The 72,089-nt window shown below is 39.9% G+C and overlaps 1 long non-coding RNA gene across 1 annotated transcript; it reads right to left on the bottom strand.

The window, feature by feature from the left end:
• Positions 1 to 430: 430 nt before the first annotated feature.
• On the bottom strand, positions 431 to 42,011 carry LOC140531385 (uncharacterized). Its single transcript, XR_011976337.1, has 4 exons — positions 41,886 to 42,011; positions 41,489 to 41,536; positions 14,651 to 14,766; positions 431 to 655 (listed from the first exon to the last, which is right to left on the bottom strand). It is a non-coding gene; the product is annotated as an uncharacterized lncRNA (long non-coding RNA).
• Positions 42,012 to 72,089: the final 30,078 nt, after the last annotated feature.

Raw genomic sequence — 72,089 nt, forward strand, 5'->3', positions numbered from 1 at the left:
GCCAACATGCTTTTCCTCCTGTCAGACTGGTCTTTGCTAGCCAAAGTTCAATGGTGGAAATCATGAGATGCCTTGGAAGTCTGGGTTCTTATGCTGGCCCTGACCTAGGACTTTGAGTCCTGGTACATCACTTCCCCTCACTGGGCTTGGATTTGTCCAAGAAATAACAATTTATCCATTTCCCTATTACCCAGTGCAGTTGTGAGAGCAGGATGAACAAGGGATGGGGTAGAATGCTCTGAAAGGGAGGGGGACTGTGAAAATGGGGCCTGCCTTTATGAACTTGGTTGTTTAGAGCAGACCAATAGTCATATATCTTAGTTCTTTTTGGTTTTGTTCTTGTATCACAGACTATAGACTGTTGATCATGCTGTTGGTCAAATAAAGGAGTGTATATGACTTTGCCTAGGATGAGTTTAATGGGGGATGGTCAATTGCCAAGTCTCTAAAGGGGAAAGAAGGATGGCTCAAGGTTTCCATTGGTTGGTGACCAGCTTAGTCCTCAGTTAGGGTCAGGTTTATTTCAATGTCCCCAATTCCTCTTTCCTGTATTTATATCCCTTTAAGCTTACATGTTCTGTGTTGCCTGAGCTTTGGTTTCCTCATCTTTTGGTGAGAATCTGTCTTAATTTGGATGACTTGGCAACCTGTGTGACTGAAAGAAAATAAAGAGAGCTATGTGTAAGTATGTATGAATAAGTGTGTTATTGTGTGTGTATGTGTGTGTGTGTGTGTGTGTGTGTGTGTGTGTGTGTAGACAGAGAGAGAGAGAGAGAGAGAGAGAGAGAGAGAGAGAGAGAGAGAGAGAGAGAGAGACAGAGATACTGAGAAACAGAGAGATAAAGTAATGCCATTAAACCCCAAAGCAGAACATTTCTCTCCAGGAGTCCAGATAGATATTTCCATCTCTGGACTGCATAGCCTGGACCTTCTGTCATTCCTAGTAGGAGGTCAAAAAGGCCCCCAAGGCAAAGGTCCCTGAACACTGTTCCTGTTCCTCCTCTGTAAAGTCAGGTAAAATCTAGGTACAAGATTTGGTTATAAATTGTGCAGTAGAGATGAGATCTGAGCTTCTCATGCTCTGTGTTGGGATCTAAGCTTCTGAGTTCTCAATCATGTCCCCAGTCCTCAACACTTGGAATGAGGAGCTATCCTCTCTGGCCCTTAGTTACGAGTGCTACTGCCTTTAATCCTAGGTGCCGTGGATTGGAGGCTCTACCTAAAACTCCTCACTTAGAATTTGTTCGTCAATGGATTCATAACCAATTTAGCTCTAGGCAGAGTAGGCTGGCTTCCATGTAGAGAGATTTTGGTGGTCTTGTCACTCCTCTAAACTTCTTCTCTGTGGCTCTTGGCACTATTGATCACTCCCTTTTTGAATTTTTTCCTTCTCTACATTTTGTGACTCAGCTCTCTGCTGGTTCTCCTTCACACTGTGACTTCACACTGGTCATACCTCCTCTGTCCTTGCTGGATTTTCATGCATGTCACATCCACTAACTCTGGAGATCCCATGAGACTCTAGCCATGGCCCTCTTCTCTTCCCTTTTTCCTCTATACTATTTCACTTGTGGATCACATTAGCTTCCATGGACTCAATTATCATCTCTATGGAGATGACTCTCAGATGTATTGATGCAGTCCTAACCTCTCTCCTCATCACAAGCTGCCTAACTTCACTCTCAAACTGGTTGGTCCATAGATATCTTAAACTCAACATATCCAAACGGAACTCATTATCTTCCCACCCCACTCCACCTCCTCCACTCTCTTCTTCTCCTAACTTCCCTATTCCTATCAAGGGGTCCACCATCCTCCTAGTCGTATAGGCTTGCAAATTACATGTCATCCTTGTCCTCTCTATCTCTTACTTCACCCCCTCTCATCTAATTCATTGTTTAATTCTATCATTTCTTCCTTCATAACATCTCTCTATACTGCTCCTTCTCTCTTCTGCCACTACCCCCATCCTGGTCCATCTTATCATTACTACACAGATGGACTTTTACAGAAGCCTGCTAGTAGCTCTGCCTGACTCATCTCTCCCTGCTCCAGTCCATTCTCCATTCAAAGCTGATCTTCCTAGAGAGCAAGTCTCACCAAATCACTCCTCCCCCATTCCATAAACTCCATGGCTCCCTGTGATCCCCAAGATCAAATAGAAATTTCTCTGCTTTGCTCTTAAGGCTCTCCTTATTTTGGCCCCTTCCTACCTTTCGAGTCTTCTTCTATCTTACTCAGTTCCATGTATTTCATGATCCAGTGACACTGACCTTCTCACTAGTTCTCAGACACTACCCTCCATCTCTTGACTCTGGGCATTTATACTGGCTGTCCTGCATGCCTGGAATGCTCTCCATCCTTTATACCTGTCTGCTGAATTTCCTGCCATCCTTCAAGTATCAGAGAAATTCCAACCTTCTGTAAGAAGCTTTTCACTACCTACCTCAATCTTTGTGTCTTCCCTCTGCGACTACCAACTTTTTAAAATTGAATGTGTCCTGTTTGTACATAATAGTGTCCATATTATTTTCTCCATTAGACCTGTAGCTCCTTGAGGCCAGGGACTGTTTCTTTCCCTGTCTTTTTATCCCTAGTTCCTGGAACATAGTATGTGCTTAATAAATGCTAGTTGATGTTACTTGACTTGAGGCAGGTGGACTAGCATCTAAAGTTCTAGTATTAGTGATGAATTCACTAATAGTTAATTGTTACTTCATCCTCCGAGTTACTTTTGAAAAACTTAGATCTCTTTTGGAAGACAAAAGACAAGTTTCTAACACTTCAGTGGGATGGAGTTTTCTTGGCCTAATTTTCCTTTTCAGAAGTCGAGATGGGAATGTGAAAGAGTATTGAGAGAGATGGACAAAATGGGGAGAAAGGAAGTAAAAAAAATACTGTTATGTGATGAGGCTAGGTTCTGGAATCATTACTGCTTACATCTGTGTTAAAGGATACCCTTGATGTATACGTCACCCTACACAGTCTTGGCCAACATAAGCTGAATGGTAGAAAATCAACAACGTTGCTGTTTGCACACATTTTTTATGAGGAAACTGGCCTTCAGGGCTTCAGGGACTGGAGCCATACAAGAGGCTACTTATTTTCCCAGCTTTGCATCCTCATATCTGAATTGCCACGTGTCTACAAAGGATTAGAATGGGGGATCATCAGGGGCTCAGTTTCCTCATCTATTGAATTTAGGCAATAAAATTTGTGTTACCTACATTATAGAGTTCTTGTGGGGAATACACTTTGTAAACATTATTTCCTTTTCTTTTTAAAATTTATTTTTAAAATAATTTTATTGATGCCTTCTTCTATATTCATCATGTTTATGGTTATTATCCTTCTACTTCCCCTCTCTGATTGCCATCACATATAAGAAATGATGTTTTTTTAGAAAAGAAGAAAATCAGCACAAATGACATATATGTTGAAATAGTCTGAAGACATGTGCAATGTATAACACCTCTGGACCACCTACCTCCAAGAAGGGTTGTGTGGAGATGTTTCTCCTGATATCTTTAATTTAGAACCAAGGTTGATATTTTTAGTTTCACTACGTTAATTTTTGTTTTGTTTGGTATTCAGTTTTCTTTTCCATTACGTTGCTATCATTATTGTGCAAATATTTTTGGGCTCCATTTACTTCATGTTGCGTCAGTTCATAGCCATTTTTCTATGCTACTTCATGTTCATCATCCATATTATTTCTTATAGAACAGTAATAATCTATTGCATTCATGTAACACAATCTGTTTAATTTACCAATGGGCATCTACTTTGCTTCTAATTCTTTGCTACCACAATAAATGTAGCCATATATATTTTAGTGTATGTGGATTTTTTTCTAATCACTTTATTTGAACAATTCCAAATTGCTTTCCAAAATAGTTAGACATTTTCCCAGCTCCATTAATAATATATGAGTGTGCCTATTGCTCCACAATTCCTTCCACATTGAATATTGGCATTTTAGTCATCTTTGCCAATTTTCAAGGTGTGAGATGAAACCACAGGTTTGTTTTCATTTCCACTCCCCTTATTATTAGAGATTTTTTCATGTGCTTGTTGACATTTTGCAATTTTTTTCATTGTAAAAGTTGATTCTCTATATAGATGTGAATTATTTGCTTTAGTGATAAGTGACACTGTCAGTTGTGATACAACATGTATTAACTCAATCACTGAGGGCTGTGCTCAACTTTCCCCAAAGGAAGGAGCTGTGTAGGAATGTATAAGGGAGGGCGACATAGAATACTTAGTGAAGAATTGAGATAGACCCTCTTTCCCTGGGGATTTTAAGAAGAGAGGATGTCCCCATGTATCTGATCTGGGTTAAGGGATGTGCTCTGTACATGCAGGAGGATGGATAGCATCCCAGCCACTGTTCAGCTTTGTTTACCAGAACTTCAGGAGGATACAGAGGTGGCCTTGAGGACATGCAGGCCACTGGTAAGTTGGGGGAAGAACCTATTCCAGGACTTGTGGTATAAGGGAAAGTCTATCAGATTTTTGCCAGGTGACCTTGGTTTGAATTCTGCTTTTGCCTTTATTAGCTATATAACTTGGGGAAGTTATTTGCTCCCTCATCCTCATATCCCTTCTTGATAAACCCAAGAAGTTTTACTGATTTTTGTAGCCTCTTCTAAGTCCAAATCTATGATGTTCTGATTTAGGTAGTATCTCCTCTGAAGATGGATTTAAGTTTGAGAAAGAGTTAAAAGTCTTCCAAAGCCAAGAGTGATGAATAAAGCAACGGAGTTTAGCTAGAAGAGAGCAGTCAAAAAGGTGTTGTCACTGCGAGGTTGTGAACCTGATTTTCTTGAGCGAGCTGTAAACAGGTTCAGGAGAATATTCACAGAATCTCATAACCTTAGAGCTTTAAGGGGCCTTAAAGATTGTGGAATCCAACCCCTTCCTTTTGCTCTTGATGATGTCATGAACGTTCAGGACTATGTAGCTAGTGAAATTGCAGAGTCCTGCCTGGAACCAAGGTCTCTTGACTCCTGGTTGTGTGATCATCCCACAACACTGAAATCCCAGCATGCCAAGAATTCAAGAGAGTAAAACTCATCAGTCATGCTGCCTCTCTATTCCTTCAGGTTCTCCCTTTTCTGTTCCACAGCAGCAGGAGCATTGGCTTTAAAAAATTTAATTGGATTTAAAAATATTAATTTTAAAATTCTTTTCCATTTACATATAAAGACAATTTTCAACATTCATTTTGTTTTATTTTTTTTTGTTCATCATTTTCTTTTTTTTTTTTTAAATTTATTTATTTATTTTGCTATGGTGATGGCATAGCTTACTGAGAGGAGCAAGTCATATGCCTGACCAGCAGGCTGCTTGTCCTCCTGTGGAGCTCGCAAGTAAAAGAATGAGGCGGGAGAGCGGGTCATGAAGCAACTCCGATTTATTCAAGCAACCACTCTGATTATATAGTCTCTGCCAGCTAGCCCAGTGAACCATGGTAACACACACAAACAAACCCGAAGCTATAGTAATGAACACAAGCTGGAACTATAGTGACAAAAACAAACCAGGGGTGGGGCCGTCCCTTCCAGCACCATCTTGTTCACCCTTTCTTGCACCGGACTCAGTTTACCTGATGTCCGCCAGTGTGGAGTCTCAGATGGTGTGGCGGTCAGCGCCCCTTACATATTTAACTTTCAACATTCATTTTCACAAAATTTTGGGTTCCACATTTTCTCCCCTTTTGTCCCCTACCCCTACCCCAAAACACCAAGCATTCTAATTGCCCCTATCACCAATCTGCTCTCTCTTCTATCATCCCTCTCTGCTCTTGTCTCCATCTTCTCTTTTGTCCTGTAGGGCCAAATAACTTTCTATACCCCTTTACCTGTATTTCTTATTTCCTAGTGGCAAGAACAGTACTCGACAGTTGTTCCTAAAACTTTGAGTTCCAACTTCTTTTCCTCCCTCCTGCCCCGCCCCTTCCCTTTGGAAGGTAAGCAATACAATATAGGCCAAATCTGTGTAGTTTTTGCAAATGACTTCCATAATAGTCATGTTGTATAAGACTAACTATATTTCCCTCCATCCTATCCTGTCCCCCATTACTTCTATTCTCTCTTTTGATCCTGTCCCTCCCCATGAGTGTTGACCTAACATTGCTCCCTCCTCCCCATGCCCTCCTTTCCATCATCTCCCCCACCCTGCTTATCCCCTTATCCCCCATTTTCCTGTATTGTAAGATAGGCTTTCATACCAAAATGAGTGTGCATTTTATTCCTTCCTTTAGTGGAATGTGATGAGAGTAAACTTCATGTTTTTCTCTCACCTCCCCTCTTTATCCCTCCACTAATAAGTCTTTTGCTTGCCCCTTTTATGAGAGATAATTTGCCCCATTCCATTTCTCCCTTTCTTCTCCCAATACATTTCTCTCTCACTGCTTGATTTCATTTTTTTAAGATATGATCCCATCCTCTTCAATTCACTCTGTGCACTTTGTCTCTATATGTGTGTGCATGTGTGTATGTGCTGTGTGTGTGTGTGTAATCCCACTCAGTACCCAGATAGTGAATAGTTTCAAGAGTTACAAATATTGTCTTTACATGTAGGAATGTAAGCAGTTCATCTTTTGTAAGTCCCTTATGTCTTCTCTTTGCTGTTTACCTTTTCATGCTTCTCTTCATTCTTGTGTTTGAAAGTCAAATTTTCTTTTCAGCTCTGGTCTTTTCATCAAGAATGCTTGAAAGTCCTCTATTTCATTGAAAGACCAATTTTTCCCCTGAAGTCCTATACTCAGTTTTGCTGGGTAGGTGATTCTTGGTTTTAGTCCTAGTTCCTTTGACTTCTGGAATATCCTATTCCATGCCCTTCGATCCCTTAATGTAGAAGCTGCTAGATCTTGTGTTATCATGATTGTATTTCCACAATACTTGAATTGTTTCTTTGTAGATGCTTTCAATATTTTCTCCTTGACCTGGGAACTCTGGAATTTGGCTACAATGTTCCTAGGAGTTTCTCTTTTTGGATCTCTTTCATGCGGTGTTCTGCGGATTCCTTGAATATTTATTTTGCCCTCTGGTTCTAGAATCTCAGGGCAGTTTTCCTTGATAATTTCATGGAAGATGATGTCTAGGCTCTTCTTTTGATCATGGTTTTCAGGTAGTCCCAGAATTTTTAAATTGTCTCTCCTGGGTCTATTCTCCAGGTCAGTTGTTTTTCCAATGAGATATTTCACATGATCTTCCATTTTTTCATTCTTTTGGTTTTGTTTTGTGATTTCTTGGTTTCTCATAAAGTCATTAGCCTCCATCTGTTCCATTCTCATTTTGAAAGAACTATGTTCTTCAGTGAGCTTTTGAATCTCCTTTTCCATTTGGCTAATTCTGCTTTTGAAAGCATTCTTCTCCTCATTGGCTTTTTGAACCTCTTTTGCCAATTGAGTTAGCCTATTTTTCAAGGTGTTATTTTCTTCAGCATTTTTTGGGGTCTCCTTTAGCAGGGTGTTTACTTGTTTTTCATGCTTTGCTTGCATGTATCTCATTTCTCTTCCCAGTTTTTCCTCCACCTCTCTAACTTGATTTTCAAAATCCTTTTTGAGCTCTTTCATGGCCTGAGCCCATTGAATATTTGTTCTGGATGTTTGGGATACAGAAGCCTTGACTTCTGTGTCTTTCCCTGATGGTAAGCATTGTTCTTCCTCATCAGAAAGGAAGGGAAGAAATACCTGTTCACCAAGAAAGTAACCTTCTATAGTCTTATTTTTTTTCCCCTTTTCTGGGCATTTTCCCATCCAGTGACTTGACTTCTGAATATTCTCTTCACACCCACTTTGCCTCCAGATCCTCCCAGCCTGCACTTGGGGTCTGAGATTCAAATGCTGCTTCCCAGCCTCAGGGCTTTGGGTGGGGGTGGGGCAGCTATTCAGTGTGAGATCAAGTTCAGATGCTCAGGTGGGGGCAGGGCCGCCTCTCAGGGCTCAGTTCCCTCAGGGGGTTTATGTGGAGACCTTCAACAATGGATCTGAGCTCCTGCCTGCATGGGGAGCCCCAGTCTGCTCCTGCCTTCGCTGCTGCCTCCCGAGGGGGCCTGAGTTATGGGGCACCCCACTCCCCTCTGGACCCGCCAAAGAGACCTTCTCACCAACCCTTGTCATCTGTGGGTGGAGGGACCCGCGCAGCCACTGGAGATTCTGTCCCTGAAGCCCTCTCGGATCCGCTCCTTTCAGTGCTGCATGGCAGAGGCAGGGCTGGGCTCGGCTCCTGGGTCCGTGGCGTGCAAAGGACCTTTTGCGAGAGGTTTTCAGGGCTCTCTGGAACAGAAATCTCCTCTGCTCCGTTATTCTGTGGCTTCTGCTGCTGCAGAATTCGCCAGGGGTTCTTTTTTACAGATATTTTATGGGCTGTGGGTTTGGAGCTAGTGTATGTGTGTCTTTCTACTCTGCCATCTTGGCTCCGCCCCCCTGTTCATCCAACATTCATTTTAAAAAGATTTTGAATTCCATCTTTTTTTCTCTCTCCCTCCTTTCCCCCTCTCCAAGATGGCAATCAATCTGGTACTTGTTATTCATATGCAGTCATGTGCACATATTTTTACACTTGTCATATTGTGAAAGAAGAAATAGAATAAATGAAAAAAACAACTTGAAAATTCCCCCCCCCCCCCCACAATGATATTAGGATGCTTGCATCTGCATTGAGATTCTGTTGGGGCACAAGCTCAGTTCTCATGTGAATGGTCTTGGGTCAGGTAAAGGTGAGGGCTTCTTGAAACCATGAGCTCTCATGAGGCCTCCCAGAGAACAGCTGGTAATTGAGGGAGTGAGACATGAGTTATCTTGTTTTCCACCTCTTCTCAGTGGAAACTTGCTGGGGATAGCATCCCACCCTTGAGACTGGTCCGTGGTCTGAGTACACCTTTTGTTAATTGACTAAAGGGCTGAGAGCATGCACGGTCCACGAGCGAACTATGCAGTTGGCAGAGCTTAAATGGGGATAGAAAAGCCTGAAAGGGGGTTGTTTTTCCTTTCTCCTCGGGAAGGAGAAGGGGGCTCCTGCGGGGAGAACTTGCCCTGCATGTGGACATGTAGCTTGTATCTGGAATAAAGGCCTACACCTCTGCTTTACCCTGGCAGTCTCTTCTCTCATATGTTTATCTGGCTGATCACTGAAGACCTGAGATAGGTAAGAGGACCCGGCAGCCCACGATATTAGGCCTGACAAGATTTGATAGTTCTTTCTCTGAATATTGTTAGCATTTTCCATCATGTCTTTTAAAAAATTGTCTTGGATCATTACATTGCTGAGAAGAGCTAAGTCTATCATAGGTGATCATCACAGAACATTGCTATTACTATGTACAATATTCTGGTTCTGAAGTGCTTCTGCTCTTGAGTCAGACAACTTGAGTTTCAATCGCCATTCTGATATTCATAACCTGTGTGACTTTGTCCAAGTTTCACTTTGCCTTATGGGGTGTCAGTTTCATCAGTTACAAAATGAGGGCATGGTAAAGAGTGACTTTTGAGGTCACTTCTTGTTCTAGCTCCAAGATCCTCTGATCCTGTGATCCTGTCTGGGAGGAGAGGAGTTCCCAAAATGTCCTGGGGAAAAGTAGCATGATTTAAATACGTGTAGTTTGAAATATGCTCTGGTTGCTCCAGGAGCACATTCTGGGCAATTACAGTCAGGATGTGAAAGTAGAAGCAATAAGACTTGATAATAGATTAGAAAGCCAGGGTGAGTGTGAAGGAGGAATTGAGAATGACATTGAAACTGTGCCCAGGTGACTGGAAGGATAGTGGCACCCTTGACACTAATTGAGAAGTGACAAAGAGTGTAGAAGTTTTGGGGAAAGATAATGAGTTCTGTTTTGGACATGGTGAGTTGAGGGAGTTAGTGAATCAAGACTGGAGCTTAGGAGGAATGTTAGGGCTGTATATGTAGTTCTGAAAAACTTTTGCATAGGAATTGTAATTGAATCCATAGGATACTGTCCACAGGAACTAAAAACATGGCCATGTGATACAGTATAGAGAAAGAAGATGTACAGGTCAAAACTTTTGGGCATGCTCACAGTTCATGGGTATGATATGAATGAAAACCTAGCAAAGAGATTGAGAATGGTCCATCAACTGAGTAGCAGGAGATGATATATTTCTGAACCTTATTATCATTAGGGGCCATAGAGGAAATCTGATTAGAGAGAAGGAATGAGGTAATTCTGTTAAATATTGAGGATCTTAAAAGAAGAATAAACATATATGGGCTGGGCAGGGAAAGGAAAAGGAGAACTATCTCCTAATTAGAGAGCACAAGTACAGGTCTTTAACAAACAAAGAGAAAAGGGTGAGTGGAGCAGCTGACACTTGAGTCTTACTGTCACCTGAAGGAGAAAAGAATAGAAAAATTAGGTGTTTTCATCTCACTTCATTCAATATGGAAATAGGAGGAAAAATGGAGAAGAGAGAAATTGGAGGTAGAATAGATTAAGAATGTGAATAATCTTAAGCAAAATAAACTCTATCCAAGGATACACAAAAATCTGTATAGGAGTTATTTTAGTGGTGGTCAATTGGAAGTTGAGTGGATTCCCATCATGCTTATTATTTGGAGAATGGTTGAACAATTAATGTGAGGGAAATATACTGATGATGAACAATGAAGGTGAAGGTTTCAGAAAAAAATGGAAAACTTATATGAACTTATGCAATGTGATGTGTGTAGAACTAGGAGAATGATTTCCACTTTGATAACAATATTGTAAAGACAAACAACTTTGAAAGACTTAGGAATTCTGATCAGTGTATTGTCCAACCACCATTCAAGGGGACTAATAATGAAAGATGTTACCCTCTTCTTTATTGAGAGGTTAAAAACTTCATGTACAGGCTGAGATATATACACATATGCATATACATGTAATATAGTTGTATATTTTCCTTTTAGACATGACTATTGCAAAAATTTAATTTGCTCCATTAAACGATTGTCACAGTTATTTTGCATTTTGTCCTTTCCTTTCCTTTCCTTTCCTTGCTTTTCCTTGCCTTGCCTTGCCTTGTATTCCTTCTTTTCTTCCTTCTTTACTTCCTTCCCTCCATTCCTAGAATAGGTTTATTTAAGTCATCAAAATACAAAGGAATGTCTCATGGCCAAGACCTTAGAAATGTGCTTTTCTTTCATTTTCCATTGATGGGACTGGGTGGTGTGTGTCTTGTGCTTAGAACTTGGGACTCGGCTCTATAGGAATCAAGTTAAACTATAAATATTCTCCCCTTCTCCTTTCCAGAGTATGAGGTGATATGGGTGAGAGAGTAAAATTATGCCTTCCATGTGTTGGGGGAATAAGTTTCTATAGTTGCAATAATGCCTTTTGAATGTATAATACCTCTGAAAAATCTCATTTGCCTGTTAGTGACTAAATGGAACTTGGATCCAAGGAACCTCTTCTCCTCTACACTGTAGGGGACTCTATCATCCTAGGCTGGAGACATTTTTAAAAAGCCTAGACACTCCTAATCTTCTTATGAGTACCAGAGAACTCTGGGAAGGGGTGAAAGGTAATTTAGCTGGTCTTCAGGTAGTGAGGGCCAAGGTAGCATGTGTTACTTGTAAGATCTTTCCTGGGATAAAATTGGGTCCTTTGCTTTTGTGCAGAATCCTAAAAATATTCTCTAACTAGTACTTTTGATTTTCATATACACCAGACTACAAGATCCTACAGAAATTCAGAAAAAAATTTTAGGCTATAAATGTATAGTTGATTCTGAAAAATTCTGATGTGTGTTACCTTACAAGTCAATTCTATTGGTATAAATTTGAAAACTTTTCATGTGTTGATTGCTTGATTTTTTATTGATAGTTTTTGTATTGTTGAATTCTGTCTTAAGTATTGGTATGCTGATAATGCTGATACTCTCTATACTCTACATACAGACCTGTATAAGTATTGATATTAGGTTTAATATGAGAAATCTGGAATCATTACATTGCTTCTGTCGAGTGGCATATGAATGTTTCCTTCCTTCCTTCCTTCCTTCCTTCCTTCCTTCCTTCCTTCTTTCCTTCCTTCCTTCCTTCCTTCCTTCCTTCCTTCTTTCCTTCCTTCCTTCCTTCCTTCCTTCCTTCCTTCCTTCCTTCCTTCCTTCCCTCCTTCCCTCCTCCCCTCCTTCCTTCCTTCCTTCCTTCCTTCCTTCCTTCCTTCCTTCCTTCCTTCCTTCCTTCCTTCCTTCCTTCCGTTCTCTCTTTCTTTCTTTCTTCCTTCCTTCTTTCCTCCCTTTCTTCCTTTCTTCCTTCTGAAAGGTTGTAGAAAGCTTTCCTTTTTTGAAAGAAAAACACTTACAACTTAGGGTGAAAATGCCTGTGGCTAAAATTCACAAGTAGATGACATACTTTGCTACTTCTCTGAGGCTACTTATATCTGTCTCATGGTGAGTGAGTTTGCAATTTTCTTTGGTTTGCCCTGGTAATAGCAAGGATCCATGGAGAAATTTAGTCTATCCTTTGAGATAAGGGACCCAGAAGAAGTTGTCTGGATTTTGGTGGGGATCCCTTATGCTTAGAGGAACACCTAGTGAATTGTGGTATGTCTTGTGAAGAGAGGGACACTTTTTGTGCAGACTCTAGCTGGATGATCCTATGCATCGACAGAATCATTGGAAGAGCTTCTACTCAGGAAAACTTTCTCTTTTTGAGAATCCTTATGGGGAGAATTCCTTTCTAGTTTGGAAATACTCCCGTGGACCAGGTTTTTGGCTGACAGAGAAGCCAGTTTTCTTGGTCTTTGCTCTTTCTTTTGCTGGTGAGTTGAAAATGACCTTGTAAGGTGATATAGGCCAATGTATTTTCGGAATTTTGTGAAATGTTCCTCATTTCATTGAATGTGTAAAACTTTGTGGTTTGCCATTTCTTTCTTCAGCTCATTTTACAGATGGGGAAACTGAGACACACAGGGTTCAGTGACTTGCCTAGGGTCACACAGATAGTAAGTGTCTGAAGCCAGATTTGAACTCAGGTCTTCTTGACTCCAGGCCCAGTGTTTTATTTACTGTGCCACTTAGCTGTCATAAAAGGTTGTATTATGTATTGTATTTGTAACTCTTGAAACTTTTCTCAGTATTTGGGTGTTTGGAGGGATTATACACACACCCACATGTGAGTGCGCCCCCCCCCCCCCCATATATATAGAGAGAGAGAGACAGAGAGAACAGGGTAAGTTGAATAGGAAGGGATGATATAAAAAAAATAAAATTAAGGGGTGAGAGAGGAACATATTGGGAGGAGAAAGGAAGAAACTGAATGGGGCAAATTATCTCTAACAAAAGAGGCAAGAAAAGCTTTTTCAATGCAGGGGGAAGGTGGGAAGCTAGAGGGAAAAAGTGAAGCTTACTCTTATTACACTTGGCTTAAGGAGGGAGTAACATGCACACTCAATTTGGTATGGAAATCTATCTTACACTACAGGAAAGTAGGGGAGAAGGGGATAAGTGGCATGGGGGCAATGATAGAAGGGAAGGAAAATGGGAAGAGAGAGCAATTAGAAGTAAACCCTTTTGGAGAGGGATAAGGTCAAAAGAGAGAATAGAATAAATGGGGGGCAGGATAGGATGGAGAGAAATATAGTTAGTCTTACACAATATGACTATTAGGGAAATCTTTGCAAAACTACACATATAGCCTATATTGAATTGCTTGCCTTCTCAGTGGGAATGAGTGGGGAGGGAGGAAGGAAAAGAAGTTGGAATTCAAAGTATTAGAAATGAATGTTGAGAATTGTTTTTGCATACAACTGGGAAATAAGAAATACACATAATGGAGTATAGAAATTTATCTTGCCCTACAAGACAAGAGAGAAGATGGGGATAAGGAAAGGGAAGGGTGTGATAGAAGGGGGGGCAGATTGTGGGAAGGGGTAATCAGAATGCTCAGTGTTTTGGGATGGTGGTAGGGGAGAGATGGGCAGAAAATTTGAAACTCAAAATTTTGTGGAAATGAAAACTAAAAATAAATAAACATAAAAAATAAAAAAGAAAGAAAGAGATACTTGAAGTGAAGGGAATCAAGACAAGAGAGTAAGGTTGGTGGAGATGTTGAATGAGCCCAACAAGAAGAGTAAGAGGGATCCTCCAGCTTCATAAGAGCTTTATGCTTGGTGGGATGAGAGGGAGGAGAACAAGATAACTCTAGACCTGGCTGAGCTCTCCTGGCTCTAGTTGTCTGAGAGGGAAGCCTAGGAGCCCTGGGCAGGGAACTCAAGACAAGTCCCTTAATCTCTAAGGGCTCTAGGTAACTCTCTGTATGTTGTCTCTTTCCCCCAGTCCCAGAATAGGGCTGACCTACTTTGAGAGAAAGAGACAGACAGTGAAAGAGAGAGGGAGAAAAAGAGAGAGCTGAATAGATGGAGAGGGAGAGAAAGAAAGAGACAGAGAGAGAGAAAGAGAAAGAGAGGGAGAGATAGAGTGAGAGAGAAACAGAGAGAGCAAAAAGAGAGAGAGAGAGGGAGAGAGATAGATAGATAGATAGAGAGAGAGAGAGAGAGAGAGAGAGAGAGAGAGATTCTGCAACAATAAGTTCCCTGTAAGAAGAGTCACAGATGCAGAGGCTGAGGTCTATATCCCCTAGAATAAACATGAATGAAATAGACAATAAGCAAGAATATATTTCTATAACAGTACCTTTACTCTCTGGCAATCTGGTAGCTTTCAAGACAACACGACAAAACCTAAGATGACATATATTCTGGTGCTCAGGTTCTGATCCATCCTCAGTGCCAACAGGAGAAATCCAGATTCTGCAATGAATGGTAGTGAGGACCCTTTGTAGATATCCAGATATTGCCATGTAAAGGTATGACAATGAAGTCCACTGGGAGTGGAAATACCCTTTACAAATGAAGGTTGTTAGCACTTTCTCTGAAAATTAGTCTTAAAGAGTTGCCCCAAAGTCCTCAAGGAGAGTGGTGGTGTAGTGGATAGAGAGTCAAGTCTAGAGTCAGGAAGAACTAAACTCAAATGTGACCTCCATCACTTACTAGCTGTGTGACCCTGAGCAATTTACTTAACCCCACTTGTCTCAGTTTCCTTAACTGTAAAATAATTTGGAGAAGGAAATGGCAAACCACTCCAGTATCTTTCCAAAGAAAACCAAAAAGGAGGTGATGAGCACAAAATACAACTGAAATGACTAAACAACGAAGCCCTCAAAAGTTAAGTGACTTGCCCAGGGTCACACAGCTGGTAAGTAGTAGAGGCAGCATTTGGACTCAAGTCTTCTTGCTTCTATCCAACAGTTCAAGCTATCTCTCAAACATTTATATCTTGGAATCAAAGAAGCTTTTTTTTTCTTGGAATACTTAGGGACCAGAAATAGTGGAACACAGCATTCAGCAGGACCCTCTCTGACCAGGCCTATCCTAGATCAACTATAAGAGTCCTAGACCCCTTTGGTAGTCTGGAGAAACCTATGGGCTCCTTGTCTGAATATGATGTTTAAATATATAAAATACAAGATTCAAGCCTACCAAAAAAGTCAAGAAAAAACCTTATTAAAAATTAAAGATGCAAAATTTTTCCCATTCAAATTCATGGGTCCCATGAAATCCAGCCATGGGCTCCTGGGGTATGTGAGCCCCAGATAAAGAACTCCTGGTTTAGAGAAACATTTCTCAATATAGAAGAGGAAGGATTGCAATTAGACATCAGAAAGACTACATGGCAGAAAGATGTGTGAAAGACAGAATCATATGGGCTCTCTCTCCATGCACATGCCTGGGTCTGAGAGTTTTCCCTCCTAAATTTAGAAGTGCAGTTGGACTGATGATACTTGCACTACCATCCTCAGAAGGCTATTATGGGGAGAATTCTATAGACAAGAGAGCTATTCTTAATTGTCTCAGTCATCTCATTTTGCCTTTGATTTCAGTTACTTATGTGCAAGTCTTTTCATTGAAGGTACAAATGCGACTAATTTTTTTTATTCACACTTGGGATTACTTTTGTTCTCTACCAGAAGGATTTTAGTAGTTGATTTTCCATACATATTTGTTTATATTCATGGATGGCCTGTGACTCTTTGTGGTAGCCTGTATAACCCATGAGGTACTTCAGCAATGCAATATGTCATCATACAGTTCATCAATCATGAGATACTTATTAAGTTCCTACTATGTGCCAGGCACTGTGTCAGGTGTAGGAATTAACAAACAAGAATGAAACACCTCCTACAAACTCAACAAGAGTCACAGAAAGAGCACAGTATCGCTGATGCCCACCAGGAAAAGATATACTCAAGCCACCAAACAAATGGCCTCCTCACAGTCTCACTGGCATGCCAGTATACGATGAATTCCCAGGCTGTCAGGGTCTGAATTTAGCTTAGGGAATGATGAGATACATTGATTAAAAATTGCTGTGTTTGTTTTTTAATCTATGCCTCCATCCCTATCCTTCAATGAGATTTTCTACCTTTGTCCAGGGTCCAAGCTCTAAACTTCAGAGTAAAAACAGAGAACATAAATGATTTGAAAAAGGTTTGATTTCTCTGCTTTCCCACACCAGTGACCCTTACAATAGCTGACAGTCTCCAGCACTCAGAACTTCCTCTTGCTGGAGTCCCTGCTTCTGCTCCCTGGCTGATCACTTCCATTGCCAGTCATCCCTGGTACACGCTCAGGCCTCAGGAGCTGGTAACACAGGACTCAGACTCCTCAGGTCCCTTGTGTTCACCTACATGTTAGGCAGAGACAATCAACATCACTGAAGTGTCTCTAGGCACCTGGCAGCCCAAGGGGCAGACTGGAAGCCTCTGAAGCTTAAAAGAAAGAAAGGGGGAAATAGTTGTTCTAGGTACCAACATCTGGATCTCCTTGTCCTCCTACAGGCAATTTCTTGCTCCAGAAAATACACAACCTGAGACATCCTTGTTCCCCTGTTGTCTTTCATGGTTTCTTGGCCACTATTTTCAAAACTTAATGGAGTGAGGATGCTTTTTTTGGGGAGGGAGGGGTTTGGGCATGGAGCATTTGGTAGTCATCAATAATTCCTTGAATATTCTCCCTTGTCTTCCAATTATTACCCCAAGTTCTAAAGTAAATAAGAATTCAAAATGGGAAAGAGCAGAGATTACAATCTGTAGAATCTCTGTATGAATTTACTAAATTAATCAATGGATTGATGAGTAAATACCATGAGACCTTCTCGAACAGGGAGACAAACTCACAAGTTTCTCACCCAGGCCCTCCCACATACAGACGTTAGGCCCTTCCCTTTGTTGTGCTTTGCAGATGTGCCTATTTTTGTTTTGTTGTTAGTTTTTGTTTGTTTGTTAGTTTTACAAATTGAAGACTTGTGGCAGCTCTGCATTGAACAAGTCTATTTGGCACCATTTTTTCCAGCAGTATTTCCTCACCTGAGGTCTCTGTGTCACATTTTGATAATTCTCCCAATATTTGAAAGGTTTTCATTATTATTATATCTTTTATATTGATCTGTGATCAGTGATCTTTGATGCACTATTCTGATTGCTTTGGGGAGCCACTAACTCTACCCATATAAGACAATGAGCTTCAGCACTACATATTGTGTGTCTGCTGGCTGCTCTACCAACAAACGGTTCCCAATCTTTCTCCCTGGAGAAAAACATATTGAAATTAAGCCAATTAATAACTCTACATTGCTGTAGGTCTTTAAATGAAAGAAAGAGTTGATCAATGTGACAAACCTCATTGTTACCTCATTTTTTAAATTGCCACAGCCACCCCAACTTTCAGCAAACACTGCCCTGATCAGTCAGCAGCCATCAACATGGAGGTAAGATCCTTCAGCAGCATAAAAGATTGCTGTTGTTGTTGCGTTTGTACTTTGTTGCTGAAGAAGACACGCCATCAGAGAAATGATGACATGACTTGCACTGGACTTTGTTTCGAGTGAGGGAGGGCTGTGTAGGTCACCAGCCTCGCTTTCTCCTCCAAAGTCATCTGAATCCCGTGACCAGAATGACTGGAGATGACCCAGGATGCACTGGGAGACCTTGGCCCACTTACTGAAGGTTCAGATGATGCTTAGCATTTTTAGCAATAAAGTCTTTTTGTAATGGAGCAACTAGATGGTGACATGGATGGAATGCCAAGCTTGGAGTCAGGCTCAACTTGCTGAGTTCAAATCTGACTTCAAATACTTGCTAGTTGTGTGAGCGTGGGCAAGTCTTGCTTGCCTCAGTTTCCTCATTTGTCAAATGATCTAAAAAAGGAAATGGTAAACCACACTAGTATTTTTGCCAAGAAAACCCCAAATGGGGTCACAAAGTCAGATACAATAGAAAAATGACCAAAAAACAAAAAATTTAATTAAGGCACATGTATTTTTTAGCCTTAATACTGTTACTCACTTAATAGACTACAGCATAGTGTAATCATAATTTTTATGTGCCCTGGGAAACCCAGACATTCATGTAACTCACTTTATTGAAATAATCACTTTATTTTGGTGGGCTGCAACTGCACCAGCAGTATCACAGAGGTGTGCCTGTACTTCTCTTTCCAACAAGAGACATGCTTTTCCCTAGCAGAACAGGCTGCTCTGTCCAAGCAGTTCCTCTCTTGCTGTAGAAGGCCCCCAAAACCCAGGCCCTAGGGAGAAGTTCTTCATTACCCTTTATAGCCTGGCTACTGCCCAGATGCCTTTCCCTCCTGACCCCAGGTGGGGAGAACTTAAGTACCTTAAAAACGGATTTTGCCGCTGGACAGACTTCTGCTACATCAGGCTCAGAGACAATAGCCTCAGCAGAGACAATGGCCTCCTAGACCAGTTTCTTCAACTACCCAGCAGTCAACAAAATCTACCACTAAAGGTGAGTATCTAGCTCTGTCCTGAACCAATGGGGTCTCTTGTTCCTTTCATGCATGGTGGGTAGAGCAGGAGTACATTGAGAAATTTCTGACACTTTGTGGGTATGTGTCTGGGGCATGAGTTGGGAGAAGAGGCAGCATGTTCACTCCACTTGGAGTCAGGAAATTTGTTTTCATATTTGACATGGACTATTTGAGGAATGTTGGGCAAGTCATTTAATTTCTTGGAACTTCAGTTTCTTCATTTAACAAAATAGATTGGGGAGAGGGGGTGGGAATCTACAGTGATCACTTTCATAAAGGGCTTTGTTCACCTTGAAGAGATCATGCCTCAGTGGATCCTCATGGAGGTGGGGCCTTGGCAGAAAAGTTTGGGAACTTCTTTCATCCATGAATGGACAGCTGTACTAATATAGCACTAAGTAATTCTCAGGTGCATGACCAGTTCGAAGTAGCATAATGAAAATTGAAGGTATTAAAGGTGAATATATCCAAAAGTAGGCCCTAGAATAAATCCCTATATTATTCCCTTCCCAGACCATTAATCCTCTTCTCCATCCCCTAATATAAAAAGTTCATTGTCCAAACTTAAGCAAAAGGTATGAACCTATTTTTGAGGGTGAGCATAGCTAAGCCTTTTCTTTATTGGCCAACGCTTAACATTAGCTTTCAGACATCCCTAAATACAGTCAGTCAGTCAACAAGCATTTATTGAGCAGGTCTTATGTGTGAGGCACTGGGCTAAGCTAATGCAATGAAAGGTAAAAACAATTAACAAAACCACGTTCCCCGCCCTTAAGGAGCATATATTCAAATGTGGGAAGCAACATATAATTATCTAGATAAATACAAGACACAGAGAAAGATGATATGAAAGTAATGTGGAAAGGATGCAAAATTGGAAAGACCAGGTAAAACCTCATGAAGAGATGGGATTTGAACTGAGAGCAGAAGGAAGGCAGGGAAGAAGGCAGAGCATTCTAGGCATGGAAAGAGGCTGGGGCAGAGGCAGAGAGGTGGGAGATGAAGGAACATGGGTGAGGAAATACAAGGAGACTAGGTCCTTTCAGATTTAAGAATTATTCTTGGAAGCTATTCCCTTTCTGCAGTTTAACCTGTAGAGCAGGAGGACATTTTCCTCATCCCCTAGTACGTCCAGTCTGTATCACTTTAGCAACAGTTGTAAGCCTCTGTCCCCATCCCTGGGCTCAGTGTGGTACAGGAGGATGGATGGGTCCAGTAAAAGAGAAGGTCTACTCATGAAGATGCAAATCTGTAGGAACCATTCCTTAAAAAGATTCCTTAAAGGAAATCATTAAAACATCGTTTCACAAATCTAAACTATTAAACCGGAGCATCGAACCTGCTGTGTGTCTTTACTGAAGAAGCTAATGCAAAGGGAGAACATTGGACAGAGGGTAAAGTGGGCAGTCCAGCTATCCAGGGAGGGAAATTTCTTTAGAAATCCTTGCCTTGTCCCAGTCAATTCAAATCTGCAACCTCAGTTACCCAGCTCCTTCACACCCACATAAATGCAGACATATAATAGACACAGGCAGAAGCAAATGGGAAGAAAGATACGTATGTGCCTCCACATGGTTACATGTAAACAAAAAGAAAGTATTCATCGTTCCTAGTTTAGTCCAATTCTTCCAAAGTCTTTACAGATACAGATAGATAGATAGATAGATAGACAGATAGATAGATAGATATAGAGAGAGAGAGACAGACAGACAGACAGACAGGAACACAGGGGATGGTTTTGAGAAAGTTCTGAAACTGCACTGCCTAAAGACCAAGTAGGTTCCATTAGGCCTCTCCCCCAGGGTTCTCCAGTAACCCTAAGAGGGTTACAGATATCTAGGCTCTCTGCAAGTAGTTGATGGAAACGTGTGTCATTCACAATTCTGCTAGAAGTGCTTATATATCACACAAGACAAAGAAAAAGAAGGCTGCTCATTATAGAGCTGTACCTTCCACATCACAACTTTCCCCAAAGTGGTTTCAATATATTGTGGGTCAATATAAGAAATAAAAAGGGAGAATTCTTATAGGAGTTTGGCAAAAGCTACAGAAGACACACAAAGACCAACAGACAACACAAAGGCTATAACCAAATACAAACCCCAAATTTTGCAATAAGGTACTGTAAATATCCCATAAAAGAAAATGAAAAAATTCACACTTCTTCAGGTTGAAGGGAGGTTCAAAAACATTTATGCTGATATTCCAGATCACAGGGGCTACCACACCACTATCCCACTCAATGAGGAATGGATAACGAGTTCAGTTGGTTATACAAAAAAAAAAAAAAAAAAAAGACTTGTGCTTGTTAGCTACAGCAGATAGTGAAGAGATGTACCTTTATCTGTATAGCTAACTTCACTAAATCAAGACTCGAAAAGGGAGGGGAATATTCCAGAGATTATTGAAGTCCTTCCTTTTTAAGTAATTAAGTCTTTTTGTACCAATTAGAGAAGCTAAGAAGACACTGAATGGAACCAGCTTTTGCAGTTGGTTCATATGGGAGTTATCCAAAGGAAAATGGCAAATAAAGAACAAAATGGATTTAGTTATATCCTCTCCAAAATCTATTTTGATATTTCCCCAGTACTCTTCAGTAAAGTCTCAAAAGAATCAACATTTAATATCATATAAAAGCCCACATATAAGGATGAAAATCAAATTTCTTTTGCCAAATACAAAGTTCTGTGTGTGTTTGTCCTTTATTGCTGAAGAAGACCATACCATCAGAGAAATAATGACATGACTTGCACTTGACTTTGTTTTGAGTGAGGGAGGGCTGTGCAGGTCACCAGCCTCACTTCTCCAGAGCCATCTGAATCCAGTGACCAGATATTCATCAGGATGACTAGAGATGACCCAGGATGAGGCAATTGGGGTTAAGTGACTTGCCCAAGGTCACACAGCTAGTGAGTGTCGTGTCTGAGGTGAGATTTGAACTCAGGTGCTCCTGACTCCTGCACTGGTGCTCTATCCACTGCACCACCTAGCTGCCCCTTCTCCAGTATGTAGAGGAGAAGGAAAGAAAAAAAGAAATAAAGATAAAAAATTTTTATGATAACCTTGTTTTATATTGAAAAGGAGTAATAATTTGTACATAATAGATTCTCAGTTTCATATGTAATTATCTTTTTAAATATACTATGCTATGGAAATTTATACCATACGTTAAGTATAAAAATACTGAAAATTAGCATTAAATAAATTTGATTTAATTTTTAAAAAAAGTATTCTCAGGAAGTAATGAATTCTGATTTCAAGGTGCTCAGCTATTCCATGGCCCTACCCAGCTAGAAGTCCTAAATGTTCCCTTAAAACTTGTTCATTGGGCACGAGAGATTGGACATTATTTGGGGGTGATTCCTATTCTGGGAATTCTCTCTTTTATCCCATATTCCAATTGTACTCCACCTCTACATATTTTCCATCCCCCAGTAAAACTCCAGGCACAGTCATTAGAGCCAGATATTCTTATGAAGACCAGCCCAGCCAAAGAGTATATCCACATGTAGGAGCAGAGTGGATAGATAACAGGAAGGTCTGAGTTCAAATTTGGCTTCAGACACTTATTAGCTTTGTGACCCTGCATAACTCATTTATCCTCTGTTTGCCTCAGTTTCCTAATCTATAAAATGAGTATAGCAATCGTTCTCCCTCTCATCATAATTGTGAGGATCCAGTGAGACCATATTTGTAAAGAGCTTTGTAATTCTTGAAGTGCTATGTAAATGGTAGCTGTTGTTGCTCTATCAGATCCCACAATAACTTTTATTTTTATAGCACTGTAACCAAATTTTACCAAATAATGTTTTCCTTACAGTGTTGGATTTTTGTGGTGGAAGTTCAAACAATTCCTTGGACTGTCCCTCTAAGACCTTGTTTGCTCTTTGCAGAGACAAGAGAAGCAATTGTTGTAATGGGAAGCCATAAAGTCCTGTGATAGTTCTGACTGTATCATTAGCTAGTAGAAGATAATGGGGTTTCTTTGTTTCTTGGCACTTCAGTTTTCTGATCTTTGAAACCAGGAGTTTGGGCAAGATTTTTCCTAATATTCTCTCTAGCTTTCAAACTTGGAAGCCTCTATATTCTGATTCAAAATGAAGCTAAAGGAAGCTGAATGTCCCAGGGAATTGTGGGATTGGCAGAGACCTCATTCACCATTTGCTATAGATAGTTCACCATGTATGTTATTGAATGTCAGTTTTAACCTGGGAACTTGAGAAGAAGTCATGAAAGAAGTCTTCTACTTGTATGGGGCAGTAGTATCAGAGATATTGAGAACATAGAGATCCCTTCAGATGTGCTACGGTTCTGGAGTTAGACCTTTTCATCTATTGGACCCAGTCAGTCAGTCAAGTGTCACCAAGAATTTATTAGTCATTATGCACCTGGCACTGTCTTAAGTGCTAGGGATACAATGAAAGACAGAAACCCAGGCCTTTCTCAAGTACCTCACATTTTCCCCTGAAGCCTCACAAGTTTCTCTCAGGAGAGTTCATGTCAGGTTGCAAAACTCACAAGTGCAGACTACACTGGGATCACAAAATTCCAGACAAGGAGAAGCAGAGCCTTCTTTGCTAAGAAAAACAAGAGAATTCCTCAGGGAGATTAAAAGACATTGACTCTGCCTCAGCCCAGTTACTGAGCCCATTGAATATGAACAATGATTTAGTAAAGTGGCAGGGTACAAAATAAACCTACAAAAAACATTAAGCATTCCTATGCAGTACTAACAAAGTCCAAAAAGAAACACAAAAAGAAAAATTCCATTAAAAAGTACAAAATACTTAAATATCTGGGTGTTAACCTGCCAAGATATTTGCAAAATTTATGCATATGAAGCACAAAATACTTTTTACACATGTAGAGGAAGACAACTGAAGAGGTATTTAGTGTACATGGATGGCCATGCAATTGCGATAAAAATGAAAATACTATAGATTTAATGTTATAACAACCAAATTGCAGAACTATATCAAACTGAAAATACATTTGGAAAGACAAATGATCTAGAATCCCGATGAAAATATTGGGGGAAAACATAGGAATGAATTGGGGCATATGTAGTAATACCAGACCTCAAGCTCTTTTGTAAAATAGTAATTATAAAAATTATTCGATTATGGTTGAAATTAGAAAATTAGAAATTAGAAAACATAAGCATATTTAGTCTAAATAAATATAAATCAGATGCAATAAAAAAGAATCATAGGTCTGTGTGTGAAAACCCTAAGAGCAAAACACCTGGTGCAGGGGATCCCTGTTTCATAAGAACTGGTATGCACATTGGAAAGCAGTTTGGCCTGAATTAGATGTAGGCCAGTATCTTACACCATGTACCACTTAATATTCTACTACATCTGTGATGTCATTGATTCAGAAGCTCCTTCCAATAGTGCAGATGACAAGTAATGTCTGCCTATCTTGTTTCATTCTTGTCCTTGTCCTCCAATTAATTTCCCATTGAAAACTACTAAATGAGTTTATTACTTCTCTAATATTTTTTGCACATAATATGGTGACTTACTTAGAGAATCCTAGGAAGTCAACTAAAAATTAATCTGAGCAAGTAATAACTTCAGTTAAATTTTCTATATAAAACATAAACCAAAGAAATCATCTACAGTTTTGCTTATTGCTTTTAAAATCCAACAGGAAGAGCTACAGAAATTCTACTTAATATAACTACAGGCAATTTAAAGTACTTGGGAGTCCTGTGTTTGTCCTTTGTTCTCCAAGAGGACCATGACATCAAGATGATATCATGACTTGCAGTTGACTTGGATTTGAGAGAGAGAGAGCTGTGCATGGTCACCAGACTCACTTTCTCCTCCAGAACCATCTTGTTCCAGTGTCATGATATTCTTCTGGAGTACTGGAGATAGGCCAGGATGCAATGTATGACCCTGGCCATTTTAGGCTAAGGTATTATCAGATTCTCACTTTGAGTGAGATACACCCATTCAAACAATAGGCCTCTTTAAGTAGTTACTCAAGGGATGACCCCTTTTAATAAAAAAGAAAAAAATTAAACTGGGAGGGGAAGACTTAAGTTTCCTGGGTTAAAGAGAAAGAGTTACAGTTTAGTATTTAGATTCACTATGAGCTAGTTGGGTGGGACCTGTTGTCCAATCTATGAGCTCTCCAGTGAATTGGGCTTAAGGCTTAATTTTTGATCAAGAAATCAAACCAGTAATCCCAAAGGCCAAAAAGATTTTGGTCATAGAAGAAAGAGACAGGTAGAGGAGAGGAGATGAGAAGAGAAGAGAAGAGAGGAGAGGAGAGGACACGAGAGAAGTGGAAAGGAGAGGAGAGGAATCTATCTGCCAAGACGCACAGGAACTGTATGGCTTGAATGACAAAACACTCATCACACAAATAAAGTTAGATTTAAATAATTGGAGAAATATTAGTTGCTCACCAAAAGGCTATGCCAATATAACAAAAACTGCATGATTTAGTCATTTACTTATTTAGTGCCATACCAATAAAAGTACTTAAGAATTTCATGACAGTTGGAAAATAATAACAAAATTCACTTGCAGGAGCAAAAGGTCAAGAATATCTTGAGAAATAATGGAAATAAAGGGTAAGTAAGGGAACCTAACAGTACCAGATATTAAACCAAAGTAGAAAGTTGTAATTGTCAAAATAATTTGGTAGTGGGTAAGAGTGAGGCTGATTAGTGGAACAGATTATGTACACAATGTACGTGGTTGGTTCAGCACAGTCATTTAATGTTTAATAAACCTCCAAATCTCAGCTATTGGGAGAAGAACTTATTATTTGAGAAAAAATTTCTGGGAAAACTACCGTAGACTAACTTAGATCAACATCTTACACTATACATTAGATAAATTAAAATGGGGACATGATTTAGTCAAAAGGATGCTATCATAAGCAGCTTAGTGGAACACAGAACTTGGCAGATTCACAAATGGGGAAAAAGCAAGAAATATGGAGATTCACAGGAGATAAAATGGATAATTTTGGTTACATAAAATTCAAACATTTTATTCAGAAATAAAACCATTGCAGCTAAAATGAAAAGAATAGTAGAAAACTGGGAAAAATTCTTTGCAACACATTTCTCTAAAAAAAATGTCTTATATTGAAAATATATAGGGAACTGACTAAACTTTACAGGAATAGGAGCCATTCCCCAATTCATAAATGGTCAAATAACCATTAAAGGACAAGAGGCAGTTTTCAGAGGAAGAAATCCAAACTATCAGTAACCATATGACAAATGCTATAAATTAGAGAAATGCAAATTGGAACAATTCTGTGGTAGCAGTTCACAGCCATTAGATTGGGTAAGAAGAAAAAAAGAAATAGCAAAGGTTAGAGGGAATATGGACAAATAGATGAAATAATTTACTGTTGGAGGAGCTTGTGAAGTAGTGCACCTGTTCTTGAAAGTAATTTGGAACTCTTCCGCAAATGTTCCTTTGCTCCAGTCATACCATTATTCCCCTAAAGATTAAGGAAAGACCAATAGGATTTCATTGTAAGATGCATGTATATATGTATACACACACACACACATATATATATATACAAATATGTATGCATTCATATATATGTACATATATACATACGCATGAAGAAAAATTGTGAGAAAGCATTGGAAACTGAGGAGATTCCTATCAATTGAAGAGAGACTAACCCAATTGTGGTATATCAACGTGATAGAATTTTTTTTTTGCTATAAGAAATGATGAAGGGAATTTTTCAGAAAAGCTTAGTAAGGCTTTTATGAATGATACAAAGTGAAGTGAGCAAAATCAGGAGAACAATTTATTCAGTAACAATAATATAATAAAAAGAATCAACTTGAAATGATGCGGTAACTCTGCTTAATACAATGACCAAATACAACTCCAAGAATTCATGGTGAAACCTTCTATCGTCCAATAAGAGAATTGATCATCTCAGAATGCAGAGTGAAGCATATTTTCTTCTCTCTTTTTCTTTTTAAAAATATTTTTGGATATAACTAATGTAGAGATTTGTTTTGCACAGGTGCATATATAATATGTATACAGAGACAGAGACACACATACACTATAAAAATGTTAAGTGTTTTCTTTATTGTTTCTTACAAAAGAGTGGAGAAAGGGAAGAAGAAAGAGAGAATTTGAACCTTAAAATTTAATTTTAAAGTGGGGACAGTCAACTTTTGAGGGGCTGTGGGAAGAAAGGTTCCATAATACACTGTTGATGGAGGTGTGAATTGTCCCTACCATTCCAGATACCAGTTTAGAATTAGAAAAGTAAAGTGATTATGTACTGTTAAGACCCTTTGGTTAGTTAATTCCAAGATCTAGATATGCCAAAATATTAATAGAAGCAGGTTTTGTTGTGGCCAAGTAACTGGAAATCAAATGGGTGCCTATTGAGTAATGACTGTGAAACTGGTGTATGATTTAGATATAAAAGATTACATCACAAAGAAATTAGAGGAACAAGGAGGAAGTTACCTTTCAAATCTGTGGATAGGGTAAAATCTTATGACCAAACAAGGGATAGGGCAGACGAGAAAAGATTACCTGAACAAATTTTAATCACAAGAAATGAAAACTTTTTTTCCACAAAGAAAATCTAGGTTGCTAAGATTGCAGTGGAAATTGGTTAGTGATGAAAACTATCCTGTTACCAAATGTCTGGGAAGACTTATTTTCAAGATGCATTAGGAATTGATTCAGATTTGTAAGCATGTGACCATTTCCCCAATTGATAAATTTTCGAGGCTACTGAATCAGTTTTCAGTGGAAGAAATCCAGTCTATCAAGAGCTATGTGACAAAATGTTCCATAATCATTAATAAAGATACTTAAATGAAAAGAACTCCTACTTTCCACCTCACAACCATCAGATGGTGAAGGGTGATAAAAAGGAAAATGACAATTTCTGGAGAATTTGAGGGCAAACAAGCACATAACTACATTGTTTGGGGAGCTTTGAATTGGTCCAAGTAATCTGGAAAATGATTTGGAACAATGTTCCCAAAGTCACTAAACTTTGAGCAATTAGACTTGCACCCCAAAGAAATCAAAGAAAGAGGAAATGATTACAGAAGCATTTAGTAAGAAACAACTGGAAATTAAAGAGGTATCAGTAGAGAGGAAGGACTAAACAAATTGTGAAGTATATAGTGGAAATTATGAAAGATAAGTGGAGCTAAGATGGTAGAGTGGCAGCATAGACCTACAGGAACTCTTCTTCTAAGGCTATAAAAATACCTATAGAAAATGCCTCTAAAGAAATTCTACAGCAGCAGAAACCACAAGGTGACAGAGTGAAATAGATTTCCAGTCCAAGACAACCTGGAAGCCTCACAGAAGGCTCTGTCACAACTGGCTTGCAGCAGAACACAGCCCAGCATGGGTCATGCTGACCCAGACAGTCCTGGAGCAGGCTTCACAGTTCTCAATCATGGGCAGCTACTGTGGGTTTTCAGATTTCTCAACTCACAAATGCCAAAGACAGTTTCAAATGTTAGTGAGAAAGGTCTTTCACCTGGGTAAGAGGAAGTTGAAGTGGAGGGCCAGCCTCATCCCCAGGCCCAGGGTGGCAACAGACATTGCTGCATGAGAAACTGCCTCTGAAACTCTCAGCCTATAGACCCTGGGAGAATCAAGCTGCTGATCTGGGTCTCAGTCCGGATTGGTGGTACTGGGTGGAGGAGGAGCGCTGGCATGGTGGAGCTGATGGTAGCTGTGGAGATGGAATCCTACCTGCAGTTCCAGGGCAGAAAAGAGCGCTTGTGGTTGCTCACAAACCAGAGTACAGGCCAGGGGACTAGTAAACACCTATCCCTTGATTATTCCATCTTGGAGGAACTGAGAACTTATAGATTCCTTGAGATATCTTGGAGAACAGCTACACAAAACCTCTGAAGCTTGCGGTAGTATATCCTCCACTTGACAAAGGGCTCAAAAGCTAAGTAATTGACTGGGAAAATCCCCCAAAAGGGGAAAAATAATACTATGGAAGGTTACTTTCTTGGTGAAAAGCTATTTTCTTCCATTCTTTTGGAGGAGGAAGATCAAAACATACAACCAGAGGAAGAACAAAGCATACAACTGGAGAAAGATAGCAAGGTCAAGGCTCCTACATCCAAGAGCTTCCAAAAAAATATGAAATGATCTCAGGTCATGGAAGAGCTCAAAAAGCACTTTGAAAATCAAATAAGAAAGGTGGAAGAAAAACTGGGAAGAGAAATGAGAGCAATGCAAGAAAATCATGAAAAACCAGTCAACAGCTTGCTAAAAGGGACCCCAAAAATGCTGAAGAAAAGTAACACCTTTAAAAATAGACTAACCAAAATGGCAAAAGAGGTCCCAAAAGCCAATGAAGAGAAGAATACCTTAAAAAGCTGAAATATCCAAATGGAAAAGGAGGTCCAAATGCTCAATGAAGAAAATAGTTCTTTAAAATTAGAATGGAATAGAATCTGGAAGCTAATGACCTTATGAGAAATCAAGAAATTATAAAACAAAACCAAAAGAATGAAGAAATAGAAGACAATGTGAAATATATCATTGGAAAAACAACTGACCTGAAAAATAGATTCAAGAGAGATAATTTAAACATTATTAGTCTAACTGAAAATCATGATAGAAAAAAAAGGAGCCTAGACATCATCTTCTAAGAAATTAAGGAAAACTTCCCTTATATTCTTGAATCATATAGTAAAATAGACATTAAAAGAAATCACCTATCATCTTCTGAGAGACATCCCAAAAAGAAACCTTCTAGGAATATTGAAGTCAAGTTCCAGAGTTCCCAGGTCAAGAAGAAAATATTACAAGCAGCTAGAAAGAAGCAACTCAAATACTGTGGAAATACAATCAGGATAACAGAAGATCTAGTAGCTTCTACACTAAGGGATTGGAGTGCTTGTAATATGATATTCCAGGGGTCAAAGGAGGTAGGATTAAAACCAAGAATCACCTGCAGAGGAAAACTGAGTATAATACCTCAGGGGAAAAATGGAATTTTAATGAAATAGAGGACTTCCAAGCATTCTTGTTGAAAAGACTTTCAAATACAAGAATTAAGAAAAGCATGAAAACATAAAGAGGAAAAAGAAGCCATAAGAAACTCATTAAAGTTGAACTATTTACATTCCTACATGGAAAATGATATTTGTAACTCATGAGACCCTTTTCAGTATTAGGATAGTAAGAGGGAATATACACACACCTATATATACATATGTGTTCATGTGTATGTATGTGTGTAGGTGTGCATGGGTATGAATGTATGTGTATATTATATATGTGTATGTAAGTATATGTATATATGTGTATGTCTATGTATATATACATAGAGGGCATGGGGCAAGCTGAATATGAAGGGAAAATGCCTAAAAAATAAAATTTACTGTTGAGTGGAATGTATTAGGAATAAGAGAAAGGGAGAGGTACAACATAGCAAATCATCTCACATGAAACAGGCAAGAAATAGCTTTTACAATGAAGGAGAAGTGGGGAGATGAAAGGGAATAAGTGAGCCTTACTCTCATGGGATTTGGCAAAAGGAGCAAATAACACACATTCAACTGGGTATGGAAATCTATTCTACCCTGCAGGAAAGCAAGAAGGAAGGAGGTAGGAGAGGGAAGATAAAAGAAAGGACAGCAAATTGGGGAAAGGGATAATCAGAAGCAAACACTATTGTGGCGTGATAGATCAAGGGAGAGAATGGAATTGATGGAGGGCAGGTAAGAACAGAGGGAAGTATAGCTGTCTTGCAACACAACTGTAATGGAAGTGTTTTGCATGGCTACACATGTATGACCTGTATCTAATTGCTTGCTTCCTCAATGAGGGAGGGTGAGGGAGAAAATAAGGAACTCAAAGCTTTAAAAATGAGTGTAAAAACTGTTTCTGTATGCACCTGGGAAATAAGATGTACAGGCAATGGGGTATAGAAATTGTTTTTGTCATACAGAAAAATAGAGGGGAGGGGGAAGGGAGAAGGGGGGGATAGAGGGGAGGGCAGGCTGGAAAAAGGGGTGAATGGGGTACATGCTGTTTTTGGGTGGGGTTGGGAGAGATGGGGAGAAAATTTGGAATTCAAGTTCTTGTGGAAATCAATGTTGACAATCAAAGAAATTAAAGAAGGAAATGATGAAAAAAAGGTTGAAGAGCTTAGAGAAAACCTAGAAATCTGTAAAGTAAGTGAACAGAACCAGGAAAATAGTTTATACCATAATATCAAAATTGTAAAAATGAGCATTTTTGAAAAACTAAAGGACTCTGAAGAATGCAAGGATCAACTGTTATTGCAAAGAACTTCTGACAAAGGATTCTACCTCATTACAGAGGCATTAGAGATATATAGTGATGAGGGAGTCAAACATTTTTGGACTTGGCCAGTGCCAGCACTGCTTATGCCTAAATGCACATGTATATATACACACATAAGTGTACGTGTTTATACATGATGACATGAGCTTTATTTTTTCTTTTTAAAAAATGGAGCAGGAGTGGCAAGAAGAGAAAATAAATATTTGTTAGCTAAAAATAAAATAAAATAAAATACCCCTTCCCAAGCTGTGACAAGAATGCAACAGAATGTCATTGTGTGACAAGAAAGGAATATAATTAATTCAGAAAACCCCAGGCAAGATTTTCATCAAGTGATACACTGTGAAATAATTAGAGATGAAAAGACAGTGTGTAGAATGATGACAAGAAGGTAAACACAAAGACCATTAAGAGGACACTAAACTCTGGGAAACTGAGTGACCAACAATGATCCCAGAAAGCACAGAATTAAACATATACCTCTTTCCACTAGGGCAGAGAGGTAGAACATTACCAGAGCAGAATGGTGTATATGTTGTATTCATTGTTAAATATAGTTACTGGATGGGGTACTTTTTCTTAATTGTTTTTCTTCATTAAAAGAAATGTTTTGATTTGGAAGGGTTAATATTTGTAGAAGTGACTACCATGTAAAACAAAAGACATTCATGAAGCAGTAAAAAATAAAGATGGTGGAGGAGTGGGACCAAGATGGTGAAGAGGAGTTATGGTGTGTGACATGAGAATTGGAAAAAATGTACAAAGATACTTGAATGCAAGAAACTGTCAACCCTGGAAGTCATGCATGGGGGTCAGGGCATCTGATCAATCTTTGCCAGCGTTTTTCCTCCTGTCAGCCTGATTTTCATAGCCAAAGAAAATGGTGGAAATCATGAGACACCTTGGTACAATGGGTTCTAATACTGGCCCTGGCAAGCACTTTGAGTCCTGGCACATTACTTCCTGTCACTGGGCTTGAATATGTGCCCCCCCCCCCAAACCTATCCACTCATTTTGCTATTTTCCAGTTCAGTTGTGAGATCAGGATGAACAAGGGATTGGGTAGAATACTCATAAAGGGAAGGGGGCCTCTCAAAATCGGCCTGCCTTTATAAACTTGTGTATTTAGAGCAGACTGTCAAATTCTGGTTATTTTTTAGTTCTGTGCTTGTATCACAGATTGTAACCTAAACCTTAGACTGTCAATCATACTGATGGTCAAATAAAGGAATGTGGTTGACTCTGACTTGTTTATTCCCACCAGGATCTGGACAAATTGGTCTTAGGGTGAGTTTATTGAGGGATGGTCAGATTCTATGTCTGTTAACAGAAAAGAAGGATACCACAAGGTTTCCATCAGTCAGTGACCAGGCTAGCCCTCAGGGCTACTGCAGGGTCCACAACTCCTCTTCCCTGCATTAATATCCTCCCCTTACTCTTACATGCTTTGTGATATCTGAACATTGGTTTCACCATGCTTTGGTTGGAATCTGTGTTAATGAGATGATATGGAAACCTGTGTGACTGAAAGGAAACAAACAAAAGAAAACTGTGTGATGGTATATGAGTGTGTGTGTGTGTGTGTGTGTGTGTGTGTGTGTGTGTGTGTGTGTATGTACAGAGCCATGCCAGTAAACTCCTAAGCAGAACATTTCTTTCCAGGAGTCTAGATAGAGATTTCTGTCTCTGGGGTTCACTGTCATTCCCAGTAGGGGAGTGAAAAGGTCAAAGCAAATGTCCCTGAACACTAGTCCTCTTCCCACTTAGTAAAGCCAGGTAAGACTTAACTACCCAGTTTGGTTACAAATTATGCAGTAGAGATGCGGCCTGAGCTTCTTACAGTCTGTGTTAGCGTCTAAACTGCCGAGCTCCCAATCACGTTTCCAGTTCTCAACACTTGGAGTGAGGAGATGTCCTCTCTGTCTCCTAGTTGTGATTCTTACTGACCCTCCTCTGAGGCGCTGGGAAACTGAAGCTCCACCTTAAGCTCCTCACTCACCAATTGCTCCTCAGTTGATTCACAACCAACTTAGCCCTAGGCAGAGTAGGCTGGCTTCCATGAAGAGAGATTTGCCATGCTCTGTCACTGCTCCAAAGTGACCCTCTGTGACCCCTGACAATATTGATCTCTCCCTTCTCCTTGACTCTTTTCTTTCCCTATATTTCTGTGGCTCTGCTCTCTCCTGGTTCTTCTTCACACTGTCTGGTCAATCCTCATTTGTCTCCTTTACTGAATCTTGATCCATGTTACACACACTAAGTCTGGGGGTCCTGTGAGGCTCTGGCCCTGACCCTCTTCTCTTTTCTTTTCTCTCTACCCTATATCACTTGTGGATCTCATCATCTCCCATGGATTCCATTTTCATCGCAGTGGAGATGACTCTCAGATCTATTGATGCAGCCCTAACCTCTCTCCTGACTTCGTTTCTCATCCCCAACTCCCTCCTAATATTTTCTAATTGGTTTTCCCATAGCTCTCTTAAATTCAAAATACCCCAAACTGAACTCATTACCTTCACTGTCCACTACCTCCCTCCACTCTCCTCTTTGCCTAATTTCCCTATTACTATCAAGTGGACCATAATCCTCACAATCCTACAGGCCTGCATATTACATGTCAACCTTGACTCCTCTCTGTCTCTCACTCCACTCCCCCTATAAAATTCATTATCAAATTCTATCCTTTTGGTGTTCTTAGCATCTGTTTTTATACTTCTCCATCTCTCTTCTGTCACTGCCACCATCCTGGTACATCCTTTCATTACTTCACAGATGGACTATTACAGGAGTCTGCCAGTTGGTCTCATTTCTCCCTACCCCAGTCCAACATCCATTGAAAGCTAATCTTCCTAGAGGGCAGGTCTGGCCAAATCACCCCTCCCCCATTCCATTAACTCCTTGCCTCCCTGTTACCCCCATTATCAAAGAGAATCTCCTCTGCTTTGCTTTTAAGGCTCTTCTTAGTTTGGACCTTTCTTAACTTTCCAGTCTTTCTATATCTTACTCTCTTTTATGTATTCTGTGATCCAGTGACCCTGCCCTCCTTACTAATGTTCAGACACTCCCCTCCATCTCCTGGCTCTGGGCATTTGCACTTCCTGTCCTCCATGCCTGGAATGCTCTCTTTCCTCATCTCTACCTCATGAATTTCTGGGCTTCCTTCTAGTCTCAGAGAAATTCCAACCTTCCATAAGTAGCCCTTCAGAACCTTCCTTATTCTTTAATGTCTTTCCTCTGAGATTATCAGATTTTGCCCCCTAAACATATATTATTTGTACATTGTGGTGTCCATGTTGTTTTCTCCATTAGATTGTGAGCTCCTTGAGATCAGGGACTGTTTTTTCCCCTTTCTTTTTGTCCCTAATGCTTGGCACATAATAGGTGCTTAATAAATTCTTGGTTATATAACTTGCCTTGAGGCAAGTGGGACAGTATCCAAAGTTCCCACATTAGTGGTGAATATGCTAATGGTTAATCATTTCCTTCTCGAGTGAGCAAATTTTGAAACAAACTTGAACTCTGTTGGAGGGGACACAAGGTATATCTCTAATACTTCAGGATTTTCTTGATCTTGCTTTCCCTCTCAACAGTAGGGATGGGAATGTTCAAAGAGTACAGAACAAGATGGAAGAAGAGGGAGAAAGGAAGTCAAAAACAGTGTTAGGTGACAAGACTAGGTCCTGAAACCATTACACTGTTTGAAAGGTTGACCTTATCCTGGATCTCATCTCAAAACATCCTGGCCAATACAATACAAGCCAAACATTAGAAAATCAATAATATTGCTGTTTGCACACATTTATTCCACTAGATAATTGGCCTTCTGGGCTTCAGGAATTCAGTAGCTATTTGACATGACTCTTCACAATAATATCCCTGTTTCCCATTCTCAAATCTGAATTGACAAGTGTCTGTATAGGGTTAGAATGGGGAATCACCAGGAGCTCAGTTTGCTTATCTATGAAATTTAAGCAATAATATTTGTATTACCTTCTTTACAGAGTTGTTGTAGGGAATATACTCTGAAAATATTTTTTCCTTCCCTCATTTTTCTTTTTAAATTTTATGTTTTTACAATAATTTCTTATTAATGTCTTCTGCTACATTCATCTCTCCAGTATCCTTTTCATTCCTCTCCCAGATAGACATCCCATATAACAACATTCTTCTAAAGAGGACAAACTTCAGTACAAACGATTTGTATATTGAAAAACTCTGAAAACATGTACAATGTATAACACTTGTGGACCTCCTACCACCATGAAGATGCATTGGGGTTATTACTTGTCATTACTTTTCATTAGAGTTATGGATTATATTTGTAAATTTGTTATATTAACCTTTGATTTTTTGATATTCAGTTGTTCTTTTCATTTACATGGTGGTTGATACTGTATATATTCTTTTTTTTTAAAAATATTTTTAAAAATTTATTTTCAGTTTTCTACATTCACTTTTTTTTTATTTAGCTTTTAACATTTATTTTCACAAAATTTTGGGTTACAAATTTTTTCCCCTTTTATCCCCTCCCCCCCCAAACCCAAGCATTCTAATTGCCCCTGTGACCAATCTGCTCTCCCCTCTATCCTCCCTCCCTGCTCTTGTCTCCGTCTTCTCTTTTGTCCTGTAGGGCCAGATAGCTTTCTTGACCCCTTAACCTGTATTTCTTATTTCCCAGTGGTAAGAACATTACATTTGATCCTAACACTTTGAGTTCCAACATCTTTAGCTCCCTCCCTCTCCACCCCTTCCCCTTGGAAGACAAGCAATTCAATATAGGCCAAATCTGTGTAGTTTTGCAAATGATTTCCATACTAGTTGTATCGTATAGGACTAACTATATTTCCCTCCATCCTATCCTGTCCCCCATTACTTCTATTCTCTTATGATCCTTTCCCTCCCCATGAGTGTCGACCTCGGATTGCATTGTCCTCCCCATGCCCTCCCCTCCATCCTCCCCCCCACCCTGCTTGTGCCCCTGTCCCCCACTCTCCTGTATTATGAGATAGGTTTTCCTATCAAAATGAGTGTGCATTTTATTCTTTCCTTTAGTGGAATGTGATGGAATAGACCTCATGTTTTTCTCTTGCCTCCCCTCTTTATCCCTCCACTAATAAGTCTTTTGCTTGCCTCTTTTATGAGAGATAATTTGCCCCATTCAACTTCTCCCTTTCTCCTCCCAATATTTCTCTCTCACTGCTTGATTTCATTTTTTTTTTAAGATATGATCCCATCCTCTTCAATTCACTCTGTGCACTCTGTCTCTATGTATGTGTGCGTGTGTGCATGTGTGTGTGTGTGTACTCCCACCCAGTACCCAGATACTGAAATGTTTCAAGAGTTCCAAATATTGTCTTTCCATGTAGGAATGTAAACAGTTCAACTTTAGTAAGTCCCTTATGACTTCTCTTTGCTGTTCACCTTTTCATGGTTCTCCTCATTCTTGTGTTAGAAAGTCAAATTTTCTTTCTAGCTCTGGTCTTTTCATCAAGAAAATTTGAAAATCCTCTATTTCATTGAAAGACCATTTTTTCTCCTGAAGTATTATATTCAGTTTTGCTGGGTAGGTGATTCTTGGTTTTAGTCCTAGTTCCTTTGACTTCTGGAATATCCTATTCCATTCCCTTCGATCCCTTGATGTAGAGGGTGCTAGAGCTTGTGTTATCCTGATTGTATTTCCACAATACTTGAATTGTTTCTTTCTAGCTGCTTGCAATATTTTCTCTTTCACCTGGGAATTCTGGAATTTGGCCACAATGCTCCTAGGAGTTTCTCTTTTTGGATCTCTTTCATGCGGTGTTCTGCGGATTCCTTGAATACTTATTTTGCCCTCTGGTTCTAGAATCTCAGGGCAGTTTTCCTTGATAATTTCATGGAAGATGATGTCTAGGCTCTTCTCTTGATCATGGTTTTCAGGTAGTCCCAGAATTTTTACATTGTCTCTCCTGATTCTATTTTCCAGGTCAGTTGTTTTTCCAATAAGATATTTCACATTATCTTCCATTTTTCCAATCTTCTCGCTATGTTCTGTGATATCTGTCTTTCTCATAAAGTCCTTAGCGTCCATCTGTACCATTCCAGTTTTGAAAGATCTATTTTCTTCAGTGAGCTTTTGAATCTCCTTTTCCATTTGGCTAATTCTGCTTTTAAAAGCATTCTTCTCCTCATTGGCCCCTTGCACCTCCCTTGCCAACTGAGTTAGGCTAGTTCTCAAGGTGCCAATTTCTTCAAGATTTTTTTGGTTCTCCTTTAGCAGGAAGCTGATCTGCTTTTCATGCTTCTCCCTCATTCCTCTCATTTCTCTTCCCAGTCTTTCCTCCACCTCTCTAACTTGATTTTCAAAATTCCTCTTGAGCTCTTCCATGGCCCGAGCCCATTGGGTGGGCTGGGACACAGAATCCTCGATTTCTGTGTCTTTACCTGATGGCAAGCATTGTTCCCCCCCATCAGAAAGGAAGGGAGGAGGTGTCTTTTCTCCAAGAAAGTACCCTTTAATAGTTTTATCTCTTTTCCCTTTTCTTGGCATTCTCCCCAGTCAGTGACCTGACCTCTGTCAGTGACCTGACCTCTGAATGTTCTCCTCACACCCTCCTCACCTCCTGGTCCTCCCAGCCAGCGTTTGGGAACTGAGATTCAAATGCTGCTTCCCGCCTTAGGATTTTTGGCGGAGGCAGGGCTGCTATTCAGTGTGAGAATTAAGCTCAGGTGCTGGGGGGGCGGGGCAGGGCAGGGCACCTCTCTGGCTCAGTTCCCTCTGGGGGTTTATGCACAGACCTTCCACAATGGATCCAGGCTCCCGCCCGTTTGGGGAGCCCCTGTCTGCAGCCGCCTCTCAGCTTCTATCTCCCGGGGGGGCCCGAGCCATGGGGGCACCCCACTCCCCTCTCGACCCGCCGAAGAGACTCTCTCACCGACCCTCGTCAGTCACCTGTTGGTGCGGGGGCCCGTGCCACCGCTGAAGATCCCGCCTCCGGAGCCCTCTCAGATCTGTGCCTCTCGGAGCTGTGGCCGCCGCCGCCACAGGTCTGGGTTGGGCTCCGCGTCTGCAGCGCGACGGACCTTTTGCGAGAGGTTTGCAGGTCCCTCTGTGGGTGGAGGGACCCGCGTGGCCGCTGGAGATCCCGTCCCCGTAGCCCTCTCGGATCTTTTCCTCACGGTGTCGCTGCCGCGGTATGGCTGCCCTCTGCTCCCCGTCCCGGCGCCCAATCCACGGCGCGAAGCACCCCCCGCGAGAGGTTTGGAGGTCTCTCTGGAACAGAAATCTCCCTCGCTCCAATATTCCGTGGTTTCTGGGTGCAGAATTCGCCCTGGTTTGGTCCCCTCTAGGCGTTCTGTGGTTTGTGGGTTTGGAGCTATGTGTATGTGCGTCTTTCTACTTCGCCATCTTGGCTCTGCCCCTGAGTTAGCCTCTTTTACTTGGTTCCTTGGAATATGGGACATTCTCCTTCTCTTGCTCACTTCTGCTGCATCCAGAGTGAACAGTAAGAGGGAAAGCATTTCCTTCTCCTGTCCTTCTTTTTATATCCCCTCAGAAAAATGGGGCTGGAGCTGTTTGTTTCAGATTCTTTTTCATTTGTCTTTCAAAAAGATCAAATCATAATGATCTTGGAGTCAGGATTCCAGGTGTTATGTTGCAGCCACCTTGATAGAGCATCTCAGAGAAGTCGGGGTATCTAGGACTGGGACTTGGTGGAGTGAGGTTGGTCTCATCTTCGTTACTTGGAATTGGGGTCTACAAGAATTAAGCTAAACTATAAACTTTCTCCCCTTCTCCTTTCTATAATATGAGGTAGTCTCAAGTGGGAGGGTAGAATTATGCCTTCCATATGTTGAGGGAATTAGTTTGTATAATGGTAATGTAATAATGCCTTTTGAAGATATAATTCCTCTGAAACATCTAATTTGTCTGGGTAAATGGAACTTGGATGCAAGGGACCTCTTTCCCCAACACTTCCCCACTGTATTGAGAGGGTGAATGAAGATCACAGTTTTACTTCAGCATAGGTGTCATGAACTGAATTGTAAGAGTGGAAAGACTTTCATCCCTCACTGTCCTTCTTAGAAAAATGGGATTGGGGAAGGTGTTTTTTTCTGTTCTTTGCCATTTGTCCTACATGGTTTTAAGTATTAGAAACGATCCTGACTGAAATTGGGAGTTTGAGCCATAATGATCCTAGAGCCAAGATTCCAGATATGATGTTGCAGCCAACCAATTCAGCAGCCAATCCAGGAAAGGCCAGAGTGCCTGAGACTGAGCCCAAAATGTGTATGGGACTTGAATCTTGCAACAAATCTCCATAGAAATGGAGGTAAGTTATATATCTAATCTCATTTGCTTGCATAGCATCTGAGGTGGTACAGAGCGGAAGGGTGTGTGTGTGTGTGTGTGTGTGTGTGTGTGTGTGTGTGTGTGTGTGTGTGTGTGTGTGTGTGTGTGAAGATTATACTCTTCATGTTGGAGCAGCATGTCTGAATATATGTGATTATATCATTTGAGATAAATATTTCTTCATAAATGCAGTTTAAGTCTTGGTGGCTAAATAATACTGGGATTCAGGGGACCCCTATATACTTGGGGGAAGACTGAGTTCCAAATGGGTTGAGCCACTTGCAGAGAGCCTGGTATCCCTAACCCTCTTAAAGGTCCTGGAGAACCCTCGTGGAAAGGTCAAATGTAACATACCTGGTGTTTAGGCAGTGAGGGTCAGGGTAGTCTATGTTATATCAAAATGCCTTTAATTCCCTCGGTTCCACCTGAAGTTTCAGGATTTCTCGAAACCATTCCTTGTCTTCTTATTCCTCCCTCCCATCCCCCCTCTTCTTCTTCTTCTTCTTCTTCTTCTTCTTCTTCTTCTTCTTCTTCTTCTTCTTCTTCTCTCTCTGTCTCTCTCTCTGTCTCTGTCTCTGTCTCTCTCTGTCTCTCTGTCTCTCTGTCTCTCTGTCTCTGTCTCTGTCTCTGTCTCTCTCTCTCTCTCTCTCTCTCTCTCTCTCTCTCTCTCTCTCTCTCTCTGTATATCTCTCTGAATCTCATATGACTTTGGAAGAATTGGACTAAACTAGGAACGTTGGTATCTTCTTTTTTGGTCACATATAACCATGTGGATGTGCACAGGTGTCTTTCTTCCTATTTGTTTGTACCTGTGTCTATTATATATCTGCATTTGTGTGGGTATGAAGGAATTGAGAAATTGAGGTTTCAGGCAGCATTTGAAAAGGTTGGGCAAGGACAAGGATTTGTAAAGAAATTTCACTCCCTGGATACCGGGAGCGCCCACTTGACCCTCTGTTCAAGGTTCTCCCCTCCCTGTAGTTACTTCAGTAAAGACAGACAAGTTTGATGCTCTGGTTTAATAGTTTAGATTTGTGTAAATACATTTTTACAAATTTCCTTAAAGAATTCCTTTTAAGGAATGATTCCCACAGATTCCTATCTCCTTACCTTCCACAATGGAAGGGGAAGGTAATGAAGTACATGTTCCAGTTTCTCAAAAATTATATGGAGGGTGATGGAATATCTCAGTCATTAAATTGAATATATGTGGATGAAAGGTAAATGGGAAGAGATCAGTTCCTGATGTGAACCTTAGGTAACTAGGGCCATCCTGATGAAGCCAGATCTTCTCTTTCTCTGTGACCACCCAATGTCCTGTACCACACTGAGCCCAAGGATGGGGACAAAAGCTTATAACTATTGCCAGTCATGCAGGATGGACATACTAGGGGATGAGGGACACATTCTCCTTCCCTACAGGCTCAACTGCAGAAAGGGAATAGACTCAAAACATCATTTTACACCTGGAAGGGACCTTATCTCCTTGAGATTTCTCACCCACATTCCTCTATCTCCTATCTTTTTGCCTCTGCTCTGGCCTCCTTCCATGCCTAGAAACCTCTTCCTTCTTCCCTGTCTTCCTTCTGGACTCAGTTTATATCCCTGCTCTGCATGAGGCCGTACCTGGTCTTCTCAGTTCCACATCCTTTCCAGATAATTCCTCTGGATTTTTATACACTGTTTTCTCCATGGTTTTGTTGATCATTTTAACCTTTCATTGTATCTCCAGTGCTTAGCCCAGTGCCTGATGCATGAGATGTGCTTCATGAATGATGGTTGACTGACTGACTATCCTTTAGGATTTCTGAAAGCTAGTGTTGTGCATTGTCCAACAAAGAAAAGGCTTAGCTGTCCTCATCCTAAAAATAGGTTCACCTTTTGCTTAAGTTTGGAGAATGGACTTTTTGTATTAGGGGATGGAGAAGAAGGCTACAGGCTTGAGAAAAGAACAAAGGAGAGGTTCACTCTGGGGCCTGACTTTGGATGTACTCACCTTAAATAGCTTTCATATCCTTTTTGAGATATTCAATGACTCCTAGACCTGAAAATTGATTGGTATTGTGTTAGTGGAGCTACTCATTCATGGATGAGAGAAGTTCCCAAACATTTCTCCCCAATATCCCACCTTCATGAGGATCCACTGATGCACAAAGCCCTTTATGAAAGTGATCACTGTAGATCCCCCCCCCAATCTATTAAGTAAGATGAAGAAACTGAGGTTCAAAGAAATTAAACTTCCCCAACATCACTCACCTAGTAATTGTGGAATTTGAAAACAGATTTCCTGACTCCACGTGGAGTGAATAGGCTGCCCCTTCCTCCCAACACATGCCCCAGACATAAGCCCACAAAACATCAGAAATTTCTGGATATATTGCTGCTCTACTCACAATATTAGCCAAAGACAAATGAAGAAGAGATACTGGTACATGACATAACTAGATATTCATCTTTAGTGGCAGTTTTTGGTGACTGTTGGGTAGATGAAGCTGTCTTTGGAGAGACTGTAGTGGTCTGTGAGGTCATTGTCTTTGTAACAGTGGTCTCTGCTGAATCCATTGTCTCTGCACCTGGTGTAGCAATATTCTGCCTAGCTGCAGCCAATTTTTAAATTTTGAGGTATTCAGATTCTCCCCACCTTGAGGTTAGGAGTGAAAGGCATCTGAGCAGTAGCCAGGCTGTGAAGGGTAATGAAGAGCCTCTGTCTAAGGCCTGGGTACTGGGGACCTTCTGCAGGAGGAGAGGAACTGCTTCGGTAGAGCAGCAGCCTGTTCTTTTAGGGAAAGACTTTTCTCTTTTGTTGGATAGAGGAATATAAGCACACACATCTCTAATACAGCTAGTGTGATTCCAGACCACCAGAATAAAGGGAGTCACATCAATTTTTTGGTTTCCCAGTGCATATAAAAGTTATATTTAAACTATGGGGTAGTCCATTAAGGGTGTGATAGTATTAAGGCTAAAAAATATATATGCCTTAATTAAAATTTTTTGCCTTTCACTCATTTTTCTATTGTATCTGACTTCATGACCTTTTAGGAGTTTTCTTGGCAAAATATTGGAGTGGTTTGCCATTTCCTTTTCTAGTCCATTTTACAGATGGGGAAATGGAGGCAAACAAGCTTAACTGACTTGCCTAGACTTACATAACTAGCAAGTATCTGAGGCCAGATTTGAACTCAGAAAGTTCAGCCTTCCTGACTCCAAGCCTGGCACTGTATCCATGGCTCCAATTAGTTACCCCATTACAAAAATATTTTGTTGCTAAAAATGCTAAGCATAATCTGAAACTTCAATAAGCTGTAATCTTTTATACTGATGGAAGGTCTTGCCTCCATGTTGATGGCTGCTGACTGATCAGAGTAGTGGTTGTGAAAGTTGGGATGGCTGTGGCTAATTTAAAAATTGAGATAACAATGAAGTTTGCCACAATGATTGATCTTCCTTACACTTAAAGACTTAGAGGCCTTTGTAGAGTTATTAATTGGCTTAATTTCAATATTGTTTGTCTCAAAAGCAGAGACCCAAGGAGAGGGAGAGAGATTGGAAACAGTCATAACAAACACAATATGTAGTGATTAAGCACACTGTCTTGTATGGATGGAGTTTGTGGCTCCTCAAAGCAATTAGAATAGTGACGTCCAAGATCAATGATCACAGATCAACATAAAAGATGTAATAATACTGAAGAATTTTCAAATATTGTGAAAATTACCAAAACATAGAGACCTCATGTGAGCAAATGCTGTTGGAAAAAATGGTGCCAGACAGACTTGCTTGATGCAGAGCTGCTAAAAGTCTTCAATTTGTAAAACAAAAAACAAACAAAAACAAAAAAATAACAACAAACAAAACCCAGGCACACGTGCAGAGCACACCCAAGCCAAGGGCTTCATGTCTGTATGGGAGAGGTGTGTGTGTGGTGTGAAAGTGTGAAGAAGGCCCTGTGGGATTCATTCATTGACTCATCGATTAGTTTGTAAATTCATGTACAGATTCTATAGATTGTAACCTCTACCATTTTCTATTATAATTCTTATTTACTTTAGCACTTGGGAAGATGATAATTTGAAGCCAGGGGAGAACTTTGAAGGAATTGTTGATAACTATCAAATGCTCCACCCACACCATCCCCCACAAAAAATCCTCCTTCTGTTAAGTTTTGAAAATAATGGCCAAGAAGTCATGAAAGAGGACAGTGAAACAATGCTGTCTCGGATAGTGTATTTTCTGCAACAAGAAAATTCCTATAGGAGGAGGGGAAGGAGATTCAGATGTTGGCACCTAGAATGGCTATTTCTCTCTTTGTTTCTTTTAACCTTCAGAGGCTTCCAGTCTGCCCCTTGGAGTCCCAGGCACCTAGAAACACTTCAGTGATCTTTATTGTCTCTGCCTAACATGTAGGTGAACACAAAGGATCTCTGGAGTCTGAGTCCTCTGTTACCAGCTCCTGAGACCTGAGCATCTGTCTGCTATGGCTGGGCAAGGGAAGTGATGAGCCTCGGAGCAGAGGCAGGGACCCCAGCAAGAATGCAGGAGACTGTCAGGTATTGTAAGCTCCCCTGGTCTGGGAAAGCAGGGAAACCAAGCTCTCTCCACTGCCTTTATATTCTCTATTTTTACCCTGAGGTTTAAGGTTTGGGCCCTGGACACAGCTAGAAATTCGCATGGAAGCATAAGACTGGTGCCACAGATTTAAAAAAACACATAAGTTTAACAAATGTGTCCTATCCTCCCCTAAGCTAAATTCATACCCTGACAGTCTGGATAGGCAGAATACACAGGCCTCCCAGGGAGATTGTGAGGAGGTCACTTGCTTGGTGGCTTGAGTATAGCTTCTCCTAGTGGGCATCAGTGATACTGTGCTCTTGCTGTGAGCCCTTGTTGAGTCTGTAGGAGGTGTTTCATTCTTGTTCTTTGTTAATTCCTGCATGTGATACAGTGCCTAGCACATAGTAGGTACTTAATAAATGTCTGATGATTGATGAATGAAATGATGACACATTACATTGCTGAAGTGCCTCATGGGTTATATAGTTTACCACAAGAATTTATAGGCAGGCTATGCATATAAACAAGTATTTATGGAAAATCTACTATTAAAATCCTGCTGGTAGAAAATAAAAGTATTCCCAAGTGTGAAGAAGACATTTCTCAAATTTGTATCTTGAAGATTATATTCTAACAGGAGTGAAAAGCCTTGAACATAAATAACTGAAATCAAAGATGTAATGAGATGACTGAGGTAATTAACTAGAGCTCTCCTGTCTATAGGATTCTCCCTATAACAGCCTTCTGAGGTTGGTAATGCAAGTATCACTAGTCCCACAGAAACAAAAGCAAATACACAAAGAAGGTATTTTTATATCCCAGTTACAGGCTGCACTTCCAAATTTAGGAGGGAGAAGTCTCAGACCCAGGTATGTGGATGAGAGAGAGCCTATAGAATTCTGTCTTTCACATGCATCTTTCTGCCATGAAGTCTTTCAGATGTCCAATTGCAATCCTTCCACTTCTTAATTGAGAAGTGTTTTCTCTAAATCAGGAGTTCTTTATCTGGGGCCCATAGACCCCCAGGAACCCATGGATAGATTTCATGGGACCCATGAATTTGAGTGGGAAAAATTTACCTCTTTAATTTTTAAATAGGCTTTTTTCCTTGCCTTCTTTGGTAGTCTTGTATCTTTTATTCTATACATTTAAAAGCCATATTCAGAGAAGGGGCCTATAGGTTTCTCCAGACTACCAAAGGGTCTAGGACTCTTTCATGTGATCGAAGATAGGCCTGGTCAGAGAGGGCCCTGTTAGCATTGAGGATGAATAAGAACCTGAGCACCAGAACGTATGTCATCTTATGTTTCGTCATGTTGTCTTGGAATTCTCCAGATTGTCAGAGAGTAAAGGTATGGTAATAGAAATATTTTCTTTCTTGCTTATTGTCTATTTCATTCATGTTTATTCTAGGGTTTAGAGACCCCTGTCTCTGCACCTGTGACTTTTCATCTGTCTGTCTCTGTCTCTCTCTCTGTGTGTCTCTGTCTCTGTTTCTCTCTGCTTCTGTTTCTCTATGTATTTCTCTCCTTCTCCCTCTACTTCTCATTCTTCCTCAGTTGTCTCTCTGTATCTTTTCTCTCTCTGTTTTCTGTCTCTTTTTCTTTCTTTCTTTCTCTCTCCCTATCTTATTTCTCTCTTTCCTCCTTTTTTTTTCTTTCTCTTCCTTTCTCTCTTTTTTCCCCCTCACTCTCCCTTTCTTTCTCTCTCTCTGTCTCTTTCTTTCTCTCCTTCTGTATCTATTCCTCTCTTTTTCTCTTTCTCCCTCTCTCTTTCATTGTCTGTCTCTTTCTCTCAATGTAGGTCAGCCCTATTTTGGGAGTGGGGGAAAGGGATAACATATAGAGAGTTGTCTGGAACCTGAGAGGTTAAGTGACTTTCCTAGTATTACCAGCCTGGGTCTTCCTGGCTTCCCTTTCAGAAAACTAGAGCCAGGAGAGCTCAGGCCTAGAGCTGTCTTGATCGCCTTCCTCTCACTCCACCAAGGAGAGAGCTCTTATGAAGCGGGAGGGTCCTTCTCTTCTCAGGAGCTGGCCTTGTTCCACATCTTCACCCACCTACCTTTCTCCCCTTGATGCCATTCTCTTCAAATATCTCTTTCTTTCAAGGCATGGTTTAGCAAATCTTTCACAAGGACAACTTGCACATCAAATAAACTTTTTATTTTAACATGCTTATGGGAGTAGATATACAAATGTCACACCAAGGGCCTACAGGAGACAAGGGATAATTATGTTTGTGTTTTTTGATAATAGGATTGTGTCAATATATAAATTCATAAAATGTAGCAGAGAGGAGGTTGCTATACAATCTCTCCGGCATCAGCTGAAACACACATACACACACACATACATATTTCAGTATAGAATATTGTCAATTACAATTAGATTTCAAAAAGTTAAATGCATGAAATTTAAAATCCATACCTCACTATGAAATGGAATGTAGCTCTTCAAAAAACCTTAAATTCTAAGGCTTTTTCCATTAAATGATTCTTTTCCTTTTAGAGGCTGCTGATTCCTTACAAAAGATATTAATTAAAGGCCCCCTTTAGTTCTTTAGATTGCCAGGTGGCACTGTGGACAGAATGACAGTTTTGGAGTCAGAAAGATTAATCTTCTGGAATTTAAGTTTGGTCTCCAATACTTACAAGTTGCGTGACCCTAGGCAAGTCATTTAACCTTGTTTGCCTGTTTTCTCATCTGTAAAATAAGCTGGAAAAGAAAATGGCAAACCATTTCAGTATCTATGCTAAGAAATCACCAAATGGTGTCATGAAGAGTCAGAAATATCTGAAAAATGACTGAATAACATTTCAATCTTGCTTTCTGTGAATGAGTGATTGGTCCTAGGGAAGGCTAACATGACCCCAAGAAGCCTAACTGTCCTATCCTGGAAGTGGGAGTGGACAAAATAGATCCTCTTTGGGGTCCTAGACCTTTGCTGAGGGAGGGACTGGGGAACAGGGCCATACTCACCAGCTCCCATGAGAAATGCAGCCAGGGAAGTCATGAGGAAAAGAATTGCAAACTTCATTTTGCTGAAGAAATATGGAGAGGGTTCTTGAGGAGAAGGGGGAAGTGTTGATGGAGCTGCCTATGTGCTGGGGCATTTATAAAATGCCAAAGTCCAATGCAAATTGAGAGAGGTGTGTACCCTCCTTTCTCTGTAAACTCCCTAATCCCCTCCTTTTCCTCCTCTTTAAAGTCATTTGCTAAGTCAACAAGGGTTGGATGGAGGAGACACCTAATTTTTTGGCAAGGAGGTCATGGCTGACAATTGTTATCCTTTTTATCAGGTGTCCAATGATGGCTTTGTGCACAAGTAGCATCCTGGGGAGGGCGCACTTAAGCAGCTAGACCTAAGGGCACTGGATAAGAGATACTTTCTACTCATTTTGCATTATTCTAGTAATAGGACCCTCTCCCTAGCCTCCAGAAACATTCTGCTTATTGTTCAGAAAGAGGGCTTTTGGACTTCAAATTAAACAACACCCTGACTTTAGATAGGATGATTTTCAATTCATGACAGACTAAGAAAATATTCTAAAATCTTCTAGAGAAAAAACTGATAAATAGAAGTAGTTATAATATAATTTTGCCTGAATACATACATACATATATATAATTAAGTATCCATATTTATCTATTTCTGTCCAATGTAAGCCACCTCTAGTATGTAGAGGGAGAGGAAAGAAAAAATGAAATAAAGAAAACAAATTTATATGAAAACCTTGCTTTATGTTGAAGAGTAACAATTTGTGCATAATGCATTCTCAGTTTCATATGTAATTATCTTTTTTATAATATACTATGCTCTGGAAATTTATTCCATACTTTACAAATAAAAATATTAAAAACAAAAATTAAATAAATTTAATTTTTTAAAAAAAAGTTTTCTAAGGAAGTAATGATCATGTCTGATTTCAGGGTGCTCAGCTATTCCATAGGGCTACCCCGCTAAGAGTAGTCCTAGATGTTCCCTTCAACCTTGTTCATTGGGCACAAGAAAGATTGGACATTATTTGGGGATGATTCTTATTCTGAGAATTCTCTCTTTTCCCCCATGTACCAATTGTATTCCAGCTCTACATATCACCCAGAAAACTCCAGGTATAGCCATTAGAGCCAGACATTCTTATGAACACCAGCTAAGCTAAATATAGACACACAGTGGATAGATAACAGGAAGGTCTGAGTTCAAATTTGGCTTCAGACACTTATTAGCTTTGTGACCCTGCATAACTCATTTATCCTCTGTTTGCCTCAGTTTCCTAATCTATAAAATGGGAATAGCAATCGCTCTCCCTCTCATCATAATTGTGAGGATCCAATGAGACCATATTTGTAAAGAGCTTTGTAATTCTTTAAGTGCTATATAAATGGTAGCTGTTGTTGCTCTATCAGATCCCACAGCCACTTACCTTTTTATAGCACTGTAACCAAATTTTACCAAGTAATGTTCTCCTTAGAGTGCTGGCTTTTTGTGGTGGAAGTTCAGATAATTCCTTGAACTGCCCTCTAAGGCCTTGTTTGGTCTTTGCAGAGATGAGAAACAGTTGTTGTAATGGTAAGCCACAAGGTCCTGTGATAGTTCTGACTCTATCACTAGCCGGTAGAAGATAATGGGGTTTCTTTGTTTCTCTGCACTTCAGTTTTCTGATCTTTGAAACCAGGAGTTTGGGCAAGATTTCTCCTAATATCCCTTTGATCTTTCAAACTTGGGAGTCTCTGCTTATATTCTGATTCAGAATGGAGTTAAAAGAAGCTGAATGTCCTAGGGGGTTGTGGAACAGACAGAACCCTCATTCATCATTTGCTGTAGATAGTTCATGGCCTATATTAGTGAATGTCAGTTTTAACCTGACTGAACTGGGGAACTGAAAAGAAATTATGAAAGGAGTCTTCTAGCTTTTTAGGGCAGTAGTGTCAGAGATATTGAGAACATAGAGATCACTTCAGACATGCTATGGTTCTGGGGTTAGACCTTTTCATCTATTGGATTCAGTCAGTCAGTCAAGTGTCAACAAGAATTTATTAGTCATTATGTTCCTGGCACTGTCTTAAGTGCTAGGGATACAATGAAAGACACAAACCCAGGCCTTACTCAAATACCTCACGTTTTTCCCTGTAGCCTCGGAAGTCTCTCTCAGGAGATTTCATGTCAGGTGGGAAAACTCAAAAGTACAGACAACACTAGAACCACAAAATTCTGGACAAGAAGAACCAGAAACTTCTTTTCCAAGAAAAGCAAAAGAATTACTTAAGGAGATTAGAAGTCATTAACTCTGCCTCAGCCCAGTTACTGGTGCCATTGAATGAACATGAACAATGATTTAGTAAAATGGCAGGGTATAAGGTAAACATACAAAAAAGATTAAGCATTCCTATGCAGTACTAACAAATTCCAGAAAGAAGGCAAAAATAAAAATTCCATTAGAAAGTAAGAAATGTGTAAATATCTGGGTCTTAGCCTGCCAAGACTTATGCAAAATTCATGCATATTTAGCACAAAATACTCTTTACACATATAAAGAAAGACAAGTAAAGAATTATTTAGTGTACATGAATGGACCATGTAATTGCATAAAAATGAATTATAGATTTAATGCTATAACAATCAAATTACAGAACTATAACAAACTGAAAATATATTTGGAAGTACAAATTGTCTAGGATTTTGAAGAAAATACTGGGGAAAAGCTTAGGAATGAAATGGGGCATATGTAGACCTCAAACTCTATTGTAAAATTGTCATTATAAAAATTATTTAATTGTGGTTAAAAATAGAAATATACAAATATACAAAAATATACAAAAAATAGAAAAATACAACAGACCAAATAAGTATGAATCAGATGCAATAAGAAAAGAATCATACTGCTGTGTGTGAAAAACCTAAGTGCATAAATACCTAGAGTAAGGGCACCCTGTTTTATCAGAACTGTTGGGAAAATTGGAAAGCAGTTCAGCCTGAATTAGATGCAGGCCAGTATCTTACACCATGTATCACTCAATACTCCACTATATCTGTGATGTCATTGATTCAGAAGCTCCTTCCAATAGTGCAGATCACAGGTAATGTCTGCCTATCTTGTCTCACTCTTGTCCTTGTCTTTCAATTAGTTTCCCATTGAAACCTCCTAAGTGAATTTATTACTTCCCTAACACTTCTTGCATGTGATATGATGGCTTCCTTAGAGAATCGTAGGAAGTCAACTAAAAACTAATCTGAGCAAGTACAACTTTAGTTAAATTTTCTGTATAAAAAATAAACCACAGAAATCATCTACATTTTGCATAGTACTTTTAAAATCAAACAAAAAAAAACTAGAGAAATTCTACTTAAAATAACTACAGACAATTTAAAATACTTGTTAGTCTTGTGTTTGTCCTTCATTCTCCAAGACCACCATGACATCAACATGATGTCATGACTTGCAGTTGATTTTGATTTGAGAGAGGGAGAACTGTGCAAGTTCACCTGCCTCAGTTTCTTCTCCAGAGTCATCTTGGTCCAGTGGCTTGATATTCATCTGGAGTACTGGAGAGTGCCCAGGACTCAATGTGTGACGCTGGTCATTTTAGACTAAGGTCTTATCACATTCTCACTTTGACTGAAATACACCCATTCAATGAATAGGCCTCTTTAAGTAGTTACTCCAAGGATGACTCCTTTGAATAAAGAAAAAGAGAGGAACTGAGAGGTGAAGACCTTCAGTGTTCCTGGGTAAAAGAGAAAGAGTTGCTATTTAGTATTTACATTCATTTTGTGCTCAGAGGGCAGGGACCTTTGTCCAATCTATGAGCTCCCCAGTGAATTAGGTTTAATCTTTGATCGAGAAATCAAGCCAGAAATCCCAAAGGCAAAAAGGGAGTTTTGACCACGGAAGAAAGAGGAAAGAAGAGGAGGGGAAAAGGGAGGTAAGGAGAGGAGAGTGGAGGAGAGGAGAGGAGAGGAGAAGAGAGGAGAGGAGAAGAAAGGAGGGGAGAAGAGGAGAAGAGAGGCCAAGACACACACAGGAATTGTAAGGATTGAAAGATAAAATACTCTTCACACAAATAAAGATAGATTTAAATAACTGGAGACATATTAGTTGCTCACAAAAAGACTATGCCAACATAACAAAAATGGCACTAAAATCATTTACTTATTTAGTGCCATGCCAGCAAAACTGCTTAAGAATTACATGATAGGATGATAGAAGAGAGGGCAGATTAGTGATAGGGGCAATTAGAATTCTCGGTGTTTTGGGTTGGGGGGAGAGGACAAATGGGGAGAAAATTTGGAACCCAAAATTTTGTGAAAATGAATGTTAAAAGTTAAATAAATTAATGAAAAAAAATAAAAAAATAAAAAAAGAATTACATGATAAAGTTGGAAACATAATAACAAAATTCATTTGAAGGAGCAGAAGATCAAAAATGTCTTGGGACATAACGGAAATAAAAGGTAAGTAAGGGGGCCTAACGGTACCAGATCTTAAACTATACTACAAAGTTGTAATTGTCAAAATAATTGGGTAGTGGGTAAAAGTGAAGTTGATTAGTGGAACAGATTAGGTATACAATATACATAGTCAATTTAGTACAGCCACCTAATGTTTGATAAACCTCCACATCTCCGGTATTGGGGGAAGAACTCATTATTTGAGAAAATATTGTTGGGAAGACTGGAAAGTAGACTAACCTTGATCAATATTAAACTACATACTAGACAAATTAAAAATGGAAACATGATTTAGTCAAAAGGATGCCGTCATAAGTAACTTAGTGGAACATGGAACCTGTCATATCCAAGAATAGGGGAGCAAGCAAGAGACAGAGAGATCCACAGGAGATAAAATGGATAATTTTGGTTACATAAAACTCAAACATTTTTTGCACAAATAAAACCTATGCAACTAAAATGAAAAGAATAGAAGAAAACTAGGAAAAATTCTTTGCAACACATTGCTCTAATAAAAAGTCTTATTTCCAAATATATAGGGAACTGAATAAACTTTACAAGAATAGGAGCCATTCCCCAACTGATTAATGGTCAAATGACCACTAAAGGACAAGAGGTAATTTTGAGAGGAAGAAATCCAAGCTATCAGCAACCATATGATAAATACAAATTGAAATAATTCTGAGGTAGTAGTTCATAGCCATCAGATTGCCTAAGAAGATAAAAAAAGAAAATAGGAAAGGGCAGAGTGAATGTGAACAAATAGATGAAATAATTTATTGATGGAGGAGCTTGTGAAGTAGTGCACCCATTCTGGAAAGCAATTTGGAACTCTTCCCCACATGTTCCTTTGTTCCCATGACACCATTATTCCCCTAAAGATTAAGGAAAGAGCAAAAGGACCCCAGTGTAAGGTGTATGTATGTATGTATACACACATATATACATATGAATACACATACATATATACATATATGTACATCTACATACACATGAGGGAATATTTATATATCAGCTCTTTCTTGTTGTGAGAAAGCATTGGAAACTGAGGGGATGCCTATCAATTGAGAGACTAAACCAGTTGTGTTATATCAATGCCATAGAATTCTTTTGTGCTATAAGAAATAATGAAGGGGATGTTTCAGAAAAGCTTAGTAAGGATTTTATGAACTGATGCAAAGTGAAGTGAGCAAAACCAGGAGAACAATTTATTCAGTAACAATAATATAATAAAGAGAATCAACTTGGAATGATGAAGTAATTCTGCTCAATACAATGACCAAACAAAATTCCAAGGATTCACGATGATACCTTCTATCCTCCAATAAGAGAACTGATCATCTCAGAATATAGATTGAAGCATATTTTCTTCTCTCTTTTTCTTTTTAAAAATATTTGGGATATAACTAATGTAGATTTGTTTTGCATGGTTGTATATGTATATATATATAAAATTAAATATATATTTATACATACATATATACATATATGTGTGTGTGTGTTAAGGGTTTTCTTTATTATGACTTCTAAAAGAGTGTGGGAAGGGAAGAAGGAGAGAATTTGAACCTTAAAAATACATTTTAAAATTGGGACAGTCAATATTTGAGGGGCTGTGGAAAAAAATACACTGTTGGTGGAGCTGTGAATTTTCCCTACCATTCAAGATAACAGTTTAGAATTAGAAAAGTAAGTGATTACACTGTTAAGACCCTTTGACTAGTTAATTCCAAGATCTTGATATGCGAAAATATTAGTAGAAGCAGGTTTTCTTGTGGCAAAATGACTGGAAACCACATGAATGCCTATAACTTGAATAATGACTGTGAAAATGGTGTCTGATGTAGATATAAAAGATTACATCACAAACAAATTAGAAGAACAAGGAGGAAATTCCTCCTTGGAACTATGTGTAGGGTAAGATTTTATGATCAAACAAGAGATAGGGCAGATCAGAAAAGATTACCTGAACAATTTTAATCACATGAAATTGAAAATCTTTTTTCACAAACAAAATTTAGGTTGCTAAGATTGTAATGGAAGAAGTTTAGTGATGAAAACCGTCTTGTTGGCAAATGTCTGATAAAAGTCTTATTTTCAAGATACATTAGGAATTGATGCAAATTTGTAAGAATGTGACCATTTCCCCAATGGATACATTTTGGAAGATATTAAGTCAGTTTTCAATGGAAGAAATCCAATTTCTTAAGAGTCATTTGAAAAAATGTTCCAAAATCATTAATAAAGGCATTTAAATGAAAAGAAATCTGATTTTCCACGTCACAACCATCAGATTGTCAGGGATGATAAAAAGGGAAAATGATACCTGCTGTAGGAGTTGAGGGAAAACAAGCATATTACCACATCATTTGGGGAGCTTTGAATTGGTCCAGGTAATCTGTAAAATGCTTTCAAACAATGCTTCCAAAGTCACTAAACTTTGAGCAACTAGGTTTCTATGCTAAAGAAATCAAAGAAAGAGAAAATTATTACAGAAATATTTAGTAAGAAACAAAAGGAAATTAATGAGGTGTCTTCAGTGGGGGCAATTACTAAACAATTTGTGAAGTATGTAATGGGATCCTATTTTGCTCTAAGAAATTATGAAAGGCAGGTGGACCTAAGATGGCAGAGTGGCAGCACAGACCTACAGGTGCTCTCCCCCCTTAAGGTCCTCAACATACCTGTAGCAAATGATTCTAAACAAATTCTATAGCGGCAAAAACCACAAGGTAATAGAGTGAAACAAATTTCCAGTCCAAGAAAACCTGGAAGACTGACAGGAAGGCTCTATAGCACCTGTCTTGGAGCAGAGGGAAGCTCAGCGTGGGCTATGCAGCCACATAAAGGCCAGGAGAAGGCTTCAGGATGCTGACTCATGATCAGCTACTGTAGGTTTCCAGATTTCTCAACCCACAAACGCTAAACAGAGCTTCAAAAGTCAGTGAGAAAGGTGTTTCACCTGGGTAAGAGGGGTTTGAGGTGGGGCACCACTTTTTGCTCCAGCCACAAGGTGGTAATAGACACTGCTGCATCAGAAATTGCTTCTGGAGCTCTCAGCCTACAAACTTGGGAAATCAAGCAGCTGATCTGGGTTTCAGTCCTGAGTGGTGTTCCTGGAAGGATGAGGAGTGCTGATGTGGCAGACCTGGTGGTGGCTGTGGAGAAGGAGTCCTACTCAGAGTTCCAGGGCAGAAAACAGTGGTTGCAGTTCTTCACAGACAAGAGCACAGGCCAGGAGAGGAGTCAACACCTCTCCCTTGATTATGCCACCTTGGAGGAACTGAGAACTTGCAGATGCCTAGAGATATCTTGGAGGACAGCTACACAAAACCTCAGAAGTCACTGGTAGTGTATCTTCCACTTGACAAAGGGCACAAAAGTCAAGTAATTGGCCAGGAAAATCCCCATAAGGAGAAAAACAAGACCATAGAAGTTTTCTTTCTTGGTGAAATGATATTTTATTTCAGTCTTTTGGAGGAGGAAGATCAAAACATACAACGAGAGGAAGAACAAAGTATACAACTGGAGGAAGATAGCAAGGTCAAGGTTCTGATATCAAAAGACTTCCTCAAAAATATGAAATGGTCTCAGGCCATGGAAGAGCTCAAAAAGGATTTGAAAAATCAAATAAGAGAGGTGGAGCAAACATTGGGAAGAGAAATGATAGCGATGCAAGAAAACCATGAAAAATGAGTCAACAGCTTGCTAAAGGAGACCCAAACAAATGCTGAAGAAAATAACACCTTTTAAAATAGACTCACCCAATTGGCAAAAGAAGTCCAAAAAGCCAATGAAGAGAAGAACACCTTAAAATGCCAAATTATCCAAATGGAAAAGGAGGACCAAATGCTCACTGAAGAAAATAGTTCTTTAAAAATTAGAATAGAACAGATAGAAGCTAATGACCTTATGAAAAATCAAGAAATTATAAATCAAAACTAAAAGAATGAAGAAATTGAAGACAATGTGAAATATCTCACTGGAAAAACAACTGACCTGGAAAACAGATCCAGGAGAGATAATTTAAAATTACTGGTCTCACTGAAAAGCTTATGAGAAAAAATAAAGAGCCTGGACATCATCTTCCAAAAAATTATCAAGGAAAATGGCCCTGATATTCTAGAACCAGAGACTAAAATGGAAATGGAAAGAATTCACTGATTGTCTCCTGAAAGAGACACCAAGAGGACAACTCCTAGGAATATTGTAGCCAAATTCGAAAGTTCCCAAGTCCAAGGAGAAGATATTACAAGAAGCTAGAAAGAAACAATTCATGTATTATGAAAATACAATCAGAATAACACAAGATTCAGCAGCTTCTACACTAAGGGTTTGGACTGTTTGTAATATGATATTTCAGAGGTCATAGGAGGTAGGATTAAAACCAAAAATCACCTGCCCAGCAAAACTGGGTATAATACTTTGGAGGAAGAAGGGAATTTTAAAAAAATAGAGGACTTGCAAGCATTCTCATTGAGAAGACCAGAGCTGAATAGAAAATTTGACTTTCAAATATAAGAATTAAGAGAAACATGAAAATATAAGCAGGAAAAAGAAGCCATAAGGAACTCATTAACATTGAACTTTTTACATTCCTACATGGAAAGATGACATTTGTAAATCCTGAAATAATTTTCAGTATTAGAGTAGTAAGAGGGAATATATATATACACACATACACACACATATCTATATATATTTACATATATGTTTGTGTATATAAATGTGTGTAGGTATGCATGGGGATGTATGTATTTGCATATTATATATGTGTATGTAGATATATATATTATATATGTGTGAGTGTGTGTGTGTGTGTATGTGTATGTATATGTACATAGACAAAGGGCATGGAGTGTGCCTAATATGAAGGGAAAAATACCTAAAAAATAAAATTTACTGTTGAGTGGAATGTGCTAGGAATAAGAGAAAGGGAGAGGTAGAATGTAGTAAATCACATCACATACAACAGGCAAGAAAGAGCTTTTACAATGGAGGGGATGGGGGAAGATGAAAGTGAACTGTACTCTCGTGGGATTTGGCTTAATGATGGAATTGCACATTCTGTTGGGTATGGAAGTCTATTGTACCCTGCTGCAAGGCAGAAGGGAAGAGGAAAGAGAGGGAAGATAAAGAAAGGAATAGCAAATTGGGGAAAGGTATAATCAGAAGTAAACACTATTATGGGGGTGCAATTCAAAGGACAAAAGGAAATAAATAGAGGGCAGGACAGAACAGAGTGAATTGTGGTTAGTCTTTTACAACATAAGTGTTATGGAAATGTTTTGCTTGACTATACCTGTATGACATGTATCTAATTGCTGGCTTTCTCAATGAGGGTGGGTGGGGAGAGAGAAAGGGAGAGAATAAGGAACTCAAAGCCTTAGAAATGAGTATTAAAAATTGTTTTTGTATGCATCTGGGAAAAATGTACAGGCAATGGGGTATAGAAATCTTTTTTTACCTACATAAAAATAGAGGGGAGGGGGAAGGAAGAAGAGGGATGATAGAAGGAAGGACAAACTGGAAGAGGGGGTGGATGAGGTGCATGCTGTTTTTGGATGGGAAGTGGGAGAGATCATGACAAAATTTGGAATTCAAATTCTTTTGGAAATTAATGTTGACACAGCCCATAAAATACCTGTAAAGAAGACCTCCCAACAAATTCTGGAGCGGCAGAAGCCACAGAACAATGGAGTGGAGGAGATTCCTGTTCCAGAGAGCCCTGAAAAACCAATGCAAAAGGCTCGTTGCACCCCGGACCCAGAGCAGAGCCCAGCCCTGCCTTGGCCAAGCAGCACAGAGAGAAGCAGATCTGAGCAGGCTTCAGGGACAGAATCTCCAGCAGCCGCGAAGGTCCCTCCACCCACAGGTGCTAAAGGTTGGTGAGAGAGTCTTTTTGGCTCACCAAGAGGAGAGTGGGGTGTTCCCATAACTCAGGCCCCCTCAGGAGGCGGCAGGGGACAGGGGCTCCCAAAGCAGGCAAGAGCCTGGATCCATTGTTGAAGGTCTCCACATAAAGCCCCTGAGGGAACTAAGCCCTGTGTGGCTGCCCTGCCCCCACCTGAGCAGCTGAACTTAATCTCACACTGAATAGCAGCCCTGCCCCCACCAAAGCCTTGAGGCTGGGAAGCATCATTTGAATCTCAGCCCCTAAGAGCTAGCTGGGAGGATCTGGAAGCAAGGTAGCTGTGGAGAGGACACTCAGAAGTCAAGTCACTGGCTGGGAAAATGCCCAGCAAAGGGAAAAAAATAAGACCATAGAAGGTTATTTTCTTGGTGAACAGATATCTCCTCCCTTCCTTTCTTATGAGGAAGAACAAGGCTTACCATCAGGAAAAGACACAGAAGTCAAGGCTTCTGTATCCCAAACATCCAGAATAAATATTCAATGGGCTCAGGCCAGGGAAGAACTCAAAAAGGAGTTTGAAAATCAAGTTAGAGAGGTGGAGGAAAAACTGGGAAGAGAAATGAGAGAGATGCAAGAAAAGTATGAAAAACAGGTCAATACCTTGCTAAAGGAGACCCAAAAAAATGCTGAAGAAAATAATACCTTGAAAAATAGGCTAACTCAATTGGCAAAAGAGGTTCAAAAAGCCAATGAGGAGAAGAAGGCTTTAAAAAGCAGAATTATCCAAATGGAAAAGGAGGTTCAAAAGCTCACTGAAGAAAATAGTTCTTTCAACATTAGAATGGAACAGATGGAGGCTAATGACTTTATGAGAAACCAAGAAATCACAAAAAAAAAAACAACCCCAAAAGGATGAAAAAATAGAACATAATGTGAAATATCTCGTTGAAAAAACAACTGACCTGGAAAATAGATCCAGGACAGACAATTTAAAAATTATGGGACTACCTGAAAACCATGATCAGAAAAAGAGCCTAGACATCATCTTTCATGAAATTATCAAGGAAAACTGCCCTGATATTCTAGAACCAGAGGGCAAAATAAGTATTCAAGGAATCCACCACCTGAAAGAGACCCAAAAAGAGAAACTCCTGGGAACATTGTGGCCAAATTCCAGAGTTACCTCGTCAAGGAGAAAATATTGCAAGCAGCTAGAAAGAAACAATTCAAGTACTGTGGAAATACAATCAGGATAGCACAAGATCTAGCAGCTTCTACATTAAGGGATCGAAGGGCATGGAATAGGATATTCCAGAAGTCAAAGGAACTAGGACGAAAATCAAGAATCACCTACCCAGCAAAACTGAGTATAATACTTCAGGGGAAAAATTGGTCTTTCAATGAAATAGAGGACTTTCAAGAATTCTTGATGAAAAGACCAGAGCTGAAAAGAAAATTTGACTTTCAAACACAAGAATGAAGAGAAGCATGAAAAGGTAAACAGCAAAGAGAAGTCATAAGGGACTCATTACAGTTGAACTGTTTACATTCCTACATGGAAAGACAATATTTGTAACTACTGAAACTTTTCAGTATCTGGGTAGTTGGTGGGATTACACACACACACGCATGCACGCATGCATGCACACACACATGCACACACAGAGACAGAGAGCACAGAGTGAATTGAATAGGATGGTATCATATCTTAAAAAATGAAATTAAGTGGTGAGAGAGAAATATATTGGGAGGAGAAAGGGAGAAATGGAATGGGGCAAATTATCTCTCATAAAAGAGGCAGGCAAAACACTTTTTAGTGGAGGGAAAAAGAGGGGAGGTGAGAGAAAAACATGAAGTTTACTCTCATCACATTCCACTAAAGGAAGGAATAAAATGCACACTCATTTTGGTATGAAAACCTATCTTACAATGCAGGAAAGTGGAGGTGAAGGGGATAAGCAGGGTGGGGGAGATGATGGAAGGGAGGACAATGAGAGGAGGGAGCAATTTGAAGTCAACACTCTTGGGGAGGGACAGGATCAAAAGACAGAACAGAAGCAATGGGGGCAGGATAAGATGGAGAGAAATATAGTTAGTCTTACACAACATGACTGTTATGGAAGTCATTTGCAAAACTACACAGATATGGCCTATATTGAATTGCTTGCCTTCCCAAAGGGAATGGGTGGGGAGGGATGAAGAGGAGTTGGAACTCAAAGTTTTAGGAACAACTGTCGAGTACTGTTCTTGCTACTAGGAAATAAGAAATATAGGTAATGGGCTATAGAAAGTTATCTGGCCCTACAGGACAAAAGAGAAGATGGGGACAAGGGAAGGGAGGGATGATAGAAGAGAGGGCAGATTGGTGATAGGGGCAATTAGAATGCTTGGTGTTTTGGGGTGGGGGGAGGGGACACAAGGGGAGAAAATGTGGAACCCAAAATTTTGTGAAAATGAATGTTAAAAGTTAAATAAATAAAAAAAGTTAAATAAATTTAAAAAAAGGAAAAAAAAGAAATTAATGTTGACAACTGAAAAATAATAAAAAATTCAAAAAAAGAAATGGTGAAAGAAATGTTGAAGGGTTTAGAGAAAACTGAGAAATCTGTAGAGTGTAGTTTACAGGGCCAGGAAAACAGTTTATATCATAATATCAACACTGTAAAAATGAACATTTTGAAAAACTGAAGACCTCTGAAGAATGGAAGGATCAACCATGATTCCAAAGGACTTCTGACAAAGCTTTCTATCTACCTCATTATAGAGGCATGCTAGATATATAAAGTAGAATGAGTAAAACATTTTTGGACTTGGCCAGTGCCAACATTGCTTATGCCTGAGTATAAGTATATATAAGTATATATATTTATACATGCTGATATGAGATTTATTTTTTTCTTTTTAGAAAAATGTTAGTTTAAAATGAAATACCCCTCCTCCCAATTGTGACAAGTATATCAGAAAATACCATTGCGTGGTAAGTAAGGAATATAATGAATTCAAGAAATCTCAGGGAAAATTTTCATCAAGTGATGCACTGTGAAATAATCCGAGATGAAAGGACAGTGTACAGAATGATCACAAGGTAAACACAAAGGTCACTCAGAGGAAACTGAAGTCTGGAAACCTGAGTGACCAATAATAATCCCAGAAAGCACATAATTAAACATGTCTCTTTACACCAGGGCAGAGAGGTAGAAGATTACCAGAGTGAATGTTGTGTATGTTGTTAAATACAGTTACTGGATTGGATCAGGTGCTTTTCCTTAATTGTTTCTCTTCATTAGAAGAAATGGTTTGATTTGGAAGGGTTAATATTGCAGAAGTGAGTACCATATAAAACAAAAAACATTCATGAAACATTAAAAAATAAAGATGGTGGAGCAGTGCGATCGCGTTGATGTAGAGGACTTCAGGTGTGTGTGACCATGGGAGTGGGAGAAAATGTACAAAGATACTTGAATGCAACAAACTGTCAATCCTGGAAGTCAGTATCATAATGCATGGGGGCCAGGGCATCTGATCAATCTTCGCCAAAATGCTTTTCCTCCTGTCAGCCTGATTTTCATAGCCACAATTCCATGGTGGAAATCATGAGATGCCTTGGAATCCTGACCCTGACCAGCACTTTGAGTCCTGGCACATCACTTCCTGTGACTAGGCTTGGATTTGTGTCCGCCAAAAGCAATCCACTCATTTCTGTCTTTCCTAGTTCAGTTGTGAGAGCAGGATGAACAAGGGATTGGGTAGAATGCTCGAAAAGGAAAGGGGGCCTCTCAAAATGGACCTGCCTTTATAGACTCAGCTATTTAGAGCAGACTGTCATATTGTGGGTTTTTTTTAGTTTTGTTTTTGTATTACAGATTGTAACCCAAACCTTAGACTGTCAATCATGCTGATGGTCAAATAAAGGAATGTGGATGACTTTGACTTGTTTATTCCCACCAGGATCTGGACAAATTGGTCTTAGGATGAGTTTATTGAGGGATGGTCAGATTCTATGTCTGTTTATCCTTAAAGAAGGATAATACAAGGTTTTCATCAGTCAGTGACCAGTCTAGTTCTCAGCTAGGGCTAGGGGTGCTGCAGGGTCCCCAACTCCTCTTCCCTGGGTCCATATCACCTTTACTCTTACATGCTTTGTGACATCTGAACATTGGTTTCACCATGTTTTGGTCAGAATCTGTGTTAATATCATAATGTGGAAACCTGTGTGACTGAAAGGAAGCAAAGAAAAGAAAATTATGTGTCATGGTATATGGGTGTGTGTGTGCTTGTGTATGTGTGCGTGCGTGCATGAATGTGTATGCATGTGTGTGTGTGTGTGTGTGTCTGTGTACAGAGCCATGTCAGTAAACTCCTAAGCAGAACATTTCTTTTCAGGAGTCTAGATAGAGATTTCTATCTCTGAGGTTCATAGGCTGGTCCTTCTGTCATTCCCAGTAGGAGAGTAGAAAGGTTAAAGCGAATGTCCCTGAACACTGGTCCTGTTCCCATTTAGTAAAGCCAGGTAAAATTGAACTACATGGTTTGGTTACAAATTGTGCAGTAGAGATGAGATCTGAGCTTCTCGCAGTCTGTGTTGGTGTCTAAACTCCTGAGTTCTCAATTAAGTTTCCAGTCCTCAACACCTGGAATAGGGAACTATCCTGTCTGTCTCTTAGTTATGATTTTTACTGCCTGTAATCTGAGGTGCTGGGGAATGGAAGCTCTGCCTTAAGGTCCTCTCTTAGCATTTATTCCTTGATGGATTAATGACCAATTTAGGCTTACGCAGAGTATTCTGGATTACATGGAGAGAGATTTGCCATGCTCTGTCAGTCCTTCAAAGTTACCCTCTGTGACCCTTGACGATATTGATCACTCTGTTCTCCTCAGTTCTTTTCTTCCTCTACATTTTTGTGACTTTGACTCTCCTGGTTCTTCTTTACACTTTCTGGTCACTGGTCCTTTGTCTCCTTTACCAGATATGCATCCATGTCATCACACACTAAGTCTGGGGGTCTGTCGGGCTGTGACCCTCTTCTCTTCTCTTTTCTCTCTATACTATATCACTTATGGATCTCATCATCTCCCAGGGATTCAATTTTCATCACTGTGCAGATGACTCTCAGATCCATTGATGCAACCCTAACCTCTTTCCTTACTTCCTGTCTCTCATCCCCATCTCCCTCATGACTTTCTCAAACTGATTGTCCCATTGCTCTCTTAAATTCAAAATACCCCAAACTAAAGTCATTATCTTCACTTCATACTTCCTCCCTCCACTCTCCACTTTGCCTAATTTCCCTATTACTATCAAGTGGACCATCATCCTCACAATCCTATGGGACTGCATATTACATGTCAACCTTGACTCCTCTCTGTCTCTCAGTCCACTTCCCCCTATCAAATTCTTTATCAAATTTTATTCTTTCTGTTTTCATAGCATCTATTTTTATACTTCTCCATCTCTCTTCTGTCACTACCACCATCCTAGTCCATCCTTTCATTACTTCACAGCTGGAGTATTACAGGATCCTGCTAGTTGGTCTCATCTGTCCCCACTTCAGTGTCCATTCAAAGCTCATCTTCCAAGAGCACAGGTCTGGCCAAATCACCCTTCCCTCATTCCATTATCTCCGTGGCTCCCTGTTATCCCCATGATCAAAGAGAATCTCTGCTCTGCTTCTAAGGCTCTTCTTAATTTGGTCCCTTCTTACCTTTGTAATCTTCTTATATCTTGCTCCCTTGTATGTATTCTGTGATCTAGTTACCCTAACCTGCTCTCTAATTATCAGACACTACCCTGCATCTCCTGACTCAGGGCATTTACACCGGCTGTCCTCTATGCTTGGAATGCTCATCTCTGCCTCCTGAATTTCTGGGCTTCCTTGTAGTCTCAGGGAAATTCCTAACTTCTGCAAGTAGTTCTTCACAACTTTCCACATTCTTTATGTTTTTCCTCTGAGAATATCAATTATTTTCCCCTGCACATATGTTGTTTATATATAGTGGTGTCCATGTTGTTCTCTCCATTACATTGTGACCTCCTTGATATCAGGGACTGCTTTTTCCCCTTACTTTTTATCCCTAGTGTCTGGGACATAATAGGCACTTAATAAATGCTTGGTTGTGGGACTTGCCTTGAGGTAGATGGAACAGTATCGAAAGTTCTAGCATTAGTGATGAATGTACTAATGGTTAATCATTGCCTCATCAACTGAGTTAATGTTGAAAAACAATAGGTCTTTTTTGGAAGGGGCTCAAGGTAAGTCTCTAATATGTCAGGAGTTTCCTTGATCTTGTTTTCCCTCTCAACAGTAGGGATGGGAGTGTTCAAAGAGTACAGAACAAGATGGAAGAAGAGGGGAGAGAGAAAGTCACAAATAGTGTTAGGTGACAAGACTAGGTCCTGGAACCCTTACTCTTTTCACCTGTTGAAAAGGCTGACCTTGTTGTGGATCTCATCTCACACCATCCTGACCGATACAAGGTGAACATTAGAAAATCCGCAACGTTGCTAGTTGCACACATTTTTTCTACTAGGTAATTGGCCTTCTGGGCTGCAGGCATTTGGCAGCCATTGAACAGGCCTCTTCACTGTACTCTCCCTGTTTCCCATCCTCAACTGTGAATTGGCAGGTGTCCACATAGGGTTATAATGGGGGATCACCAGGAGCTCAGTTTGCTCATCTATGGAATTTAGGCAATAATATTTGTATTACCTATCTTACAGTGTTCTTGTGGGGAATATGCCCTGAAAACATTTTTCCTTTCCTCATCTTTCTTTTTAAATTTTAAGTTTTTACAATAATTTCTTATTGATATCTTGTGCTATGTTAATCTCTCCACTATCGTTTTCTTTCCTCTCCCAGATGGATATCCCATATAACAACATTCTCCTAAAAAGGACAAACTTCAGCATAAATGATTTGTATGTTGAAAAACTCTGAAAACACGTACATTGTATAACACTTGTGGACCTCCTACCCTCATGATGATGCATTGGGGCTATTACCTGTTGCAACTTTTCATTAGAGTTATGGATGATATTTGTAATTTTGTTACATTAGCATTGTTTTTGATATTCGGTTGTTCTTTTCATTTACGTTGTTGCTGTCACTGTATATATTCTTTTGGGTTCTGTTTATTCCATGTTGCATCAGTTCATATGCATGTTTCTATGCTACCTTCTGTTCAGCACATTGATCATATTTGAGAACTCAGTAATACTCCATTGTGTTCATGTACCACAACTTATTTAATCAATCAAAGGCCATGTATTTTGTTTCCAATTCCATGCTATCAGAAAAAGTGCTGTTATTAACGTTGTGGGGTGTCATATTTTTTCTTAGTTATTTCATTTGAATAATTCCCACTTACTTTCCAAACAAGTTCCCCATTTCACCTATAACGTATGAGTCTACCTCTTAGCCCACAATTCCTTCAACATTGAATACTGGCATTTTAACCATTTTTTTCAATTTTCATGGTTTGTGGTGAAACTTCAGGTTGTTTTGTATTCCATTTCACTTATTATTAGTGATTTGCAATTTTTTTTATGTGATTGTGAATATTTTGCATTTTTTTCATTGTAAAACTTAATTCTCTTTGTAGATATGAGATATTGGCCTTAGTCAGAAGTGACACTGTGGGTTCTATAGGACTTATATTAACTCAGTCACTGAGGCCTGTGCTCAACTTTCCCCAAAGGAAGGGGCTGTGTAGGAACCTATAAGGGAGGGTGACATAGAATAGTCAGTGAAGAGTTGAGATAGCATCTCTTTCCCTAGGGATTTTAAGGAGAGAAGATTACTCCCATGTGTCTAAGCTGGATAAAGGTGACCTCTGTACTTAAAGGAGGATGGATGATATCCCAGGCCTTGTTCTGTTTTATGTAATAGAACCTTCAGGAGGATCCAAAGCTGGCTTTGAGGACATGGAGGCCACTGAGGTGTGGGGAGAAGGACATATAGCCAGGGCTTGTGATGTAGGGGAAAGTTTAGTAGTTTTTGTGCCAGGGGACTTTAGTTTGAATTCTGGTTTTGCCTTTATTAGCTGTATGACATGGGAAAGTTACTTGCTCTCGCAATCTCAGATGGCTTCTTGATAAAACCAAGAGGCTATACTGATTTTTGTAGCTTCTTCCATATCCAAAAACATTACAGTATGGCTTATAGAGTATCTTCTATGAAGATGGATTTAAGTTTGGGAAATAGTTAAATGCTTTCCAGAGCCAGGAGTGGCAAGTAAAGTAAAGGGGTTTAGCTAGGGGACAACAGTTTTGATCAGAAAGGTAGTGTTAATGCGAGGTCATGAGCCTGATTTTCTTGGGTGAGCTGTAAGCAGAATCACATGACATTAGAGCTTCAAGTGCTCTTAAAGGTGGTGCAATTCAACCCCTTCCATTTTCATGTCAGGCCCAGAGAAGGGAAGAACATCTTTTGCTCATGATGACTGAATGGGAACAGATTTAGTGAAGACTTCTCAGGAATATGGAGTCTTCTCCCTGGAGTGGAAGAGACCTTAGGCCCAGGTTTCCATTCCTCCAGAGCTAGGTGATTTCCATATAAGGCTATGCATTGCATTAGGATCAATGATTGGATATGACTCACTAACTCCTCAATACCTAATTTGCATATGCACCCACAGTCTGCAGTCCTCACATAGGTCCATCTGATTTGCATAAGTTCTCAATGTCCAATTTGCATGAGTCATCAATGTTTCATTTGCGTATATTTTCAATGCTTAATTTGCATATAATGACATGTATTTTCCCCGGGCTTGGTAACATCCAGGAGCGGGGAAATTTGAACTGGGTTTCAAAAGGGATTGGTTAGATTTCGCACCTAGGATGTAAGACCACCCTTCTCAGCCAATGAGAATAATGGTCAGCTGTGGGAGGGGAATTTCGAAGTCAGGGTCTATGTAAATTGCCATTCTGCTTCTGTAAGACACCTCCTGACTCCAGCTTTACTGGTGAAGGGACCACCCAGTTTCTAGAGAATTGAATAAAGGAGATTTTCTATTTACCTTGAGACGCCTCTGAGCTGTCAATTTGAGTAAGGGGGGTTCGTGCTTTCCCTCCAACATATGATCTTATGAACGTTCATGATCACATAGGTAGTCAAAGGAAAGTGCCAAGTCTGTAACCAAGGTCAGATGAGATAAGTGAGGCAAACAGGGTTAAGTGAATTGCTTTCAGCTGTGCTGTATCTAGAGGACCTTAGAGAGTCAAGTAATACTTACTTAAACAAGAAGTAGGATACATAAATACATTCATAAAACCATTAGCCTATTTGTATATTACTAACAAAACCCTGGAATAAGAGATGAGTTAGTGTAACAGTAAGCACCCCAACATAGACAGGCAGACCTGCTATCCCAAGTTCTCAAATCTGCATTCGTAAAAGGAAAGGCAACTTCTGAGGGGTTAACAATCACTTTAATCAAGCACGTGTAACAATCCTTTAACCAAGTACATATATCATTCACCTAATTCAGGGGAGCCAACACCCTGAATCTCAACAAAAATACAGAGAAATCAAAAGTCAATGGGCATACTTCCGAAATATCTGACCATTAACATACATATATCTTTAGCAGAGAGGGAACATTTGGCTTTCTCAAAGCCAGGGGCTCCTCAGTGGCTTGCCAGAGTGCTCTTCTGGCCAAACAAACAGTTCTAGTCAATTAGCTCCAAAGTAAAACCTCACCCTCAGAGTATTTATACACATTTTAGAGCCAGAGGGCATAACCCTTTGACCACTTGGTCAAATAATAGAAAAAATAAAAGGTACTTGGGACTCTCCTAACAAAAAGCTGCCCTAATCAAGCTTCCTATAATGGTCAGGTCCATCAATGGGTGGGAAAGATTCTCCTAAGTCACATTCAAATAGAAGCATTATACTTTTTGATTATACTAACATGAAAACAACAAAAAGGTTCTATTTTACTTGCAATTACAGTTAGAAAAAGAAGTATCATTCAAAGTACCTGCTGAATGGGAGCTAGAACCTTGGAGCATCTGCAGGGGATCTCTCTGGCGATTTGGTGAGGCAGCTCTTGAAATAATGCAATGATGTGCAGTGGAAGGGATCAAGTATTCATTTTGTAGCTTGTGCTGGTCTTCCATGTCCATGTTGACTTGTGGAGTGGTAACAGAAAACTTTTTGATAGGCAGTTGGAACTAAATATGAATGCAAAATGCATTAACCGGCCAAAATTATGGTTTTATACTCTGGGGATAGTTGAGACAATGAGTTCTTTGAGAGCCTGAGAGTCTTGACTCCTCCTGATTTTGGGGAGGGAGTGAAAGCAGACTGGGTGATTGAGCTGAGGGCCATGGAGTCACCTGGTAAATGATCAAGGGCAGAGGGTTTGTGCCTGGTTCTTGGGGGGGACTTATGTTGAAGGAACTTTTCTATAAGAAAGAGGGAGCAGTTTGGATTGAGCCCTCTTAGGGAAGAAACTATCCTATTTGCCAGAAAGATGGCTAATATGGTAGAGAAACTGTCTTCATTGTTCCTTCAGGCCCCATATCATTCATGCATTCATTTGACTCGTTGAATACATACAATGTGCCTATCAGTGGGTTAAGTAACACTAGTCAGAGGTATTTCTGTCTTCAAAGAAATTAAAGTATAACTTAGGAGATAGGATCTGAACACAAGTTATTGAAATAATAGGTGAAATATGTTAAGTGACATGATAGTAATAACAACTCACTTTTCCATAGCACTTTCTGCAAGGGGACCCTCCCTAGAATGGAATGAAGGTTTATCACTCCTATGTTTACATATATTAAGCACCTACTACGTGCCAGGTACTGTGCTAATTGATGGGCATACAAAGAAGTTAAAAGATAAGCTGTGACCTCAAGTGGTTCGCAGCCTATCAGGGGAGAAAGGATGCAGACAACGATGTACAAATAAGCAATATGCATTACAAATTGGAATTAAGGGGCATTGAGAAAGTCTTCCTATAAAAGGTTAACTTTCACCTGAGATTTGGAGGAAGCCAAGGAAAACAGAAGACAAACAGGAGAAGGGAGAGCACGGGGGCCAGCCACCCAAAGGGTCTGGAATCTGTAGATGGCATGCCTTGTTGAGGAACAGCACTTGATCAAGGACTATGGAGGTGGAAGTGAGGCATGAAGTGAGGTGTCAATTAGAGACTGAAAGGTAGGGAGAAGTAGAGTATGAAGGATTTTAAAAGTCAAATAGAGGCTTTTATATTTAATCCTGGAGGTGTTAGAGAGTCAATGGAGTTTGTTAAGTTAGGTTTTGTGTGTGTGATCTGATCTGATCTGTGCTTAAGAGGACTACTTTGACTGCTAAGTCGAGGGTGGACTGGAGTGAGAAGAGACATTTGACAGAAATGTTTCAAGTCCTTTTATTGCTGTGGAGGATTAAGTCTATCAAAAAGAGTTCTTCCATGCTATGCCTGAGACTGTGTACACTGTTTTCCTGGTTCTTCTCACTTCACTCAGCTTCAGCTCATATATGTCTATCCAGCTATTTGTGAAGTCCTCCTGTTCATCATTTCTTATAGCACCATAGTATTTCATTACATTCATATACCACAACTTTTTTGGCCATTTCACAAGTGATGGGCATTTCCTCAATTTCCAGTTCTTGGTCACCACAAAAAGAGGTCCTATTAATATTTTTGTACATGTGGGTCCCTTTTCCATTTCCATGATCTCTTCAGGATATCCCCCTAGGAGTGGTATTGCTGTGTTAAAGGGTGTGCATGTTTATAGTCCCTTGGGCATGGTTTCAAATGGCTTTCTAGAACAGTTGGATCAGATCACAGCTAAGGACCTCCTCTTTAGACATACACTGAAGCAGAGGACCTCTTATGGGTCCTGCAGTTCTGATATTCTGTGATTCCCTATGTAAGGAAAGTTTTCTGAACATGCCCAGACCACCTACAGTCAGCTTCCTGCACCCTTTAATTGGTTCCTCGGAATATGGGACATTCTCCTTCTTTTGATTACTCCTGCTGCATCCAGTGTGAAAGTCACATTTTACCTGCAACTTAGTGATCATGAACTGAACAGTGAGAGGGAAAGCATTTCCTTCTCCTGTTCTTCTTTTACCTCCCCTCAGAGAAAGGGGATTGGAGCTGTTTGTTTGAGTTCTTTTCCATTTATCTTTCTAAAAGTTCAAGTCATAGTGAACTTGGAGCCAGGATTCCAGGTGGTATGTTGCAGCTACCTTGATAGAGCATTTCAGAGAAGTCGGGGTATTTAGGACTGGAGCTTGGTGGGGTGGAGTTGGTCTCTCCCTTCTTACTTGGAACTAGTCTTTAGAGGAATTAAGCTAAGCTATAAAACTTGTCCCCTTCTGCTTTCCAGAATATGAGGTGGTCTGGCGTGGAAGGGTAGAATTATGCTTTCCATGTTTTGGGGCAATAAGTTTGTATAGTTGTAATGATATTTTTGAAGGTATAATTCCTCTGAAACATCTAATTTGTATGTAAGTGGATAAATGGAATTTGGATGCAAGGGACCTCTTTCCCCTGACACTTTGCCGCTATGTTGAGAGAGTGAATGAAGATCACAGTTTTCCTACAGCATAGGTGTCATGAACCGAATTGTGAGAGTGGAAAGACTTTCATCTATGACTGTCCCTCTTAGAAAAATGGGATTGGGAAATGTGTTATTTTTTTCTGTTCTATGCCATTTGTCCTTCATGGTTTTAAGTACTAGAGGTGATCCTGACTGAACTTGAGAGTTTGAGCCATGATGATCCTAGAGGCAAGATTCCAAGTAGGATGTTTTAGCCAGGGAATTCAACAGACAATCCAGGAAAGGCCAGATTTACCTTTTGAGGTAAATATTTCTTCATCAAATCCACTTTAAGTCTCAGTGGCTAAATGGAACTGGATTCAGGAGAGACCCTTATGAACTTGGGAGAACACTGAGTTGCAAATGGTTGGAGCCATTTGCAGAGAGTCTGGATATTCCTAATCCTCTTAAAATTCCTGGAGAACCCTAATGGAGAGGTCAAATGCATACCAAAAAACTTTCCTGGCATTTAGGCAGTGAGGGTCAGAGCAGTCTGTGTTGTATCAAAATGCCTTTAATTCCCCAGGTTCCACCTGTAGTTTCAGGACTTTCTTGAAACCATTCCCTGTATTCTTGTTCCTCCCTCCTTTACCCCCTCCCACTCCTTCTCTCTCTTTCTCTTTCTCTCTCTCTCTCTCTCTGCTTCTATTCTCTGTCTTTCTGTCTCTGTCTCTCTCTCTGTATCTGGGATGACAGGGAAAACTGGACAAAATTAGGAATGTTGGATACCTTCTTTTTTGTTCACATACAATCATGTGGAGGTGCACAGGTGTCTTTTTTCCCATTTCTTTGTGCCTGTGTCTCTTACATGTCTGCATTTGTGTGGATATGAAGGAATTGGGAAATTGAGGTTGCAGACAGCATTTGAATAGGTTGGGGAAGGGCAAGAATTTGTAAAGAAACTTCCCTCCCTACCAGGAATGCCCACTTGACCTTCTCTCCAAGGTTCTCCCCTCCCTGTTGTTCCTTTAGTAAAGATAGACAGCAGGTTTGATGCTCTGATTTAATAGTTTAGATTTGTGTAAATACATTTTCAATGATTTCCTTAAAGAATTCCTTTGAAAGAATGATTTCTACAGATTCGAATCTTCTTGTCTTCCACAAATGAGAGAGAAGGTAATGAAGGTCATGTTCCAGTATTGCCCAGAAATTATATGTAGGGAGATGGAATATCTCAGCCAAGATTTTTAAGTCTGGAAGAAAGGTAAATGGGATGAGATCAGTTCCTGATGTGAACCTTAGGTAGCTAGGGCCACCCTGGTCAACTCAGATTTTCTCTTTCTCTGGGACCACCTACGTCCTGTACTACCCTGAGCCCAGGGAAGGGGACAGGAGCTTCCAGCTGCTGCCAGAATGATGCAGGCTGGACACACTAGGGGATGAGGGACACGTCCTCCTGCTCTGCAGGTTAAACTGCAGAAAGGGAATAGATTCAAAGAATCAACTTAGAATTGGAAAGGATCTCGTCTCCTTTCAGTTCCTCGCCCACATTCCTTCATCTCCCTCCTTTCTTCCTCTGCACTGGCCTCTCTCCACGCCCTCTTCCCTGCCTTCTTTCTGCAGTCAGTTCAGAGGCCAGCTCTGCCCCAGGCTTTACCTTGTCTTCCAAGTTCGGCATCATATATAGATTACTTTATATCACCTTTCTCTATGTTTTGTATTTATCTAGATATTTATGTGTTGTTTCCTCCATTTTAATATATACTCCTTAAGGTCAGGGACCATAGTTTTGTGGATTGCTTTTATCTTTCATTGTATTAGTTTAGCCCAGTGCCAGACACATAAAACCTGCTTACTGAATGTTTGTTGACTGACTGACCGTCCCTGGGGATGTCTGAAAGCTGATGTTATGCTTGGACAACAAAGAAAAGACCTAGCTGTCCTCACCCGCAAAAATAGGTTCATACCTTGTGCTCAAGTTTTTAAGAATAGACATTATATATTAGGGGATGGAGGACAGGGCTACAGACCTGAGAAGGGAATAATGGATGGGCTCATTCTGGGATATGCCTTTGGATATACTCACCCATCCTGAATTCTTGTTATGATTTTTCCAAATATTGATTGACCTGAGAATTAGTGGGTACTGGGTTAGTAGAGCTGCCCATCCAGGGATGAGAGAAGTTCCCAAACATTTCTCCCCAATGCTCTGCCTCCATGAGGATCCACTGAGGCATGATCTCTTTA

The sequence above is a fragment of the Notamacropus eugenii genome, chromosome 3 (genome assembly GCF_028372415.1).
Source record: "Notamacropus eugenii isolate mMacEug1 chromosome 3, mMacEug1.pri_v2, whole genome shotgun sequence".
Taxonomy (NCBI): Eukaryota; Metazoa; Chordata; class Mammalia; order Diprotodontia; family Macropodidae; genus Notamacropus; species Notamacropus eugenii.